The sequence below is a fragment of the Cetorhinus maximus genome, chromosome 12 (assembly GCF_964194155.1).
Source record: "Cetorhinus maximus chromosome 12, sCetMax3.hap1.1, whole genome shotgun sequence".
NCBI classification, from domain to species: domain Eukaryota; kingdom Metazoa; phylum Chordata; class Chondrichthyes; order Lamniformes; family Cetorhinidae; genus Cetorhinus; species Cetorhinus maximus.
Window position 1 is genome coordinate 89,977,441 of NC_135890.1, and position 72,089 is coordinate 90,049,529.

The 72,089-nt window shown below is 40.9% G+C and overlaps 1 protein-coding gene across 3 annotated transcripts; it reads right to left on the reverse strand.

Moving 5' to 3' along the window:
- Nucleotides 1–16,495: 16,495 nt before the first annotated feature.
- Nucleotides 16,496–54,059, reverse strand: sdsl (serine dehydratase-like). Of its 3 annotated transcripts, none has more exons than XM_078554074.1 (9): nt 53,830–54,059; nt 53,290–53,354; nt 49,969–50,130; nt 49,817–49,856; nt 45,767–45,906; nt 32,751–32,839; nt 27,838–28,065; nt 23,868–23,992; nt 16,496–21,973 (listed from the first exon to the last, which is right to left on the reverse strand). In XM_078554074.1, exons 3-9 carry the CDS (start codon nt 50,125–50,127, stop codon nt 21,780–21,782), a joined length of 975 nt encoding a protein of 324 aa, XP_078410200.1. In that variant the 5' UTR covers nt 50,128–50,130; nt 53,290–53,354; nt 53,830–54,059; the 3' UTR covers nt 16,496–21,779. The 3 variants fall into 3 exon arrangements, 2 of the variants coding, with proteins under 2 accessions (XP_078410200.1, XP_078410199.1); XR_013578191.1 differs by lacking the exon at nt 53,290–53,354 and adding an exon at nt 22,797–22,906 and having other exon boundaries at nt 21,850–21,973; XM_078554073.1 differs by lacking the exon at nt 53,290–53,354.
- Nucleotides 54,060–72,089: the final 18,030 nt, after the last annotated feature.

The window sequence follows — 72,089 nt, forward strand, 5'->3', positions numbered from 1 at the left end:
TTCATCTGCTCATGTCAATAATTTCTAGCTTTCAATTTTTTGTGCAAGATTGCTTTACATCGAAGTGCACTGAGTTATGCCAACTAATTTAAACATGACATTTCCCAGTTAATACTTTGGTGAATTCTTCTTCAAGGTGACTGATATCAGTACTAGCAAGAAAAACTCTTGAGCTCTTATTCTCCATGTTAGCATCAAGCATTAGCACACTTCGGGATACGGTAGCATATAGTGGTTATGTTTCTGGACTAATCTAGAGGACTAATGGCCTAGAGGCACGAATTCAAATCCCACCATAGGAGATGGGAGTTTAAATTCAATTAATTAAAAGAAAATCTGGAGAAAAAGCTATGGTGACCAATTTAAAATTTAGTTGTGTCCCGCCCTATTATTCTTCATGCAGGCACATTTAATTGTTTTGCACAACCACACGTGCACAGAGGTTGCAATTTAATGCAACACCCAGCAATGAGGTTGGAGGCAGGGGGCATTTAATCAGGCAGGAGGGTGCAGGATGGGGATCCCGCTGCCTTCTTGCCACTGCCTGATTAAGTCCAGGGCTCGAAGATGGCCTTCCCACACGGACACTAACTGGAGCCTTTAAGTGGACAACAAATGCCCACTTAAGGGCCTCATCCTGCCATCGCTGGTATTGAGCCAGCAGCAGGCATGGGAAACCTGAAAAGCAAACCCTGCCAAATTTTCTTGTGGGCTTTCAGAGAGATGTCTCTTATTCAAAGGCACTCAGACCCTGCTTGAGGGACCCAGCACCCAGAAAACAGGGTCCTGCTGAAAGCCACACCCCTGCCCTTGTCCCTGAATCGCTGCCTTCTCCCACGACCACCATCCCACCCTCTCTCGCCTTTGTCCTGGCGTCCCTCATTGATCCTGAGCTTATGATGGGTGCAATACCAATGACTCTCAGAGACACTGATGGCAATGGAGAACTGCCGGCCTCTGATTGATTTCCACCCCAAGGCTCCTTAATCCAGGGTAAGGCCCAACGCCTTACAGAGGCAACGTGGGGCTCCCACTGCTTTTCCAGCTGCTGGGCGTGATCCCCATCGGAAACATTAAATTCCACCCATAACTGATCACAGAAGGTCTGTACAGATCTCGTCAGGCTGCGCAGCCGCCTATCCACGCAGTTTAGCAGGAACATTGATGGCGACCATGAAACCACCGAGCTGCAGCAAAAAACCCGCCTAGTTCCGTAATGTCTTTAGGGAAGGAAGTCAGCTGTCCTTACTCGGTCAGGCCTATATGTGACTCCTGGTGCACAGTAATGTGGTTGACTCTTAATTGCCTTCTGAAAAGGCCTAGCAAGCCACTCAGTTGTATTCAAGAGGGTAGCTCTCCACACCTTCTCAAAGGCAATTAGGGATAAGAATGAATGCTGGCCTTGGTCACATTCCACGAATGAATAAACAAAAAATGTAAAGCTCCTTCTACTCTGCCAACTAAAAAGCTGCTTCTCTTCAGGCTCTAAAGAACATCCTCCCAGTGCCAGAGTGAATTTTGCCATTTCTCACGCTCGTCACTTTAGGTTTGATACTTTGGTGTCAATTTTCACTCAGCTATGTACAGTTTAGTGAACAGGGTTGAGGCTATCCAAACACACTTCACTGTGGAGTCCTTATATCCAGCAGGGAAAAGCTTTCATCACATCATTGTGACCAAATCTGAACCCATTTTCACTCGGACATGCGCTGAAAACCATTCCCCATCACTGCAAAAGTGATAATATAATTTCATCCAAAACTTAATTGTCTTTCCTTCTTGGCCTAAATTATGCTGTTCAACTGAAAAGATGGAACTTATACATATTGAGCACATATGATTGCTAGTTCATGTGACCTTCAGAGACCCCAATATTATCCGCACAGCAGGTGGAAATTTATTTTTAATACAGAGGCTACTAATTGAAAACTGTGATATGATTCATGCTGCTCCAGTCATTACTATGCTGAACATCAATATTAATTAATTAGGAATTTTATGCTAATTCACTCAATAAATGTAACATCTGCCAATGTACAGGAAAAGCAGTCTTGGTGTGCTGTTAAAAAATAAATAAGATGGCCACCCTTGTTTGTTAGAGCACTTGAAAAAATAATGTTCATAGAGTTGTCGATTTATGCATGATATTTTACTGATTTATATACTGTTTGGAAATAAGTACAGAATTGTTCAGCTAAACTAAATCAAAACAGTGATGGAGATAATTCCAGTCATTCAAAGATTTGTATAAGTATTATTGAGAGGGAAATGCCACAAATGCTCTTTGGCTAATTGTTTTCACTATTATTTATTAAATGGCTGCATAGTGAAGTAGTGACCATAGCGAGATGAGCTTTTCTAACATAATTTGCATCTTAGGATCAAAACTGACAAAGGACCGCAGTGGTCTGGATATACTACTCTGCATAGCAAGAGCAATTCAGGATAAGGAAGTTCAATTACCCTGTAGTCCAAAAATGAATTATGTTATCAGCTTCCAGTTACTGACCACCACGGCTCTTAATTCTGCTCACGCATTTTATATGGTCAGGTTTGGTTATTTATTCCTCCCCCCCCCCCACTTTAAGTTTTGTTTCCCAAACTTATTTCCAGGGCTCTATCAATGTCAGTTCATAACTTAGTTGCATACAGGGGTGTAAGAACAGGAAGGATCATAATAAATGTCTTTCATTTCTTTTTTAATTAAAGAATCAAACAATGGGTGGAATTGTCCCAGGTTCGCACTGAGTGTGTTAGCGAGCAGGTAAAACGACGCCTTACCTGCCAGCCACAATGGTGGCTTTTCACACCATATCCTCCCAAGCCGACCGCATTGATTATGCATTCCCGGAAAACATACCATTTCCATGGCGGGTGGGCTCTCATTCACCCGCCACACTGTCACCTCACTGCTTCATCACGCCAGGCGCCATATTTAAAGTCCAGCTGCACAGACACATCGCAGTGCTTACAGCCCATGACTGCTGCACAGAAGACAGGACGGCCCCAACAGGCAAAAAGACTCCAGTCCCCAGGTTTAGTGACGCATCCCTCAAGCGCCATTTGAATGTCATGGAGGCCCACCGTGATGTCCTCTCCCCCCACTCTGGCTACAGGAGGGACAGCGGCATCACCAATCTAGCATGGGAGGCAGTGGCAGCAGTGGTCAGCGCCAATGCCCTGCAAAAGAGGACAGCCACCCAGTGCCGCTACAGAATGAATGATCTCATCCGTTCCATAAGGGTAAGTCACTCTTCTCATCACTCTCAACTCACACACTCACAAACCTACTGTACATCCACGGGGATCTCACACCTCAAGGGATGACACCACTAACTCTCACACACGCCCTCACATCTCCATCAGGCTCATATCCTCTTGAGCTCACGTCCTTATCCCATCCATGGCACCGTTTACCACACAAACATTCCACGCAGAGCCATGCGTCCTGCTCACACTCTCTCCATCTGTTTCTATTGCAGGAGAAGCCTGCTCGCATCAGCAGGGAGAGGTCCCAGATCGGGGCAGGGGGGAGTAGCCCACATTAGGCCCCTCTTTCAGTTTGAAGAGTGTGCCATCGCACTGACTGGTGAGGACATGGACCATGCCTCCGGTGACGGTGAGGTCAGCGGTGAACACCCTTGTAAGGATCCTGCACCACATCATCCCCCTCTCAATGTAACTGTGAGTGCTCTCTCTCTGTTTTTGACTCTGCTACCATGCATTGCTTATCTCAACTTTGGTTCACAGGGAGCTCTGCCAAGCGACTGACACCCTCAGCCAGCCAGCCCCTCAACTCCATCCATGTCCTCACCTCCAGCCAAGAAGACACCTCCTCCATTGAAGAGCTGGAAATAAGCAGCCTGGAATATCTGTCACAGCGCTTACCCACACCCTGCACCAGCGCAGAGACACACACCTCGGTGGGACTTAGATTTAGAGCAGGCTCAGGTTCACAATCTGGTGGTCACTGCACAGACACATGTCCACAACAGGAGGAGGCAGGTTTGACTGAGCTCCCTGGCACTCAGAGGACTGCTGGGGAAGAGGCATCTGTGAGGTCCGTCAGATGATGAGCCTCTGGATTTGGCCTTTCCACTCATCCTGGAGAGTCAGCAGAAGGTGTGGGAACATCACGCAGAGCTGTTGGAAGCCCTCAACAAGGTGGCACACGATTCAGAGGAGTGCGTCCACCTGCTCTCTGATGAAATGGAGCCCACATGTACGTGTGGAGGTCTCCGTGGGGAGGATTGCGGACACCATGGAGACCTTGGTCCAGCAGAACGCGGAGATGTGTGCAGACCTGCACTCCATCGCGGGAGCCATGAGTGAGTTCCTGCAGTGGCAACGCAGGAGGGAAACTTGGCACCTCAACATCCCTCCAGGTGCTCCTTCCCCTCAAAGAATCAGGCCGGGACCCCCAGACACCTGAAGGGAGGAGGAGCAGCAGCTGGACACCCCTGGGTCAACCATTCAGGATTCTCAGAGGCTGTTCTCTCCCTCTGAGTCCCCTTTGCCTGTGAGGCCCTCAACCTCGTCCTCTGTCACTGCAGAGGGAGCAGCTGGCCCACGAGTATTCTTGGGGGAGAAGTGTGTGTGTGTGGCAGGGCCTTTCGGAGCCTCATGCAAGCACTCTCCCATGCACATGGACCCTTCCCCCATCACACACCTCAATATCCTGAGCATTTTCAATGCTGCCTGCTGGGGTTCACTTTCAGTTGTCCATCTGAGCTGACCTGCATCTCCGCCCACCCAATGATCACACTCCCATGCAGCACCTGATCTCGCCCACCACGACTCTTGTTACACTTTTGATTTAGACAGCATGGTCTGGATTTGCTTTTTTGTAAGTTTCTCCATCTTTTCCCCTCCCCCACTCACCCATTTCCTTTCCCCCATCACAGCTGACCACCCCAGCATCACCATCCACCTCCCCTCCGTGACCTACCAGCCACAACCCTTTTCCTTTGGGATGTCCATGTTCCCTCCCTTCCCGAAAATCCCACCCCCATCCACATTCACCTCCCCAACCTCCTCCTTCCTACCCCCAGGGTCTGTGTTTGCCTCCAAGTCCGCACCAACCACCCTCGCTGTACCTTCTACCACTACCGTTGAACATTCACCCTCCCACCTCACCACCTCACTCTGCCCTTGGTCATTCTCACCATTCCCTCATACCATGGCCACCCTCAGTTCACTCCCCAGGAGGCTGTCATAGACCCATCAGAGCCCTCCCTTTCATGTTCACCTGGACATTGCCCCCCACTCCGGACCCCTTCCCTCCCTAGAACCCCTAACCCCTCCGGATCCCTTCTCACCCAGAATCCCTCCCCCCACTTATTCCTCTCACCTCATCCCGGACTTCCCCGCCCCCGCTTAGTCCCTCCCCCTTCCTGATTCCCTCAGACACCCTTACTTTTTCTGCCACCCTCCCGACTCCATCCTCCAGCCTTACCTCACCCTTTAGCCTCACATCTTCCTCCAGCCTTTCTCCTTCCTCCTTCCCTCACACACCCTCACTTCTTCCTCCAGCTTTACTTCTTCCCCCTTTCTGACTCCTTCCCCCACCCTTACTCCCTCCCTTCTCTGGACTCTTTCCCCTGTCCACACTTCTTCCAGCCTCCGAACTCCTTCCCTTATACCTACCTCCCCAATTGCTATCTTCTCCCCTGTTACCCCCTCCTCACCTATACTCCCTCCACCCCCCCAACCTCACCACCCCAATACCTTCATTCCCCCCCTCCCAACCTCATCCCCTGACATAAAAGCAAAATACTGCGGATGCTGGAAATCTGAAATAAAAACAGAAAATGCTGGAAAAACTCAGTGTCTGAACACAGGTGCTGTCAGACCTGCTGAGTTTTTCCAGCATTTTCTGTTTTTATCTCACCCCAACACCTTCATTTCGCCCCCCCAACCTCAACCCCCGATATCTTCATTCCTCACCCCCTTGACACCTCTTCCTCTCCCAATCGATCCTAGAGCTTCCTCTCCCACCTCCTCGACCATCATCCATTGTGAGCACCAACAGTGACTTTCCAACTTCCATGAGTTGCTTTGCAGTAGAGTCACGTCCATGAGAATCCACCCAGTATGCCATGGAGGTTCCTCCAGGATCCTGTTGCTGTCGGGCTCCAGCATCTTTTGCTCCTCGGATGTCTGTGATGTAACAAAGAAAGTGAGTCCCGACTTCTGCATGTCACAGTTGTCAAGACATGTTCTGCACCAGTGTGTTTTTCCTACCGACGTGGGCAGACAATCCAGCGGTGGGGGTGGGGGTGGGGGTGGGGGTGGGGGTGGGGGTGGGGGTGGGGGGGGTGGGGCTGTGGAGGGAGTCCGGTGGGCTGGACTTTTAATGATATGCTGCTGTATTACATTGATGTTCCCGACGTCCTATGGCGGGGAACATGACCCGCTTTCGACGGGCTGAGTGGATGATCGCAAACTGTTTTCACGATGTCATGAAACCGATTTGTGGCCTTCTTGCCATATTGACCGCTCACGCCACCAAACTCGCCCGTGCCAGCGGGCATGGACAATTCCGCCCAATGTCTTTTGACTGGCGGTTTAAAATTTGTTCATTTTACTGATCAATTGATCAGAAATTGCTCTCTCCAGCTTCTCTCTCTATATTGTAGACATTTGAATATTTATGTGAAGTCTACACCATTATATAATTTGTGTATTGCATCATTAAGTTTGTTTCGTAACCTGACTTCGAATTAAGTAAGCTGTTAAAACAGGATCCTTATATGAAAAAAATTGGAACTCTTGCAACATCTGGTGATAGATCAGATGCAAGGCTTATTTTAAATTTACTGTTTGAGGGAGATGTTTACTAATATCAAGAGTGACACAAGCTGATTGAATTTGTTTCTCAAGTAATCTGAGCTTTCTTTTTGAAGGCTAAAGAGACTTTCTTTTTATATTTAAAGACATTTCCTTATCACAGGCAATTTATCCATTATGGATCTTTTCTACTTTTATGTTAGGTATTGTCAACTCTAGTGTTTGCCAAACAGTTAATTTTTAATTAATATTTTAGCTATTACAATATTTTTTTTTTAAAAAAAGCTAAATTCTGACCTTTGGTTAATATCTGCCAATCTGAAGTGAGTGCAATAATATAGCACAAGATTATGTGAACCTGAATAGTACAAGGAAATTTAATTGTTAATCCTTGGGTGTTACACTTCTGCAAATTGCAGGGTACCAGAAAAGTATAGCTTCTGTTCTGCAGAGGGAAAAGGAGGAACCTGTCATATTATATCCCAGTAGCATGGATCCATGAGTAATAACAATAGAGGTGTGTGTGTGTGTGTGTGTGTGTGCGTACATTTATGTGTATATATATTTTCTTAAGTACCTAGAGCACAGATTGCTCCAGTCAGAAAAAAAGACCGAGGATGGCATAAATCAATTATTTTATGTTAAAAAGCAGATGATGAAATTTCAAAATCTCTAACTAAATCGAAAGCAATATGAAAGGGCTGATCTGATGAATAGGTAACAATGGACTGGAAAAGTTAAAGGGAAACTTCACCTCACATTTATGGCATAAAGCATCGCCAGTTGAAAATGATACTGAGGCTTGAGCTTTTAAAGAGTGTTCTGGAACTCCCTCCCTAATAGCAGCGTGTGTGTACCTACATAGCATGGACTGCAGTGATTCAGGAATGCAGCTCACCACCACCTTCCCTAAAGCAATTAGGGATGGCAATATATGTTGGCCTTGTCAATGACGGTCACATCCCATTAGTGAATTTTTAAAATTTCAGAGCTATAGGCTGAAGTTTCTGTGCTCGCCAGCCTGTGATTCTTCTGCCCAATCTGTTCAGTGACTTGAAAATCACAGGATGAGAAGCACAGAAGCAACAAACTTCAGCTACGATTTAAAAGGGAGTAAATGGATGTAGATTTAAATCCAAGATAACATAAAAATATATATGACTGCAATAAATGGTCGAACATACTTGAGGGACTGAATGGTTTATTCCTGCTCACACGTAGTGAGAAGGGGATGTGACCACCGCCCCCGCAATGTGTGGCTTTGTATTTGATGTGAAAGAAAAGCAGGTTTAATTTAGTATAGAAGTCATTCATAGTGATGGCCAGGTAGGTTCTAAAAGACAGTTTCAGGATCAAGTTCAATCATGGCCCTAAGCTTCATTAAAATTAAATCACGTTAAAAGGTTGCTTATGATAGATCATGAACTGATTTAGAAGCTGCCCTTCAGACTTCATACCTATAGGTGGCATCATTGTTTCAGCAGATGGCAACTCAAACAGTAATCAAAGTCTGAGCAACACTGTACCAAATAGAGCTGTCAATAGTACTGAAGACTTTCAGCCTTACAAAGAGCAACTCAATTTTTTATAGTATTGAACAATACTTGTTGAATCAATCCCCAGAAATTAATAGCTTTTAATCATTGAAACAAAATTATTTGGAAAATTCAAAGATGGAATTTTGTGGTCAGAGTGATAGAAAAATCAAATAATACAAATAGAATACTTGGTTATATGAAACATGGACTGCAACGGTTCAAGAAGGCAGCTCACCACCACCTTCTCAAGGGCAAATAGGGATGGGCAATAAATGCTGGCCCAGCCAGTAAAGCTCACATCCCGTGAATTAATTTTTTAAAATGTACACACAGGATTATGGGTTTTTACTAAATTGTAATAATATGTGCTAATACTGTTACAAAAGTATAATCATTTTCATTATATTTTTCTGGTTTATTGTAAAGTAAGTTTATGGGTATGTGTATAGTTGGTCCTGTCTGTGTTATTTAATTACATTTGAAGTCAGGTAGACTGCAAGCTTGGAATTATCAAAAGAAGCTAGGTGTAGAAATGTGCTTGAAATGCTAATGAGTAAGCATTGATGCTGGGTTAGCATGTAAGGTGTGAAGGGAATTTGCATTTTTAAATAAATGAAGGGATTGTTTGGATTTCAAAGGGGTGTTCATCTGTTTACAACTAGCCAGATAAGCAAGGCTAAGGAGTGTGTTTATTTTTCCCAGAGGTTATTGACAATATCGGCAACATGAAAGTTTTTATCTTATGAGAAAGATACAGTTTCAAAGACATATGGAACAAAATAATTTACATATTAAAGGGAGAGAAACATATATAAAGGAGAATGAAAGGCTATGTGAGGTGAGGGCTATGTAAGATCTAACAGGAGTGTGTGAAACAGCCTTCAAGAAGCCTCCAGCCATTTGTGCATAAGTCTGCTATGTAAAGTGACTGAAGTTGAGGAAGCCATTTGGAATTCCACTCTTGAGTGGGTACTGTGTTAACTTGCTGGTTTTGTTTTAAACCTAAAATCTATTTTGGACTGTTGCCTTAAAGGGGGGACGTAACTGGGAGTCAGGTTAATTAGGAATTTTAAGAGTTGTTATAGTAGTAAGTAATGTAGTTTTATGTATGTGCCTGAAATCTTTTATTTTGTTAATAAATATTTTAATTTAATTTTTAAAATTTCTAAAGGTCTTGGCGGACTCATTACTTCTGAATTTAGTGCACACATCTCGTTTAAAAAAAATACAAATTGCAAAACTGTTGTGATAATGCAACCAAGTTTCCCTTGTGGATTTGACCTGCCCGGCACACATAATCTGCCACATCATAACAATACATTAACATAGGAGCAGGAGTAGGCTATTTGGCCCTCGAGCCTGCTCCACCATTCAATAAGATCATGACTGCTCTAGTTGTGGTCTCAGCTCCACTTTCTCTCATAGCCCTTGACTCCCTTGCCTAACAAAAATCTGTCTAACTCTGCCTTGAATAAATTCAAAAACTCAATCTCCACTACTTTCTGCAGAAGAGAATTCCACACACCAACGACCCATTGGGAGAAAAAGTTTCTCCTCATCTCTGTCTTAAAAGGGAGGCCTCTCATTTTTAAACTATGTCTCAAGTCCCCTCAGGATCTTATATGTTTCAGTAAGATCACCTCTAATTTTTCTTAACAGCAGCTTTATAGCAATCTTCTCAGATTGTAAAATTCTCTATGCAATGTTAAATTAGGCAATTATTCCTGTGAAAAGTTCAGGTGGATAAACACTCCAACGTGTGACACAGGCTGGGTAAACCTCAGGAGGAGCTGTGCTTGAGGAGTGAAACTCAAGGGGAAATGAAAATCTTCTTTCATACTGACAGCTAGGACACTGTACTTGTGCACTTTCTGTCACCTAAACACCTTTAATTACTAAACGTCTGTTTCTCATTTTAATTCTTAAAAGAAGCAGTTTTGTCTACACTTTATGTGCAAAAGAGAAAAATAATCATAATTTATTATATTGTACTTAAAGTTTGTGCGCCTGCTATTTAAATGGATGTGGTTCCTATGAAGAGCATAACACATTTCTCATACACAAAAACCCTTTGTAGCTATTATGAGAACTTTATATTATTTTGATCCGTGGTATAGTACACTAGTTAAATTGCTTTTTGTGTTTTAATTGTATATATATGAAGCAATGTTTACTTTAAAGGAGCATTCCAGTCATGCTTTATTCCAACTTTACAGAGGATAGTTCACGAGCAATCAAAATGGTCATAACATTAAGCATACTGAGTGCACAATCTGTCAATATGTAGTTCAGAAACAGTGGAGCAAAGAAAAGTTGTGTTTTTTTTAACTCTTTGGCTCTACATTCCAAATATATGCTGGCCTGGCAATAGTGAGCCAAACTACTCATACCAGATGGTGTGCAGCATTGGCAAGGCTTAAAGTGTCTAGGGTTTCACCATGTCTGAGATTTCACAAAAAACACATCCCTTTAGCTTCCCTCCTTACTAACTCAGTATGCCCTTATTTTGAAAAGGTAACCCTTTTACAAAACAAAATGATAGATGGTAGGCAGAATAACTGTGCCTCAGAATTAGACTAGGTCGTTCCTTACTAAATGGTGCCATTTTTGACTTCTATATTGTGCCTGGAGCTTTATTTACAATTGATGTATGTGACCATGTTAAAGCTTAGAAAAATTTTCAGGAGACCATGCACTGAAACTCAGATTTTTTTAAATAGTCAATACTTTCACAAGAGGAAAACAATTTCTTTGTAGGCATAACACAGATATGGAAAACTAATGCTCCAATAGTGATAAATGGCTGGTTTCTATTTAATGGAATTTTCTGAGCATCACAATGTGATAAGGGAAAAGCCCAATATTTCCATTATTCAGTGTTGTCACTTGCAATAATCCACTGGTCAGTCATTAGCTTTACATTAACTTGGTCACTCTGGAGCAGGCTATTGAAAATAGAATTACTTTTTGTTACCTCATATCACCACTTCAGTGGTGAAAATTACCCTCATCATGAAAAACTGAAAATCCTTATGGATTATACAGCTTTTGTGTTTAAAATTAATCCCATGTAATAATACAGAAAATGAAAAATATCCTGACTACACATATATACCTACCAATACTTTGAAATGGCACATTCACGGGAAAAAATAAATATGAACATACGAACATACAAAGATACAAATTAGGAGCAGCAGTAGGCCACTCGGCCCCTCAAGCCTGCTCCGCCATTCAATAAGATCATGGCTGATCTGACTTTAACCTGATATTCCTGCCTAACCCTGATAGCCTTTCACCCCTTGCTTATCAAGAATCTATCTACCTCTGCCTTAAAGATATTCAAGGACTCTGCTTCAACCACCTTTTGAGGAAGAGAATTCTAAAGTCTCACAGCCCTCTGAGAGAAAATAAATTTCCTCATCTCTGTCTTAAATGGGTGGCCCCTTATTTTGAAACAGTGACCCTGAGTTCTAGATTCTCCTACAAGAGGAAATATCCTTTCCACATTCACCCTATCAAGTCCCCCCCAGGATCTTTGATGTTTCAATCAAATCGCCTCTTACTCTTCTAAACGCTAGCGGATTCAAGCCTAGCCTGTCCAGCCTTTCCTCATAAGATAACCCGTCCATTTGAGGTATTAATCTAGTAAGCCTTCTCTGAACTGCTTCTAATGCATTTACATCTTTTCTTAAGTAAGGAGACCAATACTGTACACAGATGTGGTCTCATCAGTGCCCTGTATAACTGAAGCATAACCTCCCTACTTTTGTATTCGATTCCCCTTGCAATAACTGATAACATTCTATTAGCTTTGTTAATTACTTGCTGCACCTGCATACTAACTTTTTGCGATTCATGCACTAGGACACCCAGATCCCTCTGTATCTCGGGGCTCTGAAATCTCTCACCTCTTAGATAATATGCTTTTTTATTTGTCCTGCAAAAATGGACAACCTCACATTTTCCTACATTATTCTCCATTTGCCAGATCTTTGCCCACTCACCTAACCAATCTATATCCTTTTGTAGTCTTCTTAAGTCCTCTTGACAATGTACTTTCCTAGCTATCTTTGTGTCATTAGCAAATTTAACAACCATATCATCGGTCTCTTCACCAAATAATTTATATAAATTGTAAAGAGTTGAGGCCCCAACACTGATACCTGTGGCACACCATTTGGCACTTCCTGCCAACCAGAAAATGAGCAATTTATGCCTACTCTCTGTTTCCTGTTAGCTAGCCAATCTTGTATCCATGCCTTTACGTTACCCCCTATACCATGAGTTTTTATTTTCTGCAACAACCTTTGCTTAGGCACCTTATCAAATGCCTTCTGAAATCTAAGTACAGCACATCCACCAGTTCTCCTTTATCCACAGCACCTGTTACTTCTTCAAAAAACCCCAATAAATTGGTAAAACATTATTTCCCTTTCACAAAACCACATTGACTCTGCCTGATTGCCTTGAATTTATCTAAGTGCCCTCTTATAATGTCTTTATTAATAATAATAATAATAGCTCCTAACATCTTCCTAGAACAGATGATAAGTTAACTGGCCTATAGTTTCCTGCTTTCTGTCTCCCTACCCCTTTGAATAAAGGAGGTGATGGTGTAGTGGTTTTGTCGCTGGACTAGTAATCTGGGGACCTGAGTTTAAACCCTACCATGGCAGATGGTGGAATTTGAATCCAATAAAAATCTGGAATTAATGAAACCATTGTCAATTGTTGTAAAAGCCCATCTGGTTTGCTAATGTCTTTTATGGAATGAAATCTGCTGTCCTTACCTGGTCTGGCCTACATGTGACCCCAGGCCCACAGCAATGTGCTTGGTTCTTAAATGCCCTCTAAACAAGGGCAATTAGGGATCAGCAATAAATCCTGGCATAGCCAGTGATGCCCTAAAAAAAAGTGCTATTTTACAATCTAATGGAACCTTCCCTGAATCTAGTGAATTTTGGAAAATTAAAACCAACACATCAACTATCTCACTAGCCACTTCTTTTAAGACCCTAGGATGAAATTCATCAGGACCCTGGGACTTGTTGGCCCACAGTTCCAACAATTTGCTAAGTACCTCTTCCCTGGTGATTGTAATTTCCTTGAGTTCCTCCATCCCTTCCAATTCCTGATTTACAGCTATTTCTGGGATGTTACTTGTATCGTCTATAGTGAAGACTGATGCAAAATACCTGTTCAATTCATCTGTTATCTGCTTGTTTTCCTTTATTAGCTCCCCAGACTTACTTTCTATAGGACCAGTGCTCATTTTGTTAACTCTTTTCTTTTTTAAATATCTATATAAACTCTTACTGTCTTTATTTATATATCTAGCTAGCTTTCTCTCAAACTCTAATTTTCCCCTCCTTATTAATCTTTTAGTCATTCTTTGCTGTTTTTTATATTCTATCTAATCTTCTGACCTGCCACCCATCTTCGCACAATTATATGCTTTTTCTTTAAGTTTGACACTATCTTTAACTCCTTTAGTTAACCACGGATGGTGGATCCTCCCCTTGGAATTTTTCTTTCTTGTTGGAATGTATGTATTGTGTATTCTGCCACTGGATTTCTATTGACCTATCCCTTAACCTAAATTGCCAGTTCACTTTTGCTAGCTCTGCTTTGATGCTCTCATAATTTCCCTTATTTAAATTTAAAATACTAGTGTTAGACCCAGTCTTCTCATCCTCAAACAATGTAAAATTCAATCATATTATGATCCCTGCTACCTAGGGGTGCCTTAATCCTATCTCATTGCGCAATACCAGGTTCAGTGTAACCTGCTCCCTGGGTGGCTCCAGAGCTTAGTGATCTAAGAAATTATCCCAATAACATCCTATGAATTCATCATCTATGCTACTTTTGCCCATCAGGTTGATCCCGTCTATATGTAGATTAAAATTCCCCATATCGTTGTACCTCTCTGACATGCTTCCACTATTTCTTCTTTGATACCCTGTCCTACTGCGCGATCACTGTTAGGGGGCTTGTACACCACTCCCACAAGCGACTTCTTGCCTTTATCATTCCTCATCTCTACCCAACCCGCTTCTACATCATAGTTTCCTGCAATTAGCCTATCCATCTCTATCATGTAAATGTCATCTTTAATTAACAGAGCCATCCCTCCACCTTTTCCTAACCTTCCTAAAAGTCACATACCCTTCTATGTTCAGGTCCCAATCTATCCATCCTGTAGCCATGCTCTGTAATGGCTATTAGATCGTACTTATTTATCTCCATTTGCACTGTAAGTTCATATATCTTGTTTCGACTGCTACGTGCATTCAGATACAGAGCCTTAAGTTTTTTCCTTTTTATTTTTGTAGCCTCTAGCCTTACCTATTGGTTTACTCTTAGACTTGTACTCTCTGTCCCTTCCTGTCATGAGAAACAGGAACAGTCTAGAATTAGAGTAGATTTAATAACAACTGGTAAAATTTTCACTCTGCATCACTGGAGTAGTAACATTGATTTCTTAAAGCATCTTTTGTATGCTTATTTCCCTTAATAAACATTAAAGGAAAAGTACACAATAAGTGGAATTAATGCTCACCAAGAAAAGATGGAAAATATGTATCTTCTTTCCAATTTATTTTCCAATGACTAAGGTTATTGATCAATGACAACCCGATATGTAAAGTATAAGCCCGGCCTTTCTTGGAATCTTATTAGCCTGGGGAAAGAGTGGGTGAGTGGTGAAATCATTGCCCAGAAAGCCTGTTAAACTGTTTACATGATTTCACAAACTAGTGGAGGATGGTTTGGGATGTTTACAGTCATCTGGTTTGTGATGTTATCACAGATTCTAACTCTCACCCTTTGGTTTTGTTCATGTTTGTTTACACTCATCAAGGTTAGTGGTGGGAAATGTAAAACCTTCTATTTTAGGCAGCCAGTATCACTATCAAGTACGCCCAGGTCAGGTGTAGCTAGTAAGTAAAGCTCCCTCTCGCCTCCCAACAGTCTGGCTCAGCTCCAACTCAGAAGCACACCCTCTGCTGCACTTCTTTATTTCCCGCACCAACCATCGTGTTGCTTCTCCATGTGAGAATGCCAATATAATGGCAGTTTTTGCACTTTTGTGCTGTAGGTCTATTTGTACTAAGAACCAGCTTGAGACTGTCTAAATCTAACTTCCAAAGTTAATTTAATGTAGTACTCTATTGCCAGTCAACTGGTGAGACACACTACACCATCAGTCCCCTGTTCTTTTATAAACCTTATAAAAGGCTGTCAGGTCAGTATTCCTAATTTTGTTTGTTTTTTTTCGGTTTTAAACTTCTCATTACTGACCAAGAGTGAGGGAAAAGTGAGTGAATTGGTTTGGTTAACATTTCACTAGAGCAACTTTGCTGCAGAATATTTGATCATCTGATTTGTAATGAGGCACTGTGAGGAATAATGCAATTTGGCAACAAGCTGACGACAATTTTGAGCATCTTTTACACGTTATAAGCCTGAAATTCTGAAATTCTGGCCAGAGAACTGAAAAACAGAGCTGAATGGGGTTGGTTTTGGATTCTATCCTGTCCTTTTTTGTTCCAGTCAATTTATATTTGGAAGGGTTGTGGGAAGATTTTCCACCCACCTCCCATGTCAAGGCAGAGGGAGTTCCCAGGCAACCCTTGTGTCCTGAAAAGGGCTCCGTGGAATGGAGGTCTTTGAAAGTATTGCAAACCGTAACCAAACTAAAATGATTAATCTCATAGAAGATTAATGATCACATCTTGATTCAAGCAAAATGATCCCTTTTGGACTTGAAGACCGCTGAATATTTATGTTTGGTCTGGATGGACTGGGGAAACCAACGTCCTTTCAGATACTTGTGCTTAGCTCTGAATAGGGAAATACCACATCCTCATAATTTGGACAGTGGTTGGTGGGTGGGGTGGGGGTTTTGGGTTGGTGGAACATGTAGATGGGCAAGAGCTTCATTCTTGCCATTCTTCCACCAGCTGAGCAGAACCCATAAAGTTTTGGGCTCTACAACTTTGCTGACCAACTATATTATAAACAACTATGGATTAAGCTTCGAACTCTAATTCTATTCTGCACATGCACAGGTGAAGTTCAACGAATAAAGATAATTGTAGTGGTCACATGAAGATAAGCATTTGATCAATAAATCATACAATGAAAACGTAATGAAAAGTAGGTACAAATAGCCTGCTAGTTAATTTATTTAGAATCTACACAGAACTATTAGAGTCAGTTATTTGTAACTGTGTTAGTTTATCAAAATAATAGTTTGGTTCTGTACTATTGTATCCATACAGAAGCAAACATAAAAAGCATTTTTTTAAAAAATAACACAAGATTTGTAATGACACATATTGCATCAAAACTAAAATTCTCCAATATATTGAGTACATACCGGATCCGACTACAAGTTGCACTGCTTAAAGGAGTACGCAGTAAATTATAATTAAGAATCAGGAAATGCTGCAAGGAATGTATTTTGTATCAATGCAATAATGATATTGTAAATTATCTATTAATATGTTAATATAACAGATTTTCATTTGATAATTAATAGTGTTACAATGTTTAATATTGTTCCTGAGCACTTTTAACATTGTACACAAAATATTAGTAAATTAGCAACATTTTTAAAAATCACCAAGTGCCCTACTTGTTGTTTTATGTCCCCTTACATTTGGGAAAGTATTTCATTAATAGAACCATTTGTTGTTCGTTCTTCACCTACTTCCACTGTCATACGTTAGAGCAATTACAGCCCTAGGGAATAATAAAGTCATAGAATTACTATGCAATCATTTAAAAAGCAATTGCTGAGACACATCACACATATTGTCTCCCCTACAATTTCTATGTAATCTTTTTGAATTTCCTCCCATGCCCTCCCCCAGTCAGTCATGCAGGACATGTGTATAATTCAATGTAAAGGAAGAAAGTAAATTGAAAATAATTTTTGTACATAAAAAACTATTAATGTCAATGGTGAAAATATATTTCATACATTAACATTTTCCCAAATTGTGCTGCATGTTTAGCATTAGTGTCCTTTAATGGCATACCAACACCTAAATGTTGCATATCTACCAATAATACGGCATTTAGCTGGCTGTACCGACTGTAGACTGAAAGCAGTTGCCTGTCCCATCATCTCTTTTGTAACTTTAGAAATTTCACTAGCAGTCACTGGCTGGTGAACAGAGATCTGCACATTTCTGTTTGTATGCATGCTGCTTTGCCTTCTCCAATTCGAGAAGGCCTGTGACAAAGAGCTGAGAATTCATGCTTTATCTGGGTCATCTGGTACTAAATATGTTGCTCCAGGAGCCAGGTTCTCGTGCTCTCCATGTGCTATTCTCCCATGTTTCTGTATTCGAGTTGATGTTCATCAGAAACTCTTGGCATTACTAGGTAAGTGGCAACTTGACAGCAGCTTGTAAGAGACACAATAATGTGAGCCTGGGATGCAGTCAAGTCACTGGTGGTCACCACCTTTGTTTTTGGGGATCACTGACTGTATAGTATTGATTGAATAAAACAATATAAAACAACCTTTAGAAATACTCCTGAGGGATGACCACTTACTTCAGTGCAACTGGGATATTTAAGTACAGATCATCTTTCACATGAACGGGCTGAAAGGAGTCACAGTGCTAGACAGAATAAAGCAGTTGCAATAACATCAATCTTTAGCCCAATGTGCGTCACAGTTTTAACATGTCAACAGTGATCTGTACATTAACACAAGACACCTTACATTATCACCAATTCTCTAAGATGTCTTCAGAACTTTGTTTATCCAAACAAAAAGACTTAGTGAATTTCTCTCCTTGTCTGGAATCAAATTTGCCTCAAAAACATTTCCTCCAGCTTCAATGTAGGAGTTTAGATACAATCCTGATGCAAAAGCATTGGCAAATGTTTCCTTCATCTGCTTGAAGCAATGACATGAATACAGACAATGCATTGTGTGTATATTATAAATATATGATACAATTTTTCTGTTTTCTCCTCCCTAAAAAAATTGCCAAACATATGTTCTTGTGAAGGCTATTGTTCTGTAAAAGGAAATTAGATAACATTTTGTCTGATAGTGATTTCAAAAGACAGAAAAAAGTTGTTGATTCTCAACCAACTTTGTTTCGGGAGTACCATGACAGGAAATGCAAATATTTATTTCTCTTTGCAACCATCAGGATGAAGCAGCTTTCATCTACCTGGGTTGAATTGGATTAGATTAGAACCCAACCTTGGAACCAGAGCAAAGGGATTTAAATCACTATCACCTAGTGCAGGGACAAAGCAGAACTTCAAAATGTTTCATTAAAGTATGAAAACAGCATTTTCAGTGCTCAATGGATTCGGCTGCAATGCTCAGGCTCCCACAACAAATGGAATATCAGACAGAAACAAACCATCAAATTTCCCAAAGAAAAATGTGATTAGAATTCTTTTTATATTAATTTGTTAATGTTTTTTCCCAATACAATGGTTGCATAAATTTTCATTTATTAGCAATTGGCTCATTGAAGCCTTAATTTGACCCTTCCCAAGCCTTTACCTCTACCATCTGTCCTTTCCTTTCTACCCACATAACATCTCTGACTTTTCCTTCTCATTCACCCATGCAATGACTTTATGATTGGTTTCCACACTCCCTCCTGTCCCTCTTCATCCCAATCCAAATTATTCCATTAAAGCCTTAACTAGCCATAATCCTAATATTACACTCCTTCTCACTATAAGGTACAGTGATAGTAGTGCCATCAGAGCTCCATCTGGCACTGAACAATGACTCTATGGCTAAGAAAACAGGAGACCAGGCCTTCATGAAGCATTGATCAGAAACAGAGAAAAAGAGTAGGGACACGACAGAAGGCATTTTATGTACAACATCACATGTGTATATGTTGGTACTCATTTCACTCAAAAAAGGCTGTAGAGCCAAAACAAAAATGTCTTCCTTTTATGATTAGTTTCATTTTTTTTAAAAGAGAAAATTATACATTTTTTTTATTCTTTCATGGGATGTGGGTGTCATTGGCAACTTGTTCAACCCTAATTCCCTTTGAACTGAGCGCTTGCTAGGTCATTTCAAAAGGCAGTTAAGAGTCAACCACATTACTGTGGGACTGGAGTCCATGTTGGCCAGAATTCCTTTCCTGAAAGACATTAATGAACTAGATGGGTGTTTATGACATAAATACCATTACCAATTCCAGATTTTTAAAAAATAATTGAGCTTAAATTCCACCAACCGCCATGGTGGGTCTTCAACTTATGTCCCCAGAGCATTAATCTGGGCCTCTGGACTAATGCAGTGACATTACCACCATACCACCATCTCCCCTTGTCCACCCCAAAACAGATAGTCTAGATCAGGACATAGTTGGAGGAAAGCGGGCAGAAGATGAAATAGAATCACAGTGAGAAAGAGAGAGGGGGCCAGGTAGTGATGAGAAGAATCAGAGCAACTTCACCGTGAAACTGCACTTTGTCTAGGATGGGTTTGAAAATACTTGAAATCTTTAGAAGCTCCATAGTAGCACTGAGGAATAATGCAGTAAAGGCCCAACTAGGATATGGGATAAAAACAGAAAATGCTGGAAATACTCATCAACAAGTCAGGCAGCATCTGTGGGGAGAGAGAGAGAAATAGTTAACATTTCAAGTCAATATCTTTAGGGATGCATCAGGTTTTGAGCAAGTACAGATGCAGGAAAAGAGGTAAGAGAGAAAAGAACAAAAAGGAAGGTCAATGATAGGATAGAAGCTGAGAAACTAAAAAGGGATGATGGTGAAAAGTTAAAGGAGATGATAATGGAACAGGTAAAGGAGAAAGATGGCTCTCGACAAGTGCAAACGGATCAAGCAGAATCATTACCAACAGCTGCTGTCTGAAAAATTGAGGCAGAGCTTATGATGTGAAATTGTTGTACTCAGTGTGGAGGTCGGAAGGCTGATTATAGTGCCTAATCAAAAGGTGAGTTGCTGTTCCCTGAGCTGACATTGAGCTTCATTGGAACACTACAGGAGGTCAAGGGTAGAGAGGTCAAAGTGGGCGCGGAGCAGAGAATTAAAATGGCAGGCAACCAGAAGCTCAGGGTAATGACTGCAGACTGATCGGGGGTGTTCCACAAAGTGGTCACCCATCTGCGTTTGATCTCGGCAATGTAGAGGAGACGACACATGAACAGCAAATGCAGGGTACTAATTGAAAGAAGTACAAGTAAATCACTGTTTCACCTGGAAGAAATGGTTGGAGCTTGAACAATAGGAAGAGAGAAGGTAAAAGTGCAGCTGTAGCATCTCCTGCTCTCGCAGAGGAATGAACCTTTGGATGTATGGGGGGGGGTGTTGGGAGTGATTGAGGAGTGGACCAGATTGTAAAGGACAGAATGGTCACATTGGAATGCTGATATGGGTGGGGAAAATATGCTGGAGGTGTTCAAAATTGGGGACGATGATCTGTTGAACATGGAGGCTGATAGGATGGAAGTGAGGACAATGGCAACTCTATTCTGGTTCTGGAAGGGAGGGGAAAGGGGTGAGTCCAGAAGTGCGGGAGACGGAATAGACATGGTCAAGAGCCCCGACAACCATAGCGGATGGGAATCTTCAGTTGACGAAAAAGGCAGACATATAGGAAGCACTGGTATGGAATGTGTCATCATCAGAACAGATACAATGGAAAAACTAGGAGAATGGAATAATGTTCCTACAGGAAGAGAGGTAGGAGGAAGTGTAGTCAAGGTAACTGTGAGAGTCAGTGGGTTATATGGTGAATATTGGTCAATAACCTATCTCCAGAACCAGAACAGAGATGTTGAGGAAGGAAAGGGAGGGGCCAGTGATAGCTCATGTGAAGGCGAGGGAAGTGTGGAAATTGGAAGCAAAATCAATGAAATTTTCCATTTCGGGACAACAGCAGAAAATGGCACCAATACAGTCAATGTACCAGAAAAAGAGGTGATGGAGGAGGACTGGAACAAAGAATTTTCCACGTAGCCCACAAAAGGCAGGCATAGCTAGGACCCATACAGATTCCCATAGTGACACCTGTTATTTGGAGGAAGTGAATGGAGTCAAAGGAAAAGTAAGAACAAGTTCAGCCAGGTGGATTAGGGTGGTGGTGGTTGGAGAATGGTTGGGCTTCCGTTCAAGGAAGAAGCAGAGTCAATCCTGGAGGGGGATGGAAGTGTAGAGAGACTAAATATCCACAGTGAAAAGGAGACAGGGCCAGGAAACTGGAAATTGTTCAAGTGCTAAAAGAGTGTTGAAAGCATCACAAATGTAAGTGAGAAGAGACTGGACAAAAAAATAGGATACGGGAACCTTGCCATGCAGTCAATTCACCAAGTACCTAGCACGCCAACAATTCCAGTCATATGATTTCATGTGATTACTGTCTGGCAGACGGAAATGGTTTATAAGAAAAGTGTCACATTCAGAAAAACTGCTTATTTAGCTTTCCCCCAGTTGTATTTTATATTCATTAAGCTGTGCCATTGTGATGCTGCTTCCACCACAGACAATGATTACTATTGACTGTAGGTCCTGGGCCAACCGTCTCTCTTTCTGCAGTCGCTGGATTATTCCACTGTAAATGGCAGCTAGTGATGCACCACAGGCTGGTTCAACCAAAAACCTTTCATCATCTGCAAAAAGAACCAATTGTCCACAATCAGGTCACAAGCTCTGATTTAACAATCAACTCAGGCCACTGGCCTAATGTGAGACTAAGCCTCAAAGACAGCATTGCATTCAATGTGGACCTTCTGGCTATTGAGTAACATCCAGAATTTTCTAAAATATAAACCAATACCAAAACTGTGTTTTTTAAACCAAAAATCCATTTCTTCCATTTAGTTCTGGCATAGAGCACGAGGCATTAGCTCCTCGAGTTTCATAAGCTGTCAAAGAACTTGCAGCCTCAGCAAACAGGCATTAAAATTCAAACTGTGTTCCCACCCACTGCTCTTATTATGTCTCTTGTCTGATTGTGGGCTTGGCAGAAGGTAGCAACCCTACTGGAATCTAAAGAGCACACAACTATATTTACAATGGGGGTGACCTATTTATTCAAGTTCAATATGCAAATAGAGATATTGTACACTGACAAGACAGCCAGAAGTGTACTGGTATGCTCAGTGATATTTCCAATTAACAAGCATATTATATATGAAATTATGAAATGTGTTCCACCACTATGACTTTTGCTATGCTTGGTTTCTTTCACTTAAAATCTAGACTGTATTTTCTAATTCTTTCTTTCCATTAGAGCCCTGCTAATTTCCCCTCTCTTTCATTTACCCTCACTCAACCGATTATCCCCATTATTCCTTTCCTCAGAATCTTTAATTCTTTCACTCTCTGTCTTTATTCCCTTGCTCCCTAATATTCATTCTCTATCTCTCATCTGCTCTCACTCTCTTATTGCCTCTGACTCTCTCATTACCACCATCCCTTTTTCTTTCATACCTCTTTCTCATTCTCTTTCCTGACCCTGGTTTTTCTCATTGTTTTGGTTGGTGGTTATAGCAAAACACACAAAAAAGTCTGTGGTGATAGATCAGTGAATCTTGGGTGTTCTGTGTTTAGAAAATAGAATCAAAGGCTACACTCATCATTGAGCATTGAAGTTTAATAGACCCCCAATGGATAGTATAAGAAGTATTATTGATTAATGTTTCCCCTACAACCAACTCATTACCAAAACCAAAAAGATAGCCACCTGCCTTTGAGAGAAAATTATCGAAAGATCTGATTTTCAAAGAAATAAACCAACAGTATCATTTGTGATAACTGTGACTGAGACAGACTCTGGTTCGTGCTGTGCATCCAGGAATAAATAGTTATAATATTGCAACTCATTCAAAACTTTCAGATTAGCGAGGTCAGAATTAACAAAGGAACATCTGTTTTCTCAACTGTGCCCTTTCTTATTCTATTTCTACATTGGGAGTGAATGCACAGCTGGATGGTAAAGGAAACATTTTATTCACAGAGGAGCAGCACACAGCTCATGAGATTTTGGGGTGTCCCTATTCTACAATAAAACACTAAAAATAATTTAACAATTTAACTGAAGTATAAAACCTGGCATAAGCACTAATTCAGATTGGCTGTCAAATATTATTTCTGTTTAACATTCCCCAAAGAAGCCAGAACATAGATATTTTTAATGTTATAACAATAATAGGATTTTGTTTAAATGAAATTGCACCAAATTCCCACATCAGTATAAAAAGCAACTCTCATTATTGCAATAAGAAACTCTCAGAACCAGTTCACCAGGTTCTGCTGGAAGAGAAACTGATTTCATTTTACATTTGATCCCTTCATTTAATCAGAATGTACTGCAGAAGGTTTCTGCTTCGAAATGGGACGTATAAGGAGACAATTCAAATTTTAATCGATTATTGATTGCACTGCAGAGCAGAATTCTTATTTTACAAATTAAAACAAAACATAATATTAAGTAGCTTTGTGTGCATTTGGAACAAAGCCTGATTCTCAACAATGTGTGTATGTGAAAATAAAAAGTCTCACCTAGGAATTTTTCTACTGCTTGCACAGCCTCTTGGTCACTGATTACCTCAGAGAGAACATTGTGCTCGAGTGCATTCTGAAGTGCCTTCTCACACACAGTTTTAGCTCCCAGGGTTTTAGCTACACTATTATAAAGAGAACAGTAGGTTAGAAGAAACAGCTCATCCTACACACACACACACACACGCACAACTACACATAGAGATACACACAGATACCATGCCAAAGGAGCAGGTGTTAAGAGGTGCGACCAAAAGTTCATCAAAGAGGTAGGATTTAAAAAGGGTATTAAAAGGAAAAGAGTGAAGTCGAGAGGTTGATGGATGAAATTCCTGAACTTTGGGCCTAAACAGTTCAAAGCACAGTTTCCAATGGTAGGACAAAAGAAGTGGGGTTACACAAGCTACACACACATACCAAACACACACACACACACACACTATGAACACAAGTCATGATGAGCAGAGTGTCCAACTTTGTCAACAAATAAGCAAACTATTTAATTCTTCTCAGAACCTCCAATAAAAAGCAATTGAACGCAACACTCAAGTGTCCAAATTCAGCAATAATGAAAAGAAAAACTGAACACTGGAAATCTGAAATAAAAACTGAAAATGCTAGAAACACACAGCAAGCATTGGAAATAAAATCCAGGTTGCCATTCTGATGGGTACCCTGCCATTATGGTTCAAGCTTTCTTGAATATTTTTTTTCTTGTGGCCTAATCACAGTTTGCTTAAGCAGATTAAATTTGTCACAAATTGAATGTGTTTACTCTGTGGCAAACTGTGGTCCTGCTGTTTTTAAAATACATTTAGATATTCAAACCTAAAATTCCACTTTAATCACACATTTATCAGAATTCATGGGTTTCAATGAAGGGTATCCACCCAAAAGTTAGTCTATTCCATGTTCAGCATTTCTTATTCTTACTTTAAGTTAGCAGTTACCCAACTGAATAATTTTAATAGTATTCATTTCCCCTGACTTCATGTTATAGAAATTTAAGGTCATTAAAGTCATGAGAAGGTTATAGCAAATGCAAATTGCATAAACGTTTCTCTCAAATCCTGTATTATCACTGAGTGGCAATACACTCAGAACTTAAGGGTTACTGGCACCTATCCCTTGAAAACTGGTCACAATATGTCTCTTCAGTATTGGTTAACCTGAAGGTATTAAATCTCTCCGTATGAAGCCCATTTGCTTTCTCACTTATTCTGAAGAATTATTGACATCCAATGGTGTCATATTATTATAAATTACCTATTACCAAGCTAGGTTTGCAAGTGGCTACATCATGAAACACTAAGCTTCATCACAAAAGGTATAATTCTGATCCAGTCAGTCATAGTCAGTTGAGTTCTTACAGTCTTAGGACCACTAAGGACATTTACTAACAAGGTGTTAATTCTGCTTCAGCTGTGAGCACCAGACCAGAAAGAGTGTCTGCAACAAATGCAGGTTAAGGGCGAGGGATCCAAAACCATGAACATTTGTAATTGCAAAAAGTGTTTTTTTGATCAAACAGACAGCACTGAGAAAAGAAAATCAGCTGATTTCTATAACAGCAGTGCACTGCAGTGGTGGATTTATGCCAGGCAGTATGGTTGGAATTTTACAGCCCCTCCCACCGGCGGGATTTTCCGGTCCCAGTGACGTCAATGGAGCTTTGAATGGTTTGCTGTATTTTATAGCCCCGCCCCTATCACGACAGGGCCGTAAAATTCCACCCCATGTTGGAAATCTACCCCACACAATTAGTACACCTTGCAAGGTAAGGTGACAGTTGCAGCATATAGGAATAATGAGCCTTCAGTTACTGGGAATGTCATGCAAACAGAATTTCTTGCTTTTAGCTAACAACAGTGACTATATAAATCATAAGGTGCCACCTAATGCATGTCTGCTAACATTTTGTTAAAATACACAATAGCAGTTAACAATGATATTTTATCCCATTTACTCTCCTTCATAACGCTAACAGTACAATACTGTGATTATACTGCAGTATGGGCTTGTGCTTCTGAGGGCATGTGCCCTATGGACCACTTTTTATCCAGGTCACAAAGGATTTTGATAGTTAATATATCTATCTAGAATGTAGAGGAACTAACAGAATTAATTTCAACAGTTGGTGGATCAAAGATAAGGAGACTGTCCAGGGAAGTATTTATCTGCAAAGCTTTTCTAACAGTCTGAACAGCTACAAATTGATTGGGAATCACCTTTTTTATTTTTGTAGCAGCCTACACAGAGTTTTTCTGCTGAACAATACAAGTACAATTTAACAGTGCAAGCTGTTAAACAACTCATAATCGGTTTGTAAATAAGGAGATTAAGGAGCTCCCGTGTAGTAGAGTGTTTTCATTGACCTGAAATACCAATCAGTCCACTGAGTTCTATAAAGAAGTCCCTTCCAGGGGAATAATCCTGAAAAGTAGGACCAGGTTCCACCAATATGACTCTGCTACCAGTTGCCAGGAGATAATTTTTCCACTAGGTTTCTGCCTCAGGAGGTGAGTTACTCACCACAGGATTCCTAGCTTCTGACCTGCTCTTGTAACCACAGTATTGATATGGCTAGTCCAATCCAGTTCAGTTTCTGGTCAAGGGTAACCCCCAGAATGTTGATAGGGGGGATTCAGCAATGGTAAAGCCATTGAAAGTCAAGAGGCGATGGTTAGATTCTCTCTTGCTGGAGATGGTCATTGCCTTGCACTTGTGTGGTGCACATTTTACTTGCCATTTGTCAATCCAAGCCTGGATATTGTCCAGGTCTTGCTACATTTGGACATGGACATGGACTACTTCAGTATCTAAGGAATCACAAATGGTACAGAACATTGTGCAATCTTCAGCGAGCACTTCTGACCTTATGATGGAAGGAAGGTCATTGATGAAGCAGCTGAAGGTGGTTGGGCCTGGAACACTACCATGAGCTCCTTTACTAGGGTTCCTTGATGCGACACTCGATCAAATGCTGCCTTGATGTCAAGGGCAGTCACTCTCACCTCACCTCTGGAGTTCAGCTCTTTTGTCCATATTTGAATCAAGGCTGTAATGAGGTCAGGCACCGAGTGGCCCTGGCAAAACCCAAACTGAGTGTCAGTGAGCAGGTTACTGCTAGGCAAGTGCCGCTTGATAGCACTGTTGATGACCCCTTCCATTTCTTTACTGATGATCGAGAATAGACTGATGGGACGGTAACTGGTTGGATTGGATTTGTCCTGCTTTTTGTATCTGGGACATACCTGGGCGATTTTCCACATTGCTGGGTAGATGCCAGCATTGTAGTTGTGCTGGAACAGCTTGGCTAGGAGCGCGGCAAGCTCTGAAGCACAAGTCTTCAGTACTATTGCCGGAATATTATATTATCAGGCCCATAGCCTTTGCAGTATCCAATGCCTTCAGTTGTTTCTTGATATCACGTGGAGGGAACTGAATTGGCTGAAGACTGGCATCTATGATGCTGAAGACCTCCAGAGAAGGCCAAGATGGATCATCCACTTGGCAACGAAATGCTTCAGCCTTATCTTTTGCACTGATGTGCTGGGCTCCTCCATCATTGAGGATGGGGATATTTGTGGAGCCTCCTCCTCCAGTGAGTTATTTAATTTTCACCGCCATTCACGGCTGGATGTGGCAGAACTGCAAAGTTTAAATCTAATCCATTGGTTGTGGAATCGCTTAGCTCTGTCTATCACTAGCTTATGTTGTTTGGCACGCAAGTAGTCCTTTGTTGTAGCTTCATCAGGTTGACACCTCAATTTTAGGTATGCCTGGTGCTGCTCCTGGCATGCCCTCCTGCACTCTTCATTGAACCTGCATCCCCTTTGAGTGTGCATGCCACTCCCACCTCCACAGCACCCCAAACCAATAGGCAAATTTACCGTTATATCTCTATCCTCTTAGCAAAACACTAAAATATAGATGTTTGAAATTTTATGAATCAATGTTTTCACCATACCTTGTGATGTCAGGGAGTGTGACTAACTTCCCAGCCTTCACTGCTGCATTCAGACTTTCAGCACCTTTCGTCTCCATGGCAATTATAGGCACGTCACACCAACCCACTTTTTTCAGCCCTTCTACCACTCCACAGAGAAGGCCACCACCTCCAACTGACAGAATAATAGCCCCAGGTTTGCTTTGCAGTGACTCCCAAAGTTCCTTCACAACGCTGGCATGTCCTTCCCTTAGGATTTAATTTTGAAGGAAAAATATGTTAGCTCTCATATCCGACAGACTTCCAAGTTCTGAAAGAAACAACGACTTTGTGCTGTAATGCAATGGTGCACAGAGAGATACAAAGCTGAGGGATCTGTTATTTCCTGAACCTTGTACAACCACTGATTGAAATCTAAAGAAAAAGCTGAAAGTATTAAGGAGAGATTTGCCTTTGCATGCACTTGGGAATTAGCGGATGGTAAATTATGTGCTGAGGGTGTGTAACTTTCTGATCAAGGCTCTTCGCATGTGCAGAAAATGCCGAGGTGAAATAAATCTCTCCATTAATGCTAACTCTGGGGGAAGGTTTATCTATAGTACATGCTTACAATTATTTCCCACCAAGTGCACTGAGGATTTTAACTAAGTCATTACAAAATGTAATACCGCTTCAATATGCGGCAAAAGCCATCAGCTACATTGTTGACATTGATCTGCCAAGCTTTGGGCAAAATTTTAAGATCATATTAGAACTACATCCATCTGGTGGAGATTGCAGCAGTGGAAACTGTTACCCATGTCCCTTGGTATAGCTGAAACTTTTCTATGGGTCTTAAAGAGAGCCATGTGTGGTGTTAAAGTCCAAATCTTGTTATTTCTCATGCACGCATCTTGGCGCCAATTTACCTGCACCATGTGCTTTCTACATTTTCTGCAGCTTCTGTAAGAAGCACAGGTCACAACTTCCATGGCAAAGAGATGAAAAAGAACAGATGGGGGCCATTCAATAAAATATAAATGCTCCAATTGGGTAAGGTTTGAGTAATCAGATCAGTTGCTGTAAAAGGTGGCTTTGCAGAAATGCATCAAATAACTGTACAAATAAAATTAACATGAATTCCATCAGCCCTGAATCAACATTCATTTCTAGATCTCTTGTACAATGATGAATCTAAAAGCACAAGTCATACCAGCTGGAAGTTTTGAACCTTTGAATTGTTTCTGTTTCCACTGATCACTTTATAAATCATGCTTTAAACTTCTTTATTGAAGATGTCAGCTCACTTGATGTGTCAGGTTTATAAGCAGCAAGGCACCTTAAGCACCTTACAGCAGAACCTTGCATGTTTTTGGTAAGTATTCTGGTGCATGGCACACATAAGATTATAAATTGCACAATATGATCAAGGTTCATAAAATCAGCACACATACCCTAACCTCAGAATAAGTCCTTATGTCCTAATGTGACATTTTCTATTTTCCATTCCACTCAGCCTGTGACCTCACTCGAATTATATTTCAATTATCTCACGTAAGGATAGTTTTAAACAGAGGGATCAGTGTTGGGCTTCCCAAATTCAAGGCATGCAAGAACAAAAGGACAGAGACAGTCATTAGTGTGAGCTGGAGTTGAACCCAGATCCATTGATTACAATTAGCAGACTAACTGTCAATAAAAATAGCAATTTTTGTTAAGCAGTTAATAATTTGAATCCTCATACTTATTTGATTCATTTATATATGTATTAGATCAGTTGAATTCTATGGATGTAGATCCAGAATTTATTCAAGATTCAAGATTCCAGTCCCCAGCTTCCAATGTTGCCAGCAACCCTACCTCCTGCATCTTTCTGATGAACTATCTGAAACTGTGCAGTCCAGAAAGTTGTTAGCAACATGAGAGTCAACAGCTAGCTCAAATGGCTCATTACTCTCTTGAATGACTTACAAGGGATATTCTTAATCTGTAACTATTAATACCAGTTGTCCAATTTAGCATACATCATAGCCAATGACAGTACTGGTCAGCTTTGGCCACAAGGCCATCTCCTCATTCACCTAGATAAGCTATAATGTGGGCATGGGCAAAGTGATACGCAGTGTGACCCTCCACCTCACACATTACCACCTCCAATAGAGCAGTCAAAAAGCCTGGAGTCCAATGCCACGCTGCTCCTGCACTTGTCTGCAGATTCATGTCTGCATTTGGGATTTTCCCATGATTCAGTTTTGTCTGTAACTTTTTTAATCCCCTTTCCCTTAAGCTTTGGTAAGACTGTGAATCAGCTCAGATGCCTTATAAGTCTTTTTAATAGCTTTCAGAGGTTTTGTCGCTCTGTTTCTGCTAATTGAAACTGTGTTGAGACTATCTAACTCAAATAATTTAGCAAGACTTTATTCTATCTGTCTGGCCTGAACCCAACCCATAACCCAGAGTTAAATGGATGGTACAACTGACTGCTCCACCTACCTCCTCCAGGGCATTTCTGACCTAAATAACATTCTGGTGTCAGTCTGGCATGAAGAGGACAAGAGTTGCATGTTCCTGCACATGACTTAAAGATGAAGTCACTGGCATGTATCTTGCAGCAAGAGCTGCTAAAATCCAGCAATATCAGAATTTCAAAATTGAAAACTTGTCAATTCAATTTACAATTTTCTTTTAACTTTTTAAAATTTAGAACTACCTTACCAGCTTCATTGTGCAAACCTTTGGTTGAACTCTAATTTTTCATTCTGGAATTAACACTAAAAGATTTTTAGCTATAATTTCTCTGCATCTATATTACAGAATAAAATGGTGAAAGAACGCTTCTGAATCAGAACAGGTGTTGGTGCCAAATGCACAGATGTGCCACCCAGTAGGTTTCTTAAGGAAGATCAGCAATAACAAGCATTAAATCAGGTGAGGTGGCTGTCACGCTGGGTATAACAATAATTAAGAAAGGAGGGGTCTCAATTAGGTTGAATTTGTCATGTTTACTTAGGAGTCTACATGGCTGCAATTCAACAGCAAAGCAGACCATGGTAGTAATTGATCAAACCCTGAATGGAAAGAGAAGTTAATGGACTGCAGTCAGTTTGTGTACCACCATCGATCACCAATGGTGTTTGTCTTTGCTGGGTGAGTAAGCAAATACTGGAGACCAAGATCTGCCAAGTGGATGATTGATTACATCAAACAGCAGGAGTTGCAGCAGGGCACCTTACACAGCATAAAAATATTGAGAGAAATGTTAGGAGAAACCAATATGTGCAGATTCCTTGCTAAAACCACAGCTGTGTCATTTTGCAGCCAAATACACCGAACGGGGTTAAAAGTGTTTTCTTGTTTTAAGCTTCGGACTTTCAAACAAGAAACGCAGGAATTAACTAACCTGCAGGATCAGTAGTGACCAACAATGACAGATCATAAATCCACCAATTTTTTTTTAGCATTGCAATTTGAGGTGCTTAAAGAGCATCATTTGCACCTAGCAGCTTATTTATGAAGATGAAACTATTAACCCTTTAAAATGAGCTTGCATTCTGTGTCCATACCGGATTCACTAGCACCACTTAAACAAGAGATGGGGGAAGGATCAGTGTTTTAACCTGCTACCAAAATCATGTCTGGCTCCGGCAAAAAATTGTCCTTTAAATTAAAACAACCAGATAGTGTTTAGTGCAGAAATATATCTCCTCTTCCAAAACTTTCTCTATATAGGATAACATTTTAGTACCATACAAATTAACCTTAATTAAGGACTTTAAACAGTTTGGTTTGTATCAATAAATTACTCTCTTTTCTTTGTGCTAATCCGTAGAGGGCTACAATACAGTGAGAAACATAATGCCTTTGGATGAAGGCCATAGCACAATTTGATAGTGTATTGTCTGAGTTGATGTGTAATCTGTCAATCACATGCACAGTTTACATCGGGAGGAAAGAAAATAGAATGTTTATGATGCAGAGCAATAAAAAGCAGTATCATTTCCTGTTTAAGATTTTGACTGCGTATTACTCCTTGTGGCTCATTTCTGACTGCATGTCACTTCCTGTAGCCAATTCCCGACTAAGTGTCACTCCCTGTAACTGACTGTGACCATATATGTTACTCTGAGTGTCAAGGGCTTGCTTAGGGGTGGAATTTTATGCCAATGGGATTTTACCGTCCCGCCGAAGTCAATGGACTTTCGAACAGCTCGCCACGGTTTACGGCCCCATCCCCGCCCCGGCCGAAACAGGGCCATAAAATTCCATTCTAGGTCTCAGTTAATATGCAGAGTCCAGTTCTGGTCTCTTCATATGATGGGGGTTATTGAGGTTTTGCAGAGGAGGGCCACAAGAACAATTCCCAGACTAATACTCAGTTTAAAAAGCTGGATCAGTATACTCTAGAAAGGCACAAACTTGGAAGCAGTTTGACTGTATATCACTCCCTGTAAATATTTTCTGACTGTGCATAATTCCCTTTAAACGCTTCATGATTATGCGTCCCTCATTGTAACTGACTCTTGACTATATGTTACATTAATTCTAACATTTTGTGTTACTCTCTCTACAACCAATTCTTGACCATGTGTCTCTCACTATATAAGATTCCCTGCAATTGACACTGCATTTGATTCCCTAGTGTGTTGCTTCTACAGCACTATCTGGCACGATCAATCACAGAATCTTTCCAAAACACCCAATTACAAGGGTTCAAAACTGAAAAAAAAATTAATATATGTATCTCTTTTACTTCACGATTAGAAAAATGTTGTCAAAATAAATCATATCTTCAACTGCAAGTACATATTCTTCAATATCTTTTGAACTATTTCAGTCTTAACGTATCATTTAAGAGGGCAATATACAGAAATGAACTAACAATATTTTGACATATTGCATCACCTTTCTTATCAATTAACTGCATGGAATTTTCTGATTCTTTGATGAATCCTTACCAAATCAAGGGATGGTTGAAGGGAGAAACATACACCCAGCCATCATTTTCAGATAGTTTTAATGCTTGCTCATTAGCATCATCCCAAACCTATCAAAACATTTTGAGAAGATCTATTAGTTGGGTATTATTTATTAAAAAGAGTTCTCTATTGTTACATCTTGCTTTAGTCAAAGCAGTAACAATGTTTGCTCCTTGTGGAGCGCATCTAACATCCACTGCACATGATAGAATGAACAGCTATGATACTCACCGTTCCAAGGTATCAAAGGAAGTCCTGAGCAAACAAAGAGTCTCAAAACAGAGGCAAATACTTGGATGTCGCGCTAAAACATTTGAACTGTCGAGCTTCAAGGTGATTATACACATGCTGATAATCTTTTATCAAACACTCTTGAAGAGTAAATTATTGAAGTTATAAAGGAAGTTAAAAGGAAAACAGCTGAACTACCCAATGGCTCAGTAGCTTTACACAGTGTGGCACTGTACCATACAAACCAATAAGATTCAATGTTCAAACCTTGATCATAACCAAAGCGCCATAATTGGCTTCAGTGCCCTCAGGCTAAGGAAGGGGAATTAAGAAACTGAACTAGGGCTCTTGCTCAGAACATTCAACGCACTTGGGCTGAAGTGCTTCAAGATATTTTGGTAGTTTTAATGTATTATTATCCAATGACACCTGCTATAAAATGCGATGTCAGGTAAGGCCAGGATTAGGTCAGCTGCCATGTTCCCTAGTTGAACAACCTGCCCACACATACTGTCCAAGCTAAAAAAAAAGTAGAGTACATGTTAATAGATGTAAAGATAGATGTTATTGTTTTTTAAATATTTTTGGGAATATGGTGGTATTCTGTAAAGAAGGGTGTGTGTGTGTGTCTGTGTGTGTGTGTGTGTGTGTTCATGATTAATTAAACTGAGGGGAAAGTTAATAGAGACAACTTGTCTGTGGAAACTGAGAGATGAAAGGTAAAGGTGAAGTTCAGTGTATGAATAAATAGGTTGGGTTTTAAAATTTGCATTAGGAGAGAGGTAGGGACTTGACTTTTCAGCTGCTAAATTTCAAAGGAAGTTTAAGGGACTTTTACAACTTACAAAGGTTTCATAAGTAAACAAGGGAAGGTTATTAAATTTTATTGGACCCAAAAGTAGAGGGAATAGAAAGACATGAAAGATTTTTATATTTAGGAAAAGTTGAGTTCAAAGAAGGGCTGAGGACAATGGAGTCTAAGATGAAAGGGAAAAAAGTATATTTAAGAAACAATGTTGAGATGAGTTGTAGGTGGCTTTGGGGGGGAGATGTCCTGAGGCCAGCTCTGTGCTGAGAAAAGTTGTGTATTTGAAGCAGCTATCCAGTTTCAAGCCAGTAAAGTCTTTGTTTTCTGAAAACAGCCTGTTTCTGAACTTCTTTTGGATTTCCACAGCAGAGTGGAAGAGAGTGAGAAGTCGTGTGTATACCTTTACTAAAGCGACAGCAGTTTTTCCCTTGGGTAATATTACTGGATTTTTAAGTAAAAATCTATAAGGGATTGTTGCCAAGTAGTTTACTTGTGCGTTTTGATCAAGCGGGGTTTTTTTTGGGGAATGTTTTGTAGGACTATTTTAACTGTGTAATTTTAATCCTGTACGCTTCAGGGTTTTTTTTTCTTCTTGTTAATAAATCTTTTAATTTTAAACTCCTAAAAGTGTTACTGGGATTCTATGCTTCTGGGATCAGTAGTTTCCCCCCTCATTTTCAAAATACAAAAAAAAAGTTAAGATCAGTAAAGCAAGTTTCCCACTGGGATTTGGCTTGCTCAGCGAATAACATTGGCTGTGGTCCTAACAATAGAACAACAAACATCTAGTGCAATATTGAAGACATGAATTAAATCTCAGAGTTTTGAAGCTTCACACAGCACATGAAATCCATATTGTTCCTAAAATCACAATATCAGTGAAAGTTGTTGCTGATTCAATTGTCCTTTTGTAATTCATTGACGAACATTTTTTGTCCCGAATTATTTGCTTTATAATATTCATGTTTTTACATTTTCATTGTGTCTCAATAACAAGCAGTTTTCTTACAGAAAGAACTTACATTTATATAACATCCTTCATAACTTAGCAAATATTTATTATTCAATGACTTGACTCTATGAAATTATGGACAATGAGCTCAATCCATTTTCAGCTAGCTTTGCATTACCAGCTAGCCATTCCTGGCACAGATTTTACTAGAATCACAAAATCAGAGCTATGGTCCTTTTCCAATGTTGAACTTCAAACAGTTGGGCAGAATTTTGCCCTTGGTGGGCAAGCGGGCAGCCGACCCCCGCCGCCGAAACGGGGCCCACCGCCATTTTGAGTGGGCGGGCCAATTAAGGCCCGCCCAGCGGCCTGCCAGACAGGAAGCGCTACGCGCTTCCTGTTCCGGGGGGGGAGGGAATCCCCAAATGTCAAAGTACGCTCTTTCGCACGCATGAGGCAAAGTACTGTCTCAGGGAGTTTACTGACAGGTAACAAAAGTCAAAAAATAGAGAAATATTAAAATTATTAACATGTTCCCCTCATGTGGCAATGTCACACGAGATGGGACATGTTAATAAGAAACACATAAAGTTTATTAAATTTTTAATAAAACGGACATGAAACTTCATCCCGCCAGTGGATGAAGTTTCATGAATAAACTGGAGCCTGCCCGCCAGCCTTAGGGTTGGCTGGGCAAGGTCTTTAACAAGGTTAATTAGCCTGTCAATGGCCTTAATTGGCCGTTGACAAGTCGGCAGGCGGACAGCTGATTTCACTGTCTGCCTGCCTTCCTGAAGATTTAAATGGACCAGGATGACGTTGGGGGTTCCTCCCGACGTCACTTTCCCTTTGGCGAGTGGGCCCCGCCCCCAAATTGCCGAGGGGAAAGGGTGTTATTTTTAGCATAAGGTGTGATTTATAATGTCACAAGGTCCTTGGGTTAAAATATAGTTGCCCTCATAGACACTAAGTGTTTGGAAAACTTGTCAATACTTCTCACCTTTCCCTGAGATTAACTTAATGGGCAGAATTTTGTCCTTGGCCTGCGGGATTGGCAGGAAGCTGACTGCCGCCCGCAATTGGCAGCGCTCTGTGTTTTACATGGGTGGGCCAATTAAGGCCAGCCCATTGTGATACATGAGCGGCAGGGCCGCCGTGTGCTCCCTGTGCTGGAGGGGGCGGGGGGGAGGAGTGCAAGCAGGGCTACTGCGAACTTTGCGCATGCACACGAATAATCTCCCTGAGGCACAGAGCTGCCTCTGGGAGATGAAGAATATATTGAACAAAATTATTGAACATTGGAAAAATTTAATAAAACATGTCTCCTCATGTCACATGAGCAGGGACACGTTTTTAATTAAAAAAATAATGTTTTTATTTTATTTGTATTTGCTTTGGGAAACCTCACCCACCCGTGGCCACTTGGCCTTTTCGCCTGCCCGCCAACCGTTAGGTTGAACGGACAGTGAAAATTTAAACTCTAATCAACAAATTAATAGCCTTAAAGGGCCTTTTAGTTGTCGGCAGGTGCGCTGCAGGCTACGGCATGCACCTGCCAGCCGAACTATCGCGTGACTGCACGTTGACGTTGGCACACTCGGCCAACCACAGTGAGCGTGAAACGACGCGCAGTCGGGTTGGGTGCACGCCCACCCGCCGAGCTAAAAATTCTGGCCCATGTTTAATCACTGCATTTCTCTAAAGCTTTCATAGATTGAAAAACAGCTTTGAATTGTAGGTAACAGCATAAAGCCTGTCAAGAAGTAGGGTCTCTTTCTCAATAGTGGTTAGCAGCTAAAAGTGCATTTTGAACTTTCTTACCCAATGTTGGCATACGCCAGAAAGGTCAATTATCACATTGAAAAGCTTCAAAGCATTTCATGCAATGAATTACTTTCAAACTATAGTAACATCTATCATTCTGTCATCACAGACACCACAATCAGCATTTTAAGCAGATAGTCAACTTATCAATTCACCTTCAACATCACAAGAAAAACAATCATCTTTTTTCCCTGGGATAGGAGCTTGTCCATGTGAACCAATGACAGGAGTTGAAAAGCACAAGCAAGGGTCATCAGGACCAGTTATTTTCACTGACCATTAGTTTCCACATGTGTAGGAGGACAAAAAAACAAGGAGTCATAAATATAAGGCAGTCATTAATAAATTCTGAAGGGAATTCGGGAGAAGCTTCTTTACCCAGAGTGTCAGAATGTGAAACGCACTATCACAAGCTTTGTTGATAGTATAGATGCATTTAAAGGGATGCTTAATAAACACACAAGGGAGAAAGAAATAGACGAAATGTTTATAGGGTTAGGTGAAGTAGGATGGGAGGGGGTTTATGTGGAGCTCAGAGCTCTGAAGAAGAGTCAGGGAGTTTGGCAAGGTTGGATGGTATTTATTTTAATGCAAGGATTTGGCGAATAAGGCAGATGAGTTGAGGGCACAAATTAACACATAGAAGTATGATGTCATTGCTGTCACAGAGACATGGTTGAGAGAGGGGCAGGATTGGCAGCTCAATATTGCAAGATATAGGGTATTCAGGCGAGACAGGGAAGGAGGTAAAAGAGGAGGGGGAATCACAATATTGATCAAGGAATCAATTACAGCAGTGAGGAGGCCCCCAAACAGTCAGAGAGAAATAGAAGAGCAGATATATAGGCAAATTTCAGAGAAGTGTAAAAATAATAGGGTAGCAATAGTGGGGGGATTTCAACTTCCCCAACATTAACTGGTCATAGTGTTACAGGTTTAGAGGGAGTAGAATTCTTAAAATGCATACAGAAGAGTTTTTTAAGCCTGTACGTAGAAGGTCCTACAAGAGAAAGGGTGGTCCTGGGCTTAATTTTAAGGAATGGAGCCGGGCAAGTGGTAGAGGTATCAGTGGGGCAGCATTTTGCAGATAGTGATCATAACTCCATTAGATTCAAGGTTGTTATGGAAAAGGACAAGGATGGGCCAGAAATCAGAGTTCTAAATTGGGGGAAGGCCGACTTTAATAACATCAGATATGATTTGGCCAGAGTGGACTGGGAGCAGATACTTTTAGGTAAATCTGCGTCAGAGCAGTGGGACTTGTCCAGTAAAGATAAAGGGTGGGACCAACAAATCCAGGGAACTCTGGATGTCGAGGGATATACAGGATTGGACAAAGAGAAAAAGGGAGGCTTATGGCAGATACCAAGGGCTCAAAACAGCGGAAGCCCTGGAGGAGTATAGAATGTGTAGGGGGGACCTTAAAAAGGAAATTAGGAGAGCAAAAAAGGGGAATGAAAAAATATTGGCAGGTAAAATAAAGGAAAATCCAAAGTTATTTTACAAGTACATTAAGAGTAAGAGGATAACTAGGGAAAGAGTAGGGCCCATTAAGGACCATAGTGGTATTTTGTGTGTGGAGCCGAAAGACATAGGTAGGGTTCTAAATTAATACTTTGTGTCGGTGTTCACAAGTGACAGGGACAGCATAGGTATGGAAATCAGGCAGAAGGACTGTGATATATTAAAGAAATTAGTGTAGAAAGGGAGGAGGTTCTAAGTGGTCTGGTAGGCTTAAAAGTAGATAAATCTCCAGGCCCAGATGAAATGTAACCCAGGCTGTTGAGTGAGGCAAGGGAGGAGATAGCAGGGGCGCTGGCAATAATTTTCAATACCTCTCTGGCCACAGGAGAGGTGCCAGAGGACTGGAGGACACCCAATGTGGTACCGTTATTCAAGAAGGGAGGAAGGGATAAACCAGGGAACTACAGGCCATTCAGTCTAACCTCAGTGGTGGGGAAACTATTGGAAGCAATTCTGAGGGACAGAATTAATCTACATGAGAATGATCCCAGGAATGAAAGGCTTAACATATGAGGAACGTTTGAGGTCTCTGGGTCTATACTCGATGGAGTTTAGAAGGATGAGGGGGGATCTGATTGAAACTTACAGAATACTGAAAGGCCTGGATAGAGTGGACGTGGGGAAGATGTTTCCATTAGTAGGAGAGACTATGACCCGAGGGCACAGTCTCAGAGTAAAGGGAAGACCTTTTAGAACAGAGAGGAGGAGAAACTTCTTTAGCCAGAGAGTGGTGAATCTATGGAATTCATTGCCACAGAAGGCTGTGGAGGCCAGGTCATTGAGTGTATTTAAGACTGATAAAAACAAAAAGCTAAAAGCTTAATTTAAGACTGAGATAGATAAGTTCTTGATTGGTAAGGGGATCAAAGGTTATGGGGAGAAGGCGGGAGAATGGGGTTGAGAAACTTAGCCATGATTGAATGGCGGAGCAGACTCGATGGGCCAATTGGCCTAATTTCTGCTCCTATGTCTTATGGTCTTACACTTGGAGAGGCAGGAATTAATCAAGGACAGTCAGCGTGGTTTTGTTAAGGGGAGGTCATGTCTGACCAATTTGATTGAATTTTTCGAAAAGGTGACCAGGTGTGTAGATGAGGGAAATGCATTTGACGTAGTCTACTTGGACTTCAGCAAGGCTTTTGATAAGGTCCCGCATGGGACACTGATAACGAAGGTAAGAGCCCATGGGATCCAAGGCAATTTGGCAAATTGGATCCAGAATTGGCTGAGTGGCAGCAAGCAGAGGGTGATGGTCGAGGGGTGTTTTTGTGACTGGATGCCTGTGTCCAGTGGGATTCCACAGGGACTGGTGTTGGGTCCCTTGCTGTTTGTGGTATATATAAATGATTTAGACTTGAATGAAGCAGGGTTGATCAGTAAATTCGTGAATGACACGAAAATTGGTGGGGTGGTAAATAGTGAGGAGGATAGCCTTAGATTACAGGAGGATATAGACAGGCTGGTCAGATGGGCTGATCAGTGGCAAAAGGAATTTAATCCGGATAAGTGTGAGGTGATGCACTTGGGCAAGACAAATAAGGCACGGGAATACACGATGAATGGTAGGTCCCTGGGAAGAACTGATATCAGAGGGACCTTGGTGTACATGTCCACCGCTTCCTTAAGGTAGTGGGACAGGTAGTTAAGAAGGCATATGGGACACTTGCCTTTATTAGCCAAGGCATAGAATATAAGAGCAGGGAGGTTATGCTGGAACTGTATAAGATGCTCGTTAGGCCACAGCTAGAGTATTGCATGCAGTTCTGGAATCCGCATTATAAGGATGTGATTGAACTAGAGGAGATTTATCAGGATGTTGCCTGGACTGAAGAGTTTTAGTTATGAGGAGAGATTGAATAGACTGGGGTTATTTTCCCTGAAGCAGAGGAGATTGAGGGGGGACATGATTGAGATGTACAAAATTATGAGGGGCAGATAGGATAGACAGGAAACATTTCCCCTTGGTGAAGGAATCAATGACCAGGGGGCATAGATTTAAGGTAAGGGGCAGGAGGTTTAGAGGGGATGTGAGGAAGAATATTTTTCACCCAGAGGGTGGTAGGAATCTGGAACTCACTGTCTGTAAGGGTGGTAGAGGCAGAAACCCTCATAACATTTAAGAAGTATTTGGATGTGCATTTGCGATGCCATGGCATACAAAGCTATGGGCCTAGTGCTGGAAACTGGGATTAGAAGAGTTCGGTACTTGTTTGACCGGCGCAGACTCGGTGGGCCAAAGGGCCTTTTTCTGTGCTGTAGACCTCTATGAGTCATACGGACTCAAAACATTAACTCTGTTTCTCTCTCCACAGATGCTGCCAGACCTGCTGAGTTTTTCCAGCATTTTCTGTTTTTCTTTCAGATTTCCAACATCCACAGTTTTTTGCTTTTACCTTAATGAGGCACTGCACTTTTTCCTCCCATTCCTGCATTAATCCTACTATCAGAAAGCTGTCTTTATAGCTCACCAGTTGAACGAAAATGAGGTCTAGATTTTTTAATGGCCTACCATCAATGAAGCAAGAAGATGCAGGCACACTCTGCCTCCATCTCCACTCTCTGCTGATGCTTAAAATTAGCCTTATGCTTTCTATCAACCAAACTGGCCAAAAGAGACAAGATCTGCTCCCATGCATCTGCCAATAATGACTAAGTGGGAGCACCTGAGTATTTATGTCAACTTGTTCACCATGGGAAGCCTCTCAATCTCGCTTATCCCATGACATTCTATCATTGGGGAATTCTTGATCTAGAGCTGCCCTAATAACAATTTTGTCCCAATGACACGTTCAATCCCAAAACCAAACTTAAGCTGATGCCGGCTAACTGTAGTTATAAAGTCAAGCTTTCTAAAATTAATTTGTATTGAGAATTTTAAAAATTGTTTTCAATAACAAATTCAATATTTTTAAACATAATTTCCACTTTGACAGCAATCTCTCTGTTCTGTTCCAAAATCTACCCTAATCTCAACCTGACAGGTGTTACCCCTACTGCTCCAGCATCAAGTCTTCCATTTTTTACACTAAGCAATAATTCACAGTGAGACTGCCAAATTACAAACATTTTTATGCCCTGCTCATGTGGAATTCAGTTGCTATCTCCAACTACATTTTACACTGGCCCTTCAGCATTATCAGCGATTTTTGTCTCATCAGTTTATCCTGATGTGAACCCAAGGTCCCAGAAGTGAAAGTTGTGTGTGACCTACCTTCTTCAATAAGTCCTCCTTCATAGTATCAACTCTGGACCAAAATGAAGTTTCAGTAAACATCAGTTCATTCAGTGATTTTGATTTTAAAAATAATTCCTAACGGCAAACTCCTCTACTTCTGAATCAAAACTGCGGTTCAGATACAAATCCCCTGGTGTTCCAAATTCCTTGTTAGACAAACAAGCAGTGATTGTACACAAGTTAACTTTTTCTTCTTCAGCTACTGTAGTGAAAGGGATGAACACTATTCCTTAAAAGCAACCAGTAAATGATGCAAAAACAAAATATGCTGGAAAAACTCAGCAGGTCTGACAGCATCTGTGGAGAGAAAGGCAGAGTTAACGTTTCGAGTCCGTATGACTCTTCTTCAGAGCAAGTCACATGGACTCAAAACATTAACTCTGTCTTTCTCTTCACAGATGCTGTCAGACCTGCTGAGTTTTTCCAGCATTTTTTGTTTTTGTTTCAGATTTCCAGCATCCACAGTATTTTGCCTTTATCTCAGTAAATGATACACTTTGCAGCCATGTCAGTGTTTGCTTTATTTCAACCAGGGTTCTGCTTTCCTGTCACTTTAAAGGAAAACAGCTGAGAACCATAATAAGAGACAGGTTCCAACATGGCCTGCTGGCCACGAGGGCTTTTCTCATTTTACCATGTTTTCAAGCGCGAATGAAATCGGGCTCAGCTTTGTTGCCCCCAAGGGAAGGTAAGTGCTGATCACTTGCCAAATTAATCTATAAAAAATATCTGCTAGGTCAGCATAACAAAGAGCTGCCAATGCTCATGCAACTGTAACCCAGCAGAGGGAAGGATCTTTAAGAAAGGTGGGGAGAAAAAAATATAAACAACATCAGTGCATGCACATTAACTGGCACCTTTAACATGCTGCCAGCCATTCAACTTTTTCAGAAGCAGGCCTTAGTTGCAAAACCTGACTAGCAGAATTATCCTTCTTTAACAAGCCAAATAAAACATTGCTGTCTCTGTATATTGTCCAGCCCAAATTGAGACTGCAGTGTCTTATAAACATTGGCGTACATGGGCAGATTCCAGCTATGCATAGCCCGATAATCAATTGCTCTGTGGCCTCTTCAGCTCTGATAATTATGAAGAAAGTGTCTCCCTGCCTCAGAAGCAATAGCTCAGGGACAAATGGATTATTCGTCCTTTCTCAAACATAATTTTAGCACAGATAAACACAGCTCAAACAGGTTGGCTTTGTTCCCTGCTGCTCTCTATCTCCTCTCCAAATTTTTATCAAGTAAAAGTTGCACAGATGATACCTATGGTTGTCAATGATAATGTGTAATTAAAATGATTGCTGCTAACAATATTAAACACTCAAAAAAATTATATCCTACATGCAACAAAAGTTAGGTTTAGTCCATGATTTATTATGTACTTTAATGCTGTCATTACTTAAGATATAATTCACATGCAACAAAATGTGCCAGTTTGCAAATAAATGAGAGGCCCTTTATGTAAATAAGATCTGTTGTTATGGAAATTAGGTGCATTGGTATGCAAATATGAGGCCTGTCATGTTGGTCTCAACATTCAAAGTGATGACACATCTGCAGCGTGGAGAAAAGCCACATATCGTTGTGCTTTAGGAACTAGATGGAGTCACAATGAAAGGGTTAAAACTTGACCTTGAACTTGAAGCTTCACTCATATCAGCTGAAATCACCGATGTATTTACTTCGCAGCACTACTGCCAAAGTCAGTAGCAGTACTGGAGATTAAATGAGGTGGAGTAACCGTCTCTAGTGGTACTGAGTATAAGGTCGAAGATGGACCAAGGTTGAAAGGGCAGTCTGGTTGAGAGGCTTGCAATTGGAAAAACAACAGAACCATGGCAGCGAGGTATGTACCTTACTACCTGTATTCAGGCTATTAATGGAATTTCATACTCCATGGGCCTTTTCAATCCCTCAGGGATGGTCTGGCAACCAGAAATGAAAGTCAAAGCTGTGATTTGCAAATGATGTAGCACCAGGAGCAAAGAAGCACTTCAAAACTAATATTATCTGACCATTAACGTTTATGTATTTTGATAAAAGCAAAATACTGCAGGTGCTGGAGATCTGAAATAAAATCAGGAAGTGCTGGAAAAACTCAGCAGGGTAGGCCTTGACCTTGAACGTGAAGCTTCACTCAAATCAGTGGTGTAGTTCTGAAGAAGTCATATTGGACTTGGAATGTTAACCCTGTTTCTCTCTCCACAGATGCTGCCAGACCTGCTGAGTTTTTCCAGCATTTTCTTTGTGTTTTGGATGCGAGAGTATAGATATGTTGATGTTTTCCTGAAGGTGTTTAACTTTTTAAAACTAGAGATGATATTTTAGGGTGGATTTTCTGATCCTCGCACGTAGTGTACATGCACTAACAAAACATGAGCAGCTGATTCAAAATTTTGCGATGGACACTGGGGTATTTGTGGTGCCTTACCATACAAGGACTCATAAAATCCACCAGTATGTGCTATTCAATTTTTTCTTATTTTGCCACTTACTTGGCTGCAATCGATTATATTTATAAGGTAGGTGACAGTGTCTATGCTTACATTGTCTTTCTTAGTTTTTCAGGTTTGGAAGGGAAAACCTCAAATGTCTAACTCTGCTTTGCTCGAGGTGATGCTCCTTTCTTCCCCTCATTCTCACTCCCTTCCCGCTCAATCAGGCCTGTCCTGATGACCTATAGATCTGCTTATTAACCCAAACGGTACTGGGATGTCACAAAAACCTCTACTCACTGTTCTTACAGCTACTGTGCTAACGATGACAGAGAACAGCCAAAATCAAGACAGGCAGGGACTCTGCATTCCCCACCAAGGCAAGCTGTAAGCCAATTCTTTACTAAATAGGCAAGTTATTTGAACCTATTTCAAACACAATGACAAGCAGATGGACAGAGACAACTCAGTACTGAGTCCTCGCAGGCTTTACTAAAAATAAATTGAAGCAAATGAAAGAGTGACAGTCAATATGTTCTCATCTGCTTTTTAGCCAGCCTTTTTCTTCTTGCCAACACTTTCCCCATGTCCATTTCTACATAAATGTCACTTATACATTCATTTTTATTCTACTGTAGCAACCCTCATTCGCATAACATTTCTCTTGTATAATATCTGGGGAAAAGAAACTGTACATGGTTAATATCTGCCTCAATCAGGCAAAACTTTGAGTGACATGTAAGGTTCATTCAGTTCAATGAGCTGGAAAATTCAAAGTTAACCAAATGGATAGGCAAAGACAGAAAAACCCAGTGAATACAGTGGGCAGGGCTCCTGTGAATCAATGCTGAGCAGCGTCTGAATTGGAATTGTGACTAACAGCAGGTCTCAGCAGATTTAACAGCAGACTCATTGAATCCGAGCTGGCTGTTTCAAGCCACTAACTTTAGAGTGCTTTTGAAATGGCTCAGACTGCTGGCACAGCTGTTAAGCTAAACTACCAAGAGCAATATATGGAACAAGAAAAACAACACTGTTTGTTCCAGCGTCTGCAGAGAATTAGCAAATTACATATTCATTTCATTCATCTTTCAGTAAGTTACTTTTACATTCAGATATTCTGAAGTGCTCTTATTACTCGAAAACAAATGGTACTGGGCCACACTCGGAGATATTTTCATGAATACACAATCTACTTTACTCAGCCAAATATTTTTGACACACATTAAGAGATGTTTGCTCTGGATTCAACACAATATTGCCTACTGCAATTTTGGTATTCGACTCTGCACACATCATTTTACTTATGCAACAAGTTGAATGTTTCTGGCTTCTAGGACTTGCGTTGTTTGAAATTGCTGGATCAATAAAGAAAGACTAACACTTACATTATCACCTTTCAGAGACTCAGGACACCCTAAAGTGCTTTACAGTCAATGAATTATATTTTTGCAGTGTAGTCACTATTATAACATAGGAAACGTGGCAGCCAATTTGCACACAGCAAGCTCCCACAAACAGCAATGTGATAATCTTGTGATGTTGATTGAGGAATAAATATTGGCCACTGGGGATAACTCCCCTACACTTCTTTGAAATAGTGCCATGGGAGAGGGCAGACGGGGTCTCGGTTTAACATCTCACCTTAAAGACAGCACCTCAGACAGTGCAGCACACCCTCAGTACGTCACTGAAATGTCTGCCTTGATTTTTGTGTTCAAGTTCTGAAGTTGAAATTGAACCCACAACCTTCTGACTCAGAGACAAGAGTGCTACTAACTAGGCCACGCCTAACATAGCAGCATCACACTATGTACAATATTTACACACTTGCCCTGATTTTGTGAAAATGGCAAAAATTGATTGGAAATAAAACACCTTCTCCGAGGTGACTCATTGTTTCCCCAACACCCAACTGCACCATGACTGCCACCTGCAGGGCTCTTCACATGGAGCTTCACAAAATGTTCTGACAAGGACATACCTTACCAACCACTTCCACAAAAGCTCCGTGTTCTTTCAATTTCTGAATGGTAAACGCTGGTGTGCTACTGGGAACCAGAATGGTGGCAGGAATCTGGAGCTTCTGAGCGGCAAAGGCAGCAGCCAGGCCAGCATTCCCTCCTGTAAGATCAAAACACCTCCAGCTATTAGAACAATATTGGCAACTGATGAGTTTGGCTTTTTATGCATAGAGTTCAAAAAAGTTTTTCACTATAAACTTTATTTGTTGAAGCTCAACAGATCAATGGGATGTGATCATCTGGGGAAAAAGTGATTTGGATTCCTTGATGGCTCAGCTGCTACATGTTCTTGGCCATTGTGGAACTAAACCATACAGATCAGGTTTGAAACTCCCTCCCCCCACCCCCAACCCCCCATGTATGCTTGGTTAGCTGGGTTGGCAGTAACAATGCTAAAGTTACCCCAACATCACCTCCACCAGCAAGAAGGGCAGAAACAACAATGTGTTACCTTCAAGTTGCCCTCTGAGTCACACAACACCCTGGTTTGGACTTATGTCATCACCATGCCTTCATCATGACTGGAATTCCCTATCCAACAACATCATGGGACCACTATTCCCAAGGGAGTGCAGCAGTTCAAGACTACTACCTTTTCAGAGCAACTAAAGATGGGTTATAAATGCAGCAGTGCCAGCACTCACATCCAAGTTTAAAAAAAAATGGCTACAGTTCACTTCTATTATATTATATATATTATAGCCCAGCAAGAATCAGTGCCTTCGGGAGAGGAATTTGACAAATTTCCTTGTAGCTGGTATGAACTCTGCACTGTTTCTCATTTTTTGTTCATTAAACTATTAAAAAGGTTATTCTATTCCATGAAATCATGAAGCATTCAAGTGTCTGCAGGAGCACGAAATTCCTAGAACCAGAGTAAGATTTTCTACTGCTCACCACCACCTCCTCAAGAACAATTGGAGATGGGCAACAAATGCTGGCCTAGCCAGTAATGCTCACATCCCATGAAAGAATAAAAAAATCTGAATCATGTGTTGACTGGGCATTGGATTTGGGGGACTCTAGGTGAAACCTGGGTGTAGAGATTGAAAACCAAGAGATTAACAACAAAATAGAACATGGTTCAAATTAACAGGCACTGAACAAAGTCAGAGAGGAACCTATGGTGTTCTTAAAGTAAGAGTTAGGTGGGAAGTATGCTGTGAGGCAGTCACAAAGAGTCTACAAAAGGATATAGACTGGCTAAGCGAGTGGGCAACAAGGTGGCAGATGGAGAATAATGTGCGCACATGTGAGGTTATTCACTTTGGTAGGAGGACTAGAAAAACAGATTTTTTTTAAATGTTGAGGAACTACTAAATGTTAGTGTTCAGAGGGATTTGGATACCCTCGTACACAAAACGCAGAATATGTAACATACAGCAAACAATTGGAAAGTCAAATGGTATGTTGGCCTTTATTGCAAGGGGGTAGGAGTTCAAGAATGTGGAAGCCTTGCTGCAATTATACAGGGCCTTGGCAAGACCAGATCTGAAGTACAGTTTTGGTCTCTGTACCTCAAGAAGAATATACTTGCCTCAGAGAAGGCGCAACAAAGGTTCGCTAGATTGATTCCTGGGATGAGACTGCTGTTCTATAAGGAGAGGCCAAATAGAATGGGCCTTTATTCTCTGGTGTTCAGAAGAATAGGATGATGTCATTGAAACATGTAAAATTCTGAGGGGTTGTTTCACTGGCCAAAGAGTCTATAGCTAGGGGGCATTGTCTCAGGATAAGAAGCTGGCCAGTTAGGACTGCGAAGGGGCGAAATTTCTTCACTCAGGAGATTGAGAATCTTTGCAATTCCCTACACCAGAGTCATTGAATATATTCATGCCCGAGATTGATCAATTGAGTTTTGAACTCTAAGGAAATCAAGGGACATGGGAATGTAGAAAGGGAAAGCAGAGTTGAGTTTGAAGATCATCCAGAATTTCATTGAATGACCTAGCAGTCTGGACAGGCCATATGCATACTCCTGCTCCTATTTCTTATATTCTAATGTGAGCAGATGGTCTCCTTCACTCTCACTTTGTAATCTTTGTGATGACAGTTAGGCAGCTGTGGAGTGTTGCACATAAGAAATAGGAGCAGGAATCAGCAGCACAGGGCTTTCAAGTCAGCTTTGGCATTCAATAAGGTCATGACAGATCTTTCATATCAACTCCACTTTCTCATTCTATTCCTTAATTTCCTGAATACCCAAAATTCCATCGATCTGAGTCTTGAATCTGAGTCACTGACTGAGCATCGATAGCCTTACGAAGTAGAGAACTTCAAAGATTCAAAAGCCTCTGAGTGAAAAAATGTCTCCTCTCCTCATTTCTAAATGGCCAATCCAGAGAATATGACCCTGAGTTCAAGACTCTCCAGCCAGGGAAAACAGCCTCTCAGCACCTAATCTGTCCCACTCATTTAGGGAGGAGGGAGAAAAAAATGCTCTGGGTTTTCAAGTCACAGTCAAGTGATTCCAGATGAATGCAAACTGGAGGAACAGCACCTCAGCTTCCAACTAGGCACTTTACAGCCTGCCAGACTTAACATTGAGTTCAACAACTTCAGATCATGAACTCTCTCCTCCATCCCCACCCTCTTTCCGATCCCTCTTTTTCCAATAATTTATACTTTTAAAAAATATTTTTTTTTCTTTTTCCACCTATTTCCATTATTTTTAAATGTATCTCCATCCATTGTTTCATCTCCACCTTATAGCGTATTTCGATCCCTTCCCCCCACCCCACCCCTACTAGGGCTATCTGTCACTTGCTCATCCTGCTTTCTACCCTTAATGTCACCATTAGCACATTCATTAGATAATATCACCACCGTCAACACCCCTTTGTCCTTTTGTCTATGACATCTTTGGCAATCTCTTCTTTGCCTCCACCTATCACTGGCCCTCTATCCAGCTCTACCTGTCCCACCCCCCATAACCAGTTTATATTTCACCTCATTTCTATATTTCCTCAGTTCTAATGAAGAGTCACACGAACTCAAAACATTAACTGTATTCCTCTCCGCAGATGCTGTCAGACCTGCTGAAGTTTTCCAGCTATTTTTATTTTTGTTTCAGATTTCCAGCATCCGCAGTATTTTGCTTTCCCCTAGTACATAAACCTGGGCCTCTGGATTACTAGTCCAGAGACGTTACCACTATGCCACTATCTCCCCAGGAGGGGCAGAGGCTTAGGGAGGGAATTCCAGAGCTTAGGGCCTAGACAGCTAAAGATACAGCTCCCAATAGTGGATTGATTAAAATCAGGGATGCTCAAAAGGTCAGGGTTAGAGAAGCACAGATATCTCGGAGGACTGTGAAGGTGCAGGAGATTATAGAGATAGAGAGGAGCAAGACCATGAAGGAATTTGAAAACAAGAATGGGAATTTTAAAATCAAGGCGATGCTTAACCTGAAGTCAGTGTAGGTCAGCAAGCACAGGCGTGATGGGTGAACAGGGCTTGGTGCGAGTTAGAGTACAGGCAGCCGAGTTTTGGGTGATCTCAAATTTACTCCATCATGAATGTTTCTCCATCAGGGTTTCCCCAGTGATAATCAGTGTAGATTACCTATTAACCCCACTTCAAAATTCCATTGTAAATTTGACTCTGGATTAACTCATTTCAATTCAATGTCCTCCTCACCCACATTTGCAGTGCGAACTTGGGTAGATAAGGATTTCAGCTAGTGTCTGGTTTGAGTATATTAATTCATATGCTTGTCACCATTACATAATACACGCCATGTATTGCAGAATTAGTAAACTGCTTTTGTTTTATGCTTCCAATTCTCTCAGGCCGATTCCAAGCTGTGACTTCTATAGAGCCACGAAACCAAAACAGATACTAAACAAGCTCATCGGTATTCAGTTTGAATCCCTCTAATCAACAACATCTACACAACATATTTTAAATAAATTCTTAAATCAGAATATATTCAATCTAGATTTGATCATATTAACAGGCCTTGGTGCAATTACACAGAGTGAAGTACTCACCAGTAAGTTATTACTTACCTGAAGAGCATACAAAATGTTTGCAGTCTTTCTCTGCAGCCTGAAAAAGTAATGTACAGTTTTTTTTATTTTTGCATGCCAGATATGAATATAAATTCCAAGTACTTTTAATATGAAGCAAAAATGAATTTGCATATTTTCTTGCTGCTTACCTTTTGACAGAAATGCCCTATCCCTCTTATCTTATAGGAGCCAGTTGGCTGCACATTGTCAAGCTTGATGTAGACTGTTGTTCCTGCCACCTTAGAGAGTGGCAGACTTTTGTGAAGTGGTGTGCAGATATGGAAGCTTTTTTGATCTGTCATTGCCATTGTCTATCAATTAAAGATTAAAATGAGTGAATCAGTTTGATTTCCTTAAAAAAAATGTGCCCAATTAGATTTTTTATTCTTTCACCTCTCTAATTCAATCTTAGTCCTGTGTTTTTTTTTACATATCTTCTTTCAGTTGCAGCTGCGAGGGTAAGAGAAAGACTTACATATTCCTCCCCAATACCTGGCACAGGAATTGGACTGGGCATTCTCATAAAGGTACATGGCTGTGGTCCATGTACAGCCTCATAGACATCCATGGCTGTAGTCCATGTACTGTACACCAGGCGAGACAATTCAACAATGGTGAACAATTCAATTCTCCATTTTATTTTACAAAAAGAACAATTAAGAACAAATAAATGAGCAATAAGATAATGCAATTGCAATAAGCAACATAATTACAAACTATGACAGACATTTCAAATAAAGCAATCACAAAGGGAGAATGGCTGATTGATAGGTTAAATTCAAATAGCTACAGTATTGCTACACTGAGAATTTCATATTGCTCATCTTGGCCATACATACTTCACATTAACTTCATATTAGATGACTAGATAAGACCTAAAGTGAAGAGTAAATGTTTGTCAATTTGCTAATTATATTTAACAGTATAGTGTATATTATTAATATTGTTGCAACAAAGTACGTGCAAGATCCCCCTACCCCCATCATTATCATGAGTGCTGTTGAGGGAGCGGTCAAGGGAAAATACAACACACACAGGGCATCTAGAGCCATCAAACTGTGTTCTATTATTTCTTATGCTACACATCTTGGAGGCAGTGTAAAAGCCATTTACAGTCACTCTGAAATAATTTTAAAATCACACAAATAATATTTCCCATTCAATAGGCCATATAATCTGCTTTTGGTGATGTTCATTGAGAAAGAAGAAAAACATGCATTTATATAGCACCTTTCATAACCGCTGGACATCTGAAAGCATTTTACAACCGATAAAATACTTTTGAAATGTAGCCATTATTGTAATGTAGGTAATGCTGCAGCCACACAGCAAGCTCCCACAAACAGTAATGTGTCAGGTAAACTGTTTTAATGATGTTGATTGGCCAGATCACTGAGGATTACTCCCCTGCTCTTCTTTGAAATAGAACCAAGGAATCTTTTCTCCATATGCAAGAGCAGACAGGGACTCACTTCAATGAGTCATTCAAAGTGCCACGAATAGTGCAGCTGTTGTGCAGTAGAGCATCAGCTTTAATTTTTGCGCTCAAGTCCTGAAGTGGGACTTGAACCCACAGCACACTAACGCAGAGGTGACAGTGCTATCAACTGAGCCACAGTTGATATTGAGGGATGAATAGTGCCCAGGACACAAGGAGAATTTCCTGATGTTCCTCAAAAGCCGCCATGCCATCTTTTAGCTCCATCTCACGAGAGAGATGAAATCTTATTAAACACCTTATCCAATATACAATCCCTTCAACAGTGCCATTCTCCCTAAACACATCACTATAGTAACAGCCAATTAAGTATAAATGAACTGTGGTCAGCATTGCAAAGTAGGAAATGTGGCAGCCAATTTGTGCACACCAAGATAAAAACAAAAAACTACTGCGGATGCTGGAAATCCAAAACAAAACAAAAACAGAATTACCTGGAAAAACTCAGCAGGTCTGGCAGCATCGGCGGAGAAGAAAAGAGTTGACGTTTCGAGTCCTCATGACCCTTCAACAGAACTGAGCAAAATTAGGAGAGGGGTGAAATATAGGCTGGTTTAAGGTGGGGGAGTCCCCCCCCCCCACCCCTTAAACCAGCCCATATTTCACCCCTCCCCTAATTTTGCTCAGTTCTGTTGAAGGCTCATGAGGACTCGAAACGTCAACTCTTTTCTTCTCCGCCGATGCTGCCAGACCTGCCGAGTTTTTCCAGGTAATTCTGTTTTTGTTTTGTTTGTGCACACCAAGGCCTCACAAACAGCAATGTGATAATGACCATATCACCTGGTTTAGGTGTTGGTTGAGGGATAAGTTTTGCTCAGGACACCAGAGAAAACTCCCCTGTCCTTCTCTGAAGGAGTGTCATGGGGTCTTTCATATCCACCTGAGAGGGCAGACTTTGTGCTCCAGTCTCTGGAGTGGGGCTTGAATGTACAATGTCATAACTCAGAGGTACCAATTCGTAGTGCTCCTGTTCTCAAACTTGCAATGGTTAAGACATGGTTTTATGACTTTGCAGAAAGTTTCCAATCTCATGCGGCTAGCAGGTGGCACCAAGGGTTTTCAAGTTGTAAAATAATATGACACACTGGGTTCTTCCAATACACTTCCAATTATTGAGAAAACATTACCTTCCTACCCTCTTACCCAGGCTGTAGCATGTGAGCAGGAGTGGGGGGAGAAATTTGACATAATGTAGGAGAGAAGAAAAATACTCCATTAACGATACATTAATTTTTTTTTAAACTTCAAACCCTTTTGAACTTGACAGCAAAGTTAGTGTATGGGCACAGCACACCAGTTTCTCAATTCTCTGTGTATTGTGTTTACACAGGTTAGTTTTCAATACAGAAGAAGGTTGCATGCAAAGTTCATGTGTGAACTTCACTCATGCAAAATATGCCCCAGGACTGCAGTAATGATGCATGTAGTCACTTTGGAGTGTCAAGTGGTCACAGGGACCCTAATTGTTCTACACTCAGATTTCTTGTCCTGTTTCCTTCCTCAATGATTTGAAAGTCAGTTGTAGGCACTAAGGGGTGCCTCCGAGGTCACACACTGAAAGTGCAAAGGTGAGGATGCAAGTTTGGTTGAGGTGTCGGTCCCACAGTAAAACAGACTAGGTTTCTGTCAGCCTGCAGCACTCGGAGTCTGTCCCACATCGTGCTGTACACCCGGGCTGTTGGGTGCCTCTGCGTCGCCAAAGGGCGATCCATTGGCACAAATGGACATTAGAAAACGGTTGGGCTTCTCTCTGGTGGCTGGGGAACTCTGGTCAGCTCCCAATCGCTCCATTTCAAACTTGACAGGGGCTGGTTACTCGGATTTCGCTAAATCCACAAACATTCCCCTCACCCCTGATACCACACATTCAGTAAACTGGATATAATCTATTTGCAGTTCAACGCTAGGTTTCACATTAGTTTTTTTTTCTCTCTCTGTATCAAAGTAAATGTGGTTTCAGTAAAATATCTACCTCCAGTTTGGGGATTTATCCGATGGAGGTCCGGCCTCTTCTAACCTCGCTGAAATCTGAGGAACCTTTGGAATGAAGAGAGATTAAGCACTTTAATCTATGCCCCTTTTGAAAGCCTCCATTGAATCTGCCTCCATCGTCCTTTCAGACGGTGCAATCCACTGCACGGTTAAAGACTGACTGAGTTCGACATCAAGGTTAAACTGACTGAGTTATAACGGTCCAGGCTAAAATCTGACTGAGTTAACGGGCGAGACCGTAGCTCCAGAAACCCGCCCACCCCCCAGTCCCGGCCTCCCCCCTCTCCTGACCTGGGGATATTTCAGCGCCCGTGAGGTGCTCCCCGCTCACCTGGGACAAGCACCATGCAGATACCCAGCTCCCTCACCAGCACCCCGGGCCACTGGTCCAAACCTGCCGCTTGCCCCACAGCCGCCCCAGGGAATTAAACTGACTTTGGCGATTTTTGTTTTTGAACAGCGATGCTAGAGAAGGTTGAGGGGAGTTCAGGCTAAATACTGGGAAAAAAAAACTACTTACACTGATCGCTGAGTCAGTATCCACGATATATTTTGTAATTTCACCACCACCATCATCCTTTGCCTAATCAGTAAATTTTAAAACCTTTTTTTTTCCCCCCCAGCATTAGCTGCTGGTTATGTGCATCATACTTCCTAGCAGATAGAAGATTGGCATTTTCCCAGGGTTTTATCAAGCTGTCCTGCACCCTGAACGTTATCAAATACTGGTTCGAACTGGATGTGAGTTTATGCAAGTGTCTGGGCACAAGTTATTGTGCACTTGCTGAATGAAAGCAGTGTTGGCTCTGAAATGTCCAGCCTTTCCTGGCATCTGCCCATTCAAACCTGCACCAATTTAATACAAAATATGCAAATGGTGGTAGCCCGTTGCTCGAAAATAATATTCAAAAAAAATGAGGGCTCTGGACAATGTAAAGAGAGAGAGAGAATCTGTTCCCATTGGCGGAAAGCCGAGAACCACTGAACACAGATTCAAGCTGATTGGCAAAAAGGAAGCAGGCGTGAGGTAAAAGGGCTTTATTTATACAGCAAGTGGCTATGAAGTGGATTGCACCGTCTGAAAGGACGGTGGAGGCAGATTCAATGGAGGCTTTCAAAAGGGGCATAGATTAAAGTGCCTGACAGGAAAACAATGCAGGGTTACAGGGAAAGGACAGGGATTGGCAGTAGTTGAATTGCTCTCACAGAGACCTGGCACAGGCTTGATGGGCCAAATAGTCCTCATTTGTACTATAGGCATTTTATAGTTATTTATTCAAGATTGTTTTGTAGTTTAGTTCCATTTTGATATTTGACTGTTATTTGGTGTGATATCAATATTGTTGCAAGATATTCTTCTCCCTTTGTCTCTTTATCTAAGCTGTATTATATTTATTTATTTATGTTTCAATATTTTTGAACTATAGTAGCCAGTATTGATGAATCTTTTAAAACCTCTTTGGTATTTATTGTGGAACTTGTACTGTTGACAATATCCATCTTTGAGCCTTTGACTGAGAATTAGCTGCTGAAAAATATCATCTCTCCGTTCTAAGTTATAACAGCACAGAAACGGGTCATTCTGCCCAACTGCTCTGTGCCAGTGCTTATATTCTACTTGAGGCTCCTCTTACCTGACTTCATCAACCCTTCATATCCTTCTATTCCTTTCACCCTCCCTGGGTAAAGAAGACTCTCTTGAATTCTTTATCGGATTTATAAGTATCGATCTCCTATTTATGGCCCTTAGTTTTGGATTCCTTCACAAGTAGAAATATTTTCCCTATGTCCAACCTATCTAACATCTTCGTAATTTTAAAGACCTCTCTTGGATCTTCTTTAGCCTCTGTTTTCTAGAGAAAAGAGCCCCAGTCTATTCGGTCTTTCCCAATTGTTATAACCTCTCAGCTCTGGTATCAATATGTAAATACTCTCAAATGTTGCTGCATCATTACTGTAATACAGAGGCCTGAATCGTGCACAGTGTTCCAGGTGTGGCATCACCAGCTTTCTGTACAAGTTTAATGTAGCTTCCATGCTTCCAAGTTCTATTCACATAGAAATGAATCTATGTTTTGTTTGCATTTTTATGACTTTGTTAACTTGTGTTACTACTTTTAATGATTTATGACTATGTACCTTTGCTCCTTTACCCCATTTAGACTCTTATTTTCCAAGGAGTGTGTGGCCTTACCTCACATTTATCTATATTGAAACTCATTTGCCTTTTATACACCCATTCTACAAGTTTATTAGCATCTTCTTGTATTTTGTCACAGTCTTCCTTAGAATCTAGAATACTATTCCTCCAATTTGTGAAATAATTCTTCCAATTAAAACTGAAGTTGCAGTCCTGGGAACATGATGAGCCACTTCAGTGCATCATACATGCTCATATAATGCAAACTTACATCATGAATCAAGCATATGAGTCAGCTCAGTGTGTTTAGTAGTACAACCATGGGGTACATGTCATGACAGTAGGAGGTAAAGTTCAAGATAGTCATGGGTCTGTGAGGCCGCCAGGTCTAGTTTTGTTAAAAGTTTTCATGAATACTTTAAGATATCAGCAATGTTCCTGGAGTTAAACTTGAAATTTTGTGTATACCTGCACACATAGAAAATTTTGTGAGGGATCACAAGCTTTTTGTTTTTCAACAATGGATATCAATATTGGGTCAGTTTACTTGAACATCACCCGCAGGCTCTCCATCAATGCACACATTCAGAAAATTATCCCTTTCTGTGGTGTTCACCTATTTGTCAGACACTTTGAATTTGCATGGGTCAAACACCGGAAGAAAAAAATCCTCTCTTATCTCAGATTTTCACTTTCCTTCTGGAATCAGTTTTTTTTTATATGTTTGATCTTGTACTGGATTAGACTGCCAAAGTGTACTTTGCATTATGTTTATTTCTAAGTGTATGCCTGATACATAAAAATTGAAAACCAGGATCAGTGCATCAAACAGTTAATTATAACATCTGTACACAGTATAATGATCCTATATAGCTGGCACAATGCCCATACTGTGATGCTAAGTTTGTGAAACCTGCTTTATTCTTGTGCAGTTATAAACTCATATTTCATTGAATGTTGTAAAGCTATGAAAATCATTTTTCTGTGACCAGATTACTGGCTACACAGGATTACATTGTTCTGTAAATTGATGCAATATCCAGGTTAGAAGCAATGAATTCTAGTCGGCAATTATTGATACCAAACTTGAGGTTGAATGAAGTGTCAGGGTGTTTCCCACAATGGTGAGCTCCCAATCTCAGTTTCGCTGTTATGGAAGTAATCAGTAGAGGTTAGGATAAGGACAGGCAAAGTCAGAGATACTGGAGGAAAGTAACTGAGTCCCAGTCATGCTGTTTTTAAATTTCATTACGAAGCACCATTGGTAAAGGCCTGGGAACCTCACCTTTGGATCTCTAGAAGACATACAGCAAATAATTGTCATCTAAAAATCAAGGTCAGTTTTCCTAAATCATGTGTCTCTCTGCTAATCCCTAAATAAATATTCCTCATGATTTATACTCTGGAAATATTTTCTTTATTTTATCCAAATAATGAGTCATAATAAAGTGGAAGATCCCAACTACTAATGAATCCGGAAGTCAAGAGCTGACGTTAACATAAACCTCTCTACCTCAGGGAATAATTCAGTTGGTTTCTATTTCTGTCTGTGTTCCATCAATATAAATAGAAACAGGCTGTGGAAGAGATGCCCTTGAGATAATTGGAATATAAGCCAAGGACAACTTAGCACAACATCAGAAACATCAACTGTAAATAAAATATGGCAAAAAAAATCCACAAGCTCACTTTCTTTGTCAAGATTTCCTCTGGCATTTGTCAGCAAAACATGTGGCACTATGGAATACCAAGCTGGAGATTCCAGTTAATTGGGTGTATTTGTAGATCATTCTCCAATAAGCTGCTGCCAAATTACACTGTTCTTGAAACTGTGACACGTTAATGCAGTAGTGTGTGGTTTTTTTAAAACTTTGGAGCCAGCCAGATAGACTGCAATGCTCTCGTTTGTTCGTCCACATTCCTTTGTTCCCAAAACAAAGTTACAAAACCTTGTGAAAGCTTTCCATTTTCTAAATTCAATTAACTTATTGTAGCTTTCTTAAATTACTCATGACCAGGGTTTGAGGATAAAGGGCATTGATACAGGCAAGCAACTGCTGTATTGTACTCCCTACTCCTATGGAAAAGTAAAGAATACTCCCTTCTAGCTGACTCTGATGTCTAACAATATTTTCTTAGATGAGAAGATTATTTTTCTAATCCTTGTGAATGTAGTTTTAGTGTTTGGAGTACAACAGTGTTCCAATAGCGCAGTAGGGACAAGGGGACAATAGACAAGCTGTTTCTCCTCCTTGACCATATATTCTAGACTGACACTTCAGCACAGTTTTGAGGGATTGTTGCACACTGTAGATGCTGTCTTTCAGAAGAGATGTTGAACTGAGATCCTTTCCGCAATCTCAGGGTGGATGTAAAAACATCCCATAGCGCTATTCACAAAACAGCAGGAGACTTCTTCCAGGTGTCATGGACAATATTTATCCTTCATCCAACAGCCTTACAAAAGATCATCTAGTCATTATCTCAGTGCTGTTTAAAAGATCTTGCTGACTTTGCAAATCAGCACCTTGTAGAAGGAGCAGACAAGATGCTCTAGTGAGATGCTTTGTCAAAATGGCACACTGGGGTGGACACTTTTAAGCAATAATTGTAGATCAGATGAATGGATTTTGGGGCACCTTTTGTTGATTTTTTCTGCAAACACATACTGTAATGAGTTCATTTCTGTGCAATCTTGCAATGTTGGGATGTTGGCGTTGGCAGGAGAAATACAGACTCTGTCTCATGAAGCAACGAGAGAAAAGCCTTTTGATTGAGAGGAACGTGTCCGTGTGTGCAGGAAGAGAGCAGACTGCTGTGAGATGTCAACTTATTCAATAAAAGCACTGGGTTATAGGTTGTGTCCTGGTTGCTGACTGTCCTGTTCTATATCCTCCCTTTTATTATTGTGGGGATTCCGGGCCTTTTATTGGTCTCCAATCCTAAGCACAACCCTCTTCTGGCAGCAGCAAGCCTTGATCATAATTTGATGGAACATGTTTCAAGCTATAATGATTTTGGAGATTTTTACTGGTCTGTATTGCAGAGTTCCAGCAAATTTATCAAGGCACCTAAACCAAGGCTTTAATCTGCTCTATCAAGCCTCTTGTACTGACATTGTCCTCTTTACAAGTTGTCCTATCTGTACTCAGAAGCCTTACTATAACCATTAGCCCTGATAAGCTGACAATTACAAAAAAAGACAAGTGAGAAAAAGAAAGGGGTTGGCTCAGACTAGAAAACACGCAGGAGGCCATCTTTTAATATTAGGGTAGTCATGGGGAATGACTCTTTATCACTCCAATGTCCTTCATTCTTTGTTTGGATCACATTTCATTGTCCACATCTGACTTTTTAGTCATATCATCACAAATTTCTTTCTCTCTTTAGTAATGCCCTCTCCTATCTTGCTGTCTGTTACTTTTGATCGCTGTGTCTCTTTCTTCTCTGTTTGACATCTCTCAACACTCCCCCATTTTTTTGTTTGTCCCCAAGCAATGTGACTGAAAGGCCTTGAACATAAATACCTCAAACACAAATATATTTCTCTCCCAATCTCTTCTGTAGATTTACCTGCTCTCCAGTGTCTCTTCCTCTCTTTTACTTTCTTTTCCCTATGTCTGTAGCAATGTCCTCCATCATCCCTCTGTTTCTAGTTTCTTTCCATATAATTGTCCTATGTTTCCTCCAGTATGTGTATCCTTGTCTTCCTCTGTATCAAAGCCAGTGGGCTAGATTTTAATAGGGAGAATGTGTTTGGGTGCAAATGGGGGGATTAGAAGTTGTAAGCCTGTTGGGTATGGTAGTGTAGTGGTTATGATACTGGATCTTAAGGCTGAAGACACAAGTTCAAATCCCACTAGGGGAAATATGGAATTTAAATTTAGTTCAAAAATCTGGAATGAAAAGCTGTTATCAGTAAAACTGACTACAAAACTACGGTTTCATCATAAAAATAATCATTTGGTTCATTAATGTCCCTTCATTACCCAGTCTGGCCTGTATGCAACTCCAGACCCTCAGCAATGTGGTGCACTCTTAACTTAGTAAACCATTCAGTTATATAGGGATGGGCAATAAATCCTCGTCTTTCGAGTGACACCTATATCCCATGAATGGATAAAAGTAGATGTGAATGAGTAATGTCAAAGTAAGAAGTCATCGTTATGCACATGGTCATATTTCAGTCACTATTGACATTAAGTCAACATAACTGAGTGTTGCACATCATGCGGCTGTATGATATTTAAATTCTGTCACCAGCTAGCTGGACGCCCCCATTTCCAACAACAAAGCACGTGGACTCTCCACTGATCACCAGCACTGCCTCCTCTGCAGCTGGAGGGCCACTTCTTGCTCTCTGCTGTTCCCTGATATTCTGTGCTCTCTGCTGCAAAGGGAAAGAAAACACCTATGAGTGACTAACGTCATGTGTTCACCTGTTCAGTGTTGAGCATTTGTTGAGAGTGACTATGAGGGAGAGGCGTGGCATTGAATAAGAATGAGAGTGAGTGTCAGTGGTGGATAGATAGATGAAGATGTGAGGAAGTGCATGGACAGAGATGGATGGGTTCGCCTGCAAGGTAAATTCGCATGAGGAGTGATGTGCTGGACTAGGCTTGAGAAGGCAGAGTGAGGGAGTTGGGGTGATACACATGTCAAGATGTAAGTGATTATGCCTTTGCTCTCACCATTCCTGCTATACTGAGATCACTGAATCACTTCCTGCACTGGACCCAGGAGCATGGCATCACACTCCTGCTGCTGGCCTCTTGTGCCACCTTCAATCATGCCTTCTTGGTTTCCCCAACTGGCTTCTTTCTCCTGTTGCTAGGGAACAGTATCTCCCTCTGTGCTCCTATAGCCCCAGGAAACATGTCAAGGGAGGCATTGGTGAAATGGGGCACAGCCTTTGTCTGGCTACTTTTCATAGCAACACTTTTATTTCTCCTTCCCAGCTACAAAATGCTTCAATTTGCATGTTGGAGTGTCCCTTTAAATACTTTAGCCAAGGTTGCATCATGCAAGTCATTCTGACATACACTGACAATAATTGAATAGGAAACTCGGAAATAAAACGATAATGAGGTGGCTGAGTTAAAAAGCTGCTGGTCTCCACTCCCAGTGTGTCTGCAAATCAAAATCCAGGCAAATGTCTCTGTGCCCCATCCCTGGCTTTCTCTCCAACCAGTGTGTGTGCATGCATGCTTGTGTGTGCGTGCTTGTGTGTGGGTGTGCATACTTGTGTGTGTGTGCATGTGTGTGTGTGTGCATACTTGTGTGTGTGTGCATGTGTGTGTGTGTGCATACTTGTGTGTGCGTGTGTTTCTTTCTCTCTCTTATCCTATCTTTGGCTGTAGCAGTGTGCCACCTATCTTTCGCATGTTTTCTTCAGCTGTGTTTTTCCATCTTCCTGTTCATGTGCCTAACAGCCCATCTCTAACAATGCCACAATCTCTAACAATGCCCACCTAAAGGAAATAACTTTAAAATCAAAATACCTAGTGTGTCACTATTATTCCTGTCCTAAAGAGAGGAACAAATGGCATCAAATCAGCAGCGGGAAGCAGTCCTTTCGTAGAATCATAGAATGGTTTACAGCACAGAAAAAAAACCATTTGGCCTGGTGGGTCTGTGCTGGCTCTGCAAGAGCAACTCACCAAGTGCTACTCCCCCACCTTCTCTCCATAGCCCTACAAATTTTTCCTCTTCAGATAATGAAATATGCTATTTGTGGTGCCACTTAAGTGAAGTACATGTTCCTGACTGAGTACACAACGTGAACAATATGCTACTAACTCTGAACTTGGGGAGGCCTCTGGCTTCAAGCTTCACCTTCTCCCAATATCTTGATGAACACAACCCCAATCATGTCTGGTTAAACCCCCTCAAATAGCTCAAGGTCTCGCACTGCTTCAGTTCATTTCCAGTTCATGTCTGCTTATGTCCATTATATGCTATCTTGTCAGTAAATAGTCTCAAGGTAGTCCAGAGATAGGGAATATAAGTGTCATATTGCTGTCCATCTTCAAGCTTATCCTAGATAAAAGCAAAATACTGCAGATGCTGGAAATCTGAAATAAAAACAGAAAATGCTGGAAAAACTCAACAGGTCTGGCACCATCTGTGAAGCGAGAAACAGATTTAACGTTTCAAGTCCGTGTGACTCTTCTTCAGAGCTCTGAAGAAGAGTCAAACGGACTCGAAACATTAACTCTGTTCCTCTCTTAACAGATGCTGCCAAGCCTGCTGAGTTTTTCCAGCATTTTCTGTTTTTATTCAAGCTCAGCCTGTGTGATAGCGAATGAAAATGCATCATGGGAACAGAATTGCTTATGTCTTTGTGACAAAGTTTGGCATATGCACTTGCTCATCACAATTCATTCATGCAGGCATTGGCTCATGTATCTTGGATATAAAGGTAGGCTAAAAGAGCTGGGACTCTACACTTTAGAGAAACGCAGACTTAGGGATGATCTTATTGAGGAATATCGGATAATGAAGGGAATTGATTTTGTTCAAGATGATACTTTGTTCCAATTAAATAGGTTAGGGAGGACTAGATATCACAAGTTTTATTTGTGTAAGGCCAGGCCCAGATTAGATATCAGGAGGCGGTTCTTTTCCCAGAGAATAGTGGACCTCTGGAACAGGCTGGCAGCTTGTGCAGCGGACATTGAATTCATTGAATTCCTTCATGTGAGAGTGGAACCTGTTTCTGGCTGGGACAGAGATCACTTCTTACAAAAAGGTTGGCACGGCAAGGAATTCAGGAACAGTTGGTTTAAGGGGGGGCGGGGGGGACAGGTATAGCTGGATAGAGGGCCAGTGATAGGTGGAGATTGCCAAAAGATGTCATAGACAAAAGGACAAAGAGGTGTTGACGGTGGTGATATTAGCTAAGAAATGTGCTAATGGTGACATTAAGGGTAGAAAGCAGGACGAGCAAGGTACAGATAGCCCTAGTGGGGGTGGGGTAGGGGGAAGGGATTGAAATAGGCTAAAAGGTAGAGATAAAACAATGGATGGAAATAAATTTAAAAATAATGGAAATAGGTGGGAAAAGAAAAATCTATATAAATTATTGGAAAAAAGGGGATTGGAAAGGTGGTGGGAATAGAGGAGAGAGTTCATGATCTAAAGTTGTTGAACTCAATATTCAGTCCGGAAGGCTGTAAAGTGCCTAGTTGGAAGATGAGGTGCTGTTCCTCCAGTTTGTGTTGAGCTTCACTGGAACATTGCAGCAGGCCAAGGATGGACATGTGGGCATGAGAGCAGGGTGGAGTGTTAAAATGGCAAGCGACAGGGAGGTCTGGGTCATGCTTGTGGACAGACCGAAGGTGTTCCGCAAAGCAGTCACCCAGTCTGCAGTTGGTCTCTCCAATGTAAAGGAAACCGCATTGGGAGCAGCGAATGCAGTAGACTAAATTGAGGGAGGTGCAAGTGAAATGCTGCTTCACATGAAAGGAGTTTGGGCCCTTGGACGGTGAGGAGGGGGGAAGTAAAGGGGCAGGTGTTGCACCTTCTGCGGTTGCATGGGAAGGTGCCGTGGGAGGGGCTTGAGGTGTAGGGGGTGATGGAGGAGTGGACCAGGGTGTCCAGGAGGGAACTATCCCTGCGGAATGCCGCCGGGGGGCTGAAGGGAAGATGTGTTTGGTGGTGGTATCATGCTGGAGTTGGCAGAAATGGCGGAGGATGATCCTTTGAATGCGGAGGCTGGTGGGGTGATAAGTGAGGACAAGGGGGACCCTATCATGGTTCTGGGAGAGAGAGGAAGGTGTGAGGGCAGATGCGCAGGAGATGCGCCGGACACGGTTGAGGGCCCTGTCAACCACCGTGGGTGGAAAACCTCGGTTAAGGAAGAAGGAAGACATGTCAGAGGAACTGTTTTTGAAAGTGGCATCATCAGAACAGATGCAATGGAGGCAAAGGAACTGAGAGAATGGGATGGATTCCTTACAGGAAGCGGGGTGTGAGGAGCTGTAGTCAAGGTAGCTGTGGGAGTCGGTAGGCTTGTAATGAATATTGGTGGACAGTCTATCACCAGAAATTGAGACTGAGAGGTCAAGGAAGGGAAGGGAAGTGTCAGAGATGAACCATGAGAAAATGATGGAGGGGTGGAAATTGGAAGCAAAATTAATAAATTTAACCAGGTCCAGACGAGAGCATGGAGCAGCACTGAAGCAGTCATCGATGTACTGGAGAAAGAGTCGTGGGAGGGGGCCGGAGTAGGACTGGAACAAGGAATGTTCCACATACCCAATAAAGTGACAGGCATAACTGGGGCCCATGCGGGTACCCATAGCCACACCTTTAATTTGGAGGAAGCGAGAGGAGTTTAAGGAGAAATTGTTCAGTGAGAGAACAAGTTCAGCCAGACAGAGGAGAGTAGTGGTGGATGGGGATTGTTCAGGCCTCTGTTTGAAGAAGAAGCGGAGAGCCCTCAGACCATCCCAGTGGGGGATAGAGGTGTAGCGGGATTGGACGATTTTATATCTACTGGATTCTCAAGGTAGCATTCATTCCTGTATGCCATTTCCTCTCATTCCTATTACATCCAGTGTTTACAGGAACATTGGCTAATTCTACCAAAAATATACTTGCCCCTTTCCCTCACTCCCTGTAGAAGCATTTCCAGTGCCTGATCATCAACATTACATTTTCTCTGCTTTTCAGCCTCCGTTGCATCGGAATATTTTGCAATAACAATGGACCCTTGTAGAAATTATGGTTTTATTTAGTGTGTAATGTACCTTTAAGAATAATATTTGAGGAAAGATTATATGATCTGTAGTAACCAATAGGATTAGCGCGGGCTACCTCAGTATAGAGATAGAGTTGGAGTTGAAAGCACACATGTAGTTGCCGCTGAGTATATTGTAAATAAACTTAATGTTTCTACTTAGAAAGTTTACTCTATTACTAATAGTATAACTCAGCCAACCTACAACAACCCCGCACTATTGTGGGAATTTAGATTAACACTGCTGACAGCTCCTGGCCCTTGTTATTGGTTGTGCTTCTCCATTGGTCAGTCTTTTGTTTGACTATTAAAACCCAAAACCAGCAATCTCAGCGGTTAATGGGCTTGCCTTGTAAATCCCAAAACTCTTAAGCAATGCTCAGTGAACTCTTAAATAGTGACCCAACAATAATCTCTTGGCTGCTTTGTCAGAATTAATAAATACCATTAAATTTCCAAATGAATAGCTGCTTCTGGCGTACTTCCACTTTCAATTCTGTCTGCCATAAATGATTAGCTTGACAATGAAACAAATGTATTATATGACCAAATAACTCCGAGCTTAAGTAACTTGCCTGGTTAACATAATACTTCTAGTTCAAACCTTGCTTAGACTAGATGTAAATCCGGCTTTGTCCTGCCCTTCCAAATTCAATTTCAAATTCGCCATCACTGATTTATAATATACAGTGCTTTAAGTGAACTCGCCTGTCAGCTTTGAACAAAATCTGTTATCCCAGGGATACTTCATGAAGACCCAGTAAGGCTGAATTCCATGGTATACAATTCTTTTGTATTCCCAGCGGGAAGCTGAACTCACAGGGAGTGTATTATGGAAAATTACAGATACACTTGGATTTTCTATCCAAGAAGAATCATGGGCCGCTCGCCCACTCCACTGGCTCAAGATGCATTTCTTGTGAGTGCAGCTCGCTGCATTGTTAGTTTTTTAGGGGGTGCATTTAACCTCCAAATCCATTTATTCAATATTAATTTGTCCTTTTGAGACTTCAACTATTCAGGCAATAGGAGACAATTTAGTGATGTAACTCAGGAAACGTTTATTAAGCAATAAAAGTGACACTGAACAAAGCTAGGGAAGCGTCTTTACTGGCTCCAAGGGGTTCTTGCTTCTCGATTCAGCCTACAGTGTGAGGTGACATGGCATCTTCTCTCTCTCTGGAGTCCTTTGGTCTTCTGCTTTCAGCTGACAAGCAGTCTTCAGTTTCAAATTCAGTGCACACGGCAGCTCAAAGCTAGTGCTTTTTAACTCTTTCCAAACCACAACCCATGTGCATGATCAGTGATATTACTGATTGCCGATTGGCTCGTGCAGTGCGTGATCAGGCCCTGATTGGTTTAAGGGCTGCATGATCAGTTTCTGATTGTTTATCGAGAGTGATGGTCATCTATTTATGTCATTTTCCTTTGTCCCCTGAGTGGCCCTCTGAAGTGTTAATTACTCATGGGACCGTCCCTCTCATTATGACTTTTCTGTCATTTCATTAAATTTTACAACTTTCTTCTAAGATATTGGGGGCTTTAGGATGGTTTCGATGTCTGCTTATTTGAGATAAGAGAGCATGTGATGTTTAGTGACACCAGACTCATCAGTACAGATGTCTAACTGATCTATAGGTATCAATATTGCATGCCCTATATAACTCTCATTAAAACAGGTGTTTATCAATGTGTTTTGGTTGAGAGGACTACTTTGCCATTGTATTTTTTGTTGTATCTGCCATTGTTTGATATAAGTCAATTAAAAAACAGAGTGGTGCATAGCCTCAAAAATTACAAAGCTACAGAAATTACACAAAGTCTATATAAAATACATATAAAATCAGTGTGTGAAAGTGATTGGTGTGCTAAAGTTAAGGCAGCAAAATTCACTTAAAAATATAACACATTCAACTAATACATATTCCTAATTAATAAAAGTCAAAAGAACTACATAGCTACAAAGCTAATTACAGATCATAATTCTAAACTTGCAGAATCAAAGAAGGTTAAATATTGTGAAGAAAAGTAATTGCTTCTTCTGATAAAACATCACAAGTTAAACTAAACTAATTTAAGGCACAAGGCTGAAAGTTTTAACACCTGATTTTTTTTACACAATAGGCTCTTGAATCTTAAGGGAATGCAACTGATAAGTTTTAATGGCTAGGGAGGTTGATGGTGCCAGACCGGAACTGTTCAACCTTGACATCTTGTATCACTGGCTTGAGGCATATGGTTTTTCTCCCTTGTCAAATGTGAATGGGATGCTAATGAAGACCAAGTCATGTGATGTGCTAGCGTCCCACAATTCAATATGATATCATATTGGGTTAATATACCTCAACTGCTTGATTACGATACATGACTAAACTACTAATTGTAAATAATTAACAAACTTAAACTTTCCTACAGCATATTTTTATCACATAATTGGCTCTGATATTTTCGTCTCTGAGACTGACGGAATGAAGGTTTCCTGTCTGTACCTGCAGCAATGGAGCCTGGGTGACTTCTTCAGGCAGTGAACTGTTTTGGTTTCTAAGCAATCGCAAATGTCTTGTACAAGCCTACAGAGCAACTCATTTCCCCCTCCTACTGACAAGGAATAACCTTATGGTTGTCATTTCTTCACTTCTAAATTGTGACCCCCCCCCCACCAACCGAAAAGAGACAGGATGCACACAACAGGACTGATTTAGGCAGGAGATTACCACAGATTAGTGGTGTAAGAAGATGAATGGCAGGTCAGAAGATTGGACAGAATATAAAAAGCAGCAAAAAATGACTGAAAAAAAGACAGAAATTAGAGTATGAGAAAAAGCTAGCTAGAACAACAAAAGTAGATATTAAGAGTTTCTACAGGTAGAAAAAGAGTAAGTAAAGTGAGCATTGGTCCTCTAGAGAGTGAATCTAGGGAATTAATAATAGAAAATAAGGAAATAGTAGATGAAATGCACAGATGTTTTGCATCTGCCTTCACTGTAGAGGGTACAAATAACATCCCAGAAATAACTGTAAACCAAGGGAGGGAGGAATTTAAAACAATTACAATCACCAGGTAAAGGGTACTGAGAAAACTATTAGAACTAAAAGCTAACACATCCCCAGGTCCTGATGGACTTCATCCTAGGGTCTTAAAAGAAGTGGCTGTTGAGATAGTATATGCATTGGTTTTAATTTTCCAAAATTCCCTAGATTTTGGAAGGGTCCCATCAGATTGGGAAATAGCAAACATTACTCCTCAATTCAAGGAGGGAGACAGAAAGCAGGAAACTACAGGCCAATTAGCTTAACATCTGTCATAGGGAAAATGCTGGAATCTATTATTAAGGCGGTTATAGCTGGGCACTTAGAAAATCTCAAAGCAATCTAGCAAAGTCCACATGGCTTTGTGAAAGGGAAATCATGTTTGACTAATTTATTAGAGTTCTTTGAGGAAGTAACAAGCAATGTGGATAAAGGGGAACCTGTGGATGTACTGTGCTTAGATTGCCAGAAGGCACTTGGCAAGGTGCCATATCAAAGGTTACTACACAAAATAAGAACCCATGGTGTAGGGGGTAACATATTAGCATGGATAGAGGATGGGTTAGCTAATAGGAAATAGAGGGTAGGCATAAATGGGGGGCCATTTTCGGGCTGGCAAGATGTAATGAGGGATCAGTGCTGGGGCCTCAACTATTTAAAATCTATATCAATGACTTAGATGAAGGTACAGAATGTATGGTTGCTAAATTTGCTGATGACACAAAGGTAGGTAGAAAGTAAGTTGCAAAGAGGACTTAAGGAGTCTGCAAAGGGATATGGCTTGGTTAAGTGAGTGGGCAAAAATTTGGCAGATGGAGTATAATGTGGGAAAATGTGAACTTGTCCATTTGGCAGGAAGAATAGAAAAGCAGTATACTACTTAAACAGGGAGACATTGCAGAACTTTGTTGTACAGAGAGACCTGGGTGTATTGATGCATGAATCATAAAAAATTAGTATGCAGGTATAGCAAGTGACTAGGAAGGCAAATGTAAAGTTGTCATTTATTGCAAAAGGAATGGAATATAAAAGTAGGGGTGTTTTGCTACAGTTGTACAGGGCGTTGGTGAGACCACATCTAGAGTACTATGTACAGTTTTTGGTCTCTTTATTTAAGAAAGGACATAGGTGCATTAGAAGCAGTTCAGAGAAGGTTCACTTGACTGATTCCTGGGGTGAAGGGGTTATCTTATGTGGAATAGTTGAACATCTTGGGTCAGTATCCATTGGAGTTTAGAAGAATGAGAGGTGATCTTATTGAAACATTTAAGATCCTGAGAAGACTTGACAGGATGGATGCTGAAAAGATGTTTCCCCTTGTGGGAAAGACTAGAACTAGGGGACACAATTTAAAAATAAGTGGTTTCCCATTTAAGATGGAGATGAGGAGAATTTATAGTCTCTCAGAGGGTCAGGGCTCTGTGGAACTCCCTTCACCAGAAAGCAGAGGAGGCAGGATAATTGCATATTTTTAAAGCAGTTGTAGATAGATTCTTGACTAACAAGAGATTCGAAGGGTATCAGGGGTAGGCAGGAAAGTGGAGTTGAGGCTAAAATCTTATTGAATGGTGGAGCAGGCACGAGGTGCCAAATGGCCAACACCAGCTCCTAATTCATATGCTCGTATGTAGAAAAAGTGACAGCAAAGCAACAGGTCTGAAATAACCTGCAGGGTGATTTAAGATGACTTTAATGAAAAACCCAATTCCCATTGACAGTAAAGTGATATAATGGCAAAGGGTATTCAACCGAGCATGTATTTGTTGGACAGTGTCTAATTATTGCTGTTATCATCAGCACGGTGGTTATCAGCAGCCTTGTACGTGGTGCTGTAGAAATTAATTCCCTGCCCCCATGTAGGCAGAATAGCATAGAAAGTCAGCGCCATTATTACAGAGAAGAGAAGAATCAGATGCTTTTAGTGTGCATAGCTAACACAACACATCATGCTGCTAATATTATTCGGTGGCACCACAAGCGGAAGAAAATATCACCCACTGGGCCTTTCAGTGGCCAACATAAATTAAGAAGATTTTCTCCTCTAGTTCATGCTGATAACCAATCCAAACTTAGCAAGAATGATGATTAGTATGTGTATATTTATTCTGTGTGACTTCAGCAGTTTATCTGAGCTTTAAGTACTGCTTGTCTCTGAGCCTGTAGAGCTGCAGTATGTTTCATTCTAATATAGATGAGGTATTTAATCACTTATGTTTTCAGTGTTAACCCTCTGAACTACGTACTTTTGTGTCTGGATGTGCAACTTGTTTCCTGTGATTCTACACCTCAATCAATGCACGTTCTGTTTTTGCTTGTCCTTGAATTTCACAAGCTAAAAGCAATAAATATTAACATTTGGAGGTTAGGATCAAAAAGGGAAGTCATGCCCTGGCAAAATAATCAACTGGGCATTTTCACCTAAAATGTTCTAAAGTTATCAAGGAAGGTTATAACATAACTGGGTTTCAGAGAAAATTGGACCCATTTCTGGAAAAAGAGAGATGTATAAATGAGGTTGAATTCTCAAAATGACAGGCATGTTGGACGTACTGGCCCTTTCTTTTCCTAATAATTTTATTTAGGTGTCAGCATTGATTTACTGGTTGCACCCTTTTCTGAGTCAGGAGGTGGTAAGGTTCAAGTGCTAGTCCAGAGATTTAAGCATGTAATCTATGCAGTCACTCCATTATAGTACTGAGGGAGTCAGAAGTGCTGTGTTTTTTTAATGAGATTTTAAACCAATCTACCCTCAAAGGATGATGTTAAAGAACCCATGTTGATATTCAAAGATGAGAAGGAGAGTTCTTCTGGTGTCCTGGACAACATTATCTTTCAACCAACATCACAAGGACAAATTATCTGGTAATTTATTTCATTGTTGATTGGGGATCTTGCTGTGCAGTAATCGGCTAAGCTGTATCCTGACATTATAACACTGACTACAATTTTAAAAGTAGTTTGTTGGCTGCAAAGTGTCTTGAGATAACCTGAGATCAGGAAAGGCACTATATTAATGCAAAGTCTTTCTATTTTATGTTCCAATGTCCTTAATTGACTCCTCTTCACCTGGGCAACCCATTCAATACAGCACATTCTATTCCATAGTTCATCAATGGAGACAAGGCAGCTGGCATTTATTTTGTGAACCATTGCATGGTTATGGAATATCTATGTCAGTACTTAGTTGACTTTGGGTAAATAGATGCACCAAAGCTAGCTTAAGAATGCACATGCCTTTAATTAACTTTGGAGCATATTGACTGGGTATGGAAAAACAAAATAAGGTAACAAATTTATCAAAAAAATTAGATTATCAAAAGCCAAGTGTTTGTTCTCAACCCATTTCATGGGATATTTCAGTGCTTGATCCAGCATATAAATCAAATCAGAAATACATTAAATATTAATGTAGTTGAGTTAGTAATCACACATTTAATTTAAATCACAAATGTCCAAGTGCCATCAATAAACAAACCCAATGAGTCCACTTTAAATAAGAGTGGACCAAATTTCAAAGAGCCTGCGTGTGGTCACTTGACGAAAATAAGTTCTCTACCTCATAATTAAAGATAGTGCCTAGACTTTGTAAACATTTCAATAGAAATGGAGATGTGATAACTTTACCAACTACCCTAACACTTTTTCCTTAGTCTTTAGCTATTCAATGGTATTGAGACTACAGCAGGTTCTGCATTGCCATCTAGTGAAATTACTTCAAGAAGAAATTAACATCCTTCGAAAACTGAATTCATCTGACTTTGGATCCACCATAGGATGGCATATCTCTTACAAAAGAGAGGGCCCATGCTGATCTGTGAATTCTTCGAATTTTATTTCAAAAAATTGTAAGTCTTTACCCATTGAATCAATAAAATGCTCACTTCACTTCATTATCAACTAAAATATTAATCTTGGTATCAGGTTTAGAATAAAGTAACTATTGTTAAATTCTAAAAGTAAAACAATAAAATAATAATTACATTCCTATAATGCATTTCTCATTTACAAAACATCCCAGAATGCAGCACAATCAATGAATTACCTTTTGAAATGTGGACCGTGTTGTTGTGTAAGCAACCAAGTTGCTTATGGCAAGGTCCCACAAACAGCTACAAAATAAATAATTAGTTAACTTGTTTATGGTGGTACAGATTGTGATCAGTGTTGATCAGGACATTAGAAGAATTCCCTTGATACTCTTCAAATAGTGTCAAATGATCTTTTACATCCACCTGATAGACTCATAGACGTCTACAGCACAGAATGAGGCCATTCGGCATTCATGTCTGCGCCAGTCAGCAAAGATCTGGCTACGCTGATCCCATTTTCCGGCACTTAGCCCATAGCCCTGGAGGCTATGGCAACGCAAGTGATCTGGCAGATGGTGTTGGTTTAATGTTTCATCAAAAAGACAGCTGCTTTAATAATGCAGCACTCCTTCAGTATTACAGCATAGTCCATCACCTTCTGACTCAGTAACAGGAGTGCTGCCTCTGAGGCAAGCTGATACAGATACATTTGTACCTCTTCCCCTTTTGTGAATGACCAGCTGAATGTCAAGAATGCTCACTGCGAGCAACAGCCCATCAGCACTGATATGCAGTTTCCTATAGCTGGAACATGATCCTACATGATACTAATATGGTGCTCACAACCGAACACTGGCTCTGCTGAATATAGTTTGTTGCTCTTTGCAGTTAGAACAATGATCTGGCATGACTCAGTGACCTGATTTCTGCACACCTCAAAGAACAATTAAATTCCTCAGGGTTAGTATATATTGGAGCTTCACATATTTCACTTGGTTCATTTTCTTGGATATTAAATAGAGGGATCAGAAAACTGGGAAGTGTCCTAAAATCAATCC

Excerpts from the sequence above, each read along its gene's own strand:
- sdsl (XM_078554073.1), bottom strand. The coding sequence starts at position 50,127 with ATGGCAATGACAGATCAAAAAAGCTTCCATATCTGCACACCACTTCAC. Across the intron at positions 49,857-49,968 it reads TAGGGCATTTCTGTCAAAAG|GCTGCAGAGAAAGACTGCAA; the intron begins GTAAGCAGCAAG and ends TTACTTTTTCAG. Across the intron at positions 21,974-23,867 it reads AGCAGTAGAAAAATTCCTAG|ATGATGAAAGGTTTTTGGTT; the intron begins GTGAGACTTTTT and ends TTCTTTTTGCAG.